The 72,089-nt window shown below is 45.3% G+C and overlaps 1 pseudogene; it reads right to left on the bottom strand.

Annotated features, from left to right (window-relative positions):
* Positions 1–46,237: 46,237 nt before the first annotated feature.
* Positions 46,238–46,900, bottom strand: LOC123129622 (putative protein phosphatase 2C 23; annotated as a pseudogene).
* Positions 46,901–72,089: the final 25,189 nt, after the last annotated feature.

Below are 72,089 nucleotides of genomic sequence, written 5' to 3'. Positions count from 1 at the left end.
ATGGATATAACACTATGGGTGGAATAGAATGATGGGGGTTATGTGGAGAAGACAAAAAGGAGAAAGTCTCACATCAACAAGGCTAATCAATGGGCTATGGAGATGCCCATCGATTGATGTTAATGCAAGGAGTAGGGATTGCCATGCAACGGATGCACTAGAGCTATAAATGTATGAAAGCTTAATAAAAGAAACTCAGTGGGTGTGCATCCAACTTGCTTGCACACGAAGACCTAGGGCACTTGAAGGGGCCCATTGTTGGAATATACAAGCCACGTTCTATAATGAAAAATTCCCACTAGTATATGAAAGTGATAACTCAAGAGACTCTCTATATGAAGAACATGGTGCTACTATGAAGCACAAGTGTGGAAAAAGGAATAGTAGCATTGCCCCTTTTTTTGGGACTTCTTTTTTTCTTTGGCCTTTCTCCTTTTTTGGGACAATGCTCTATTGAATGATGATCATCACACTTCTATTTATTTACAACTCAATGATTACAACTCGATACTAGAACAAAGTATGACTCTATATGGATGCCTCCAGCGGTGTACCGGGATATGCAATGAATCAAGAGTGAAAAGTATGAAAAATTATGAACGGTGGCTTTACCACAAATACTATGTCAACTACATGATCATGCTAAGCAATATGACAATGATGAATGTGTCATGATAAACTGGATGGTGGAAAGTTGCATGGCAATATATCTCGGAATGGCTATGGAAATGCCATAATAGGTAGGTATGGTGGCTGTTTTGAGGAAGATATAAGGAGGTTTATGTGTGAAAGAGCATATCATATCACGAGGTTTGGATGCACCGGCGAAGTTTGCACCAACTCTCGATGTGAGAAAGGGCAATGCACGGTACCGAAGAGGCTAGCAATGATGGAAGGGTGAGAGTGCGTATAATCCATGGACTCAACATTAGTCATAAAGAACTCATATACTTATTGCAAAAATCCACAAGTCATCAAAAACCAAAGTATTACGCGCATGCTCCTAGGGGGATAGATTGGTAGGAAAAGACCATCGCTCGTCCCCGACCGCCACTCATAAGGAGGACAATCAAATAACACCTCATGTTTCAAATTTGTTGCATAACGTTTACCATACGTGCATGCTACGGGACTTGCAAACTTTAACTCAAGGACTTCTCAAATTCACAACTACTCAACTAGCATGACTTTGATATTATTACCTCCATATCTCAAACAATTATCAAGCATCCAACTTTTCTTAGTATTCAACACACTCAAAAGAAAGTTTCACAAATCTTGAATACCAAGCATGTTATTATTAAGCAAATTACCATGCTATTAAGACTCCCAAAATAATTTAAGTGAAGCATGAGAGATCAATAGTTTCTTTAAAACAAATCCACCACCGTGCTCTAAAATATCTAAGTGAAGCACATAGAGCAAAATTATAACGCTCAAAAGATATAAGTGAAGCACATAGAGCAAAACTACTTAGCTCAAAAAGATATAAGTGAAGCACATAGAGTATTCTATCAAATTCTAATTCATGTATGGCTCTCTCAAAAGGTGTGTACAGCAAGGATGATTGTGGCACACTAACAACCAAAGACACAAATAATACAAGACGCTCCAAGCAAAACACATATCATGTTGGTGAATAAAAATATACCTCCAAGTAAATTACCGATGGAAGTGGACGAAAGAGGGGATGCCTTCTGGGGGCATCCCCAAGCTTTGACTTTTTGGTGTCCTTGGATTATATTGGGGGTTCCATGGGAATCCCCAAGCTTAGGCTCTTGCCACTCCTTGTTCCATGATCCATCAAAATAATTCACCCAAAACTTGAAAACTTCACAACACAAAACTCAAAATAGAAAACTCGTGAGCTCCGTGAGCAAAAGAAAACAAAAGACCACTTCAAGGTACTGTATTGAACTCATTCTTTATTTATATTGGTGTTAAACCTACTGTATTCGAACTTCTCTATGGATTATAAAGTATTTTACTAGCCATAGATTCATCAAAATAAGCAAATAACACACACAAAAAAATAGAATCTGTCAAAAACAGAACAGTCTATAGTAATCTGTAGCTAGCGCAAGATCTGGAACCCCAAAAATTCTAAAATAAATTGCTGTACGTGCGGAATTTATCTATTAATTATCTGCAAAAATAATTAACTAAATAGCACTCTTCGAATAAAAATGACAGCAGTTCTCGTGAGCGCTAAAGTTTCTGTTTTTTACAGCAAGTTCAACAAGACTTTCCCCAAGTCTTCCCAATGGTTCTACTTGGCACAAACACTAATTAAACACAAAAAACACGACCAAAACAGAGGCTAAATAATTTATTTATTAAATAACAGCAAGGATAAATATTGGGTTGACTCCCAACAAGCGCTTTTGTTTAAAGCCTTATAGCTAGGCATAATATTACAATGATGCTCACATGAAAGACAAGAATTGAAGCACAAAGAGAGCATCATAAAACACGTGAAAACCACATTTAAGTCTAACATACTTCCTATGCATAGGCATCTTATAGGCAAACATATTATCAAGGCAAGCAAAAACTAGCATATGCAAGGAAGCGGAAAGAAACAATAGCAATGTCAACATAACGAGAGGTAATTTAGTAACATGAAAATTTCTACCACCATATTTTCCTCTCTCATAATAATTATATGTAGGATCATAAGAAAATTCAACAAAATAGCTATCACATAAAATATTTTCAACACTATCCGCATGTATGCAAAGTTGACACTCTTCCAAAATAGTGGGATTAACATTAACTAAAGTCATGACCTTTCCAAACCCACTTTTATCAAAAACTTCATAAGATTGAACATGCTCCAAATATGTGGGATCTGAAGTTGACACTCTTCCAAACCCACTTTCAATATTATTCCAAACACTATTATCAATCTCATATACATCATGGGGCTTAAATAAATTTTCAAGATCATAAGAAGAATCACCCCAATCATGATCATTGCAACAAGCAGTAGACATAGCAAAACTAGCATCCCCAAGCTTAGGGTTTTGCATATTATTAGCACAATTTACATCAATAGAATTTATAATAAAATCATTGCAATCATGCTTTTTATTCAAAGATCGATCGTGAATCGTTTCATAAAATACTTTATCACAATTTTTAGATTCACGAATTTCAGGCAAAACCTCATAAAGATAATCTAGTGCAATAAACTCACTAGCAATAGGTTCATCATAATTGGATCTCTTAAATAGATTAGCAAGTTGATGAGGATCCATAAAATCTTAGCAAGCGAAGATGCAAGCAAAAATGAAGCACATGGTAACACAAGATTGAACGGAGGAAGGGCGAATAAAACGGCAAGGGTGAAGTGGGGGAGAGGAAAACAAGAGGCAAATGGCAAATAATGTAATGCGAGAGATAGGGATTGTGATGGGTACTTGGTATGTTGACTTTTTGCGTAGACTCCCCGACAATGGCGCCAGAAATCCTTCTTGCTACTTCTTGAGCTTGTGTTGGATTTCCCCGAAGAGGAAGGGATGATGCAGCAGAGTAGCGTAAGTATTTCCCTCAGTTTTTGAGAACCAAGGTATCAATCGAGTAGGAGGCCACGCTCGAGTCCCTCGTACCTGCACAAAACGATAGCTACTCGCAACCAACGCGATTAGGGGTTGTCAATCCCTTCACGGTCACTTACGAGAGTGAGATCTGATAGATATAATATTTTTTCTATTTTTGGTATAAATATGCAAAGTGAAAAGTAAAAGGTAAAGTAAAAAGCAAAACAAGATTAAAGTGATGGAGACTGATATGATGAGAATAGACCCGAGGGCCATAGGTTTCACTAGTGGCTTCTCTCAAGAGCATAAGTATTCTACGGTGGGTGAACAAATTACTGTTGAGCAATTGACAGAATTGAGCATAGTTATGAGAATATTTAGGCATGATCATGTATATAGGCATCACGTCCGTGACAAGTAGACCGAAACGATTCTCCATCTACTACTATTACTCCACTCATCGACCGCTATCCAGCATGCATCTAGAGTATTAAGTTAAAAACAGAGTAACGCCTTAAGCAAGATGACATGATGTAGAGAGATAAATTCATGCAATATGAAATAAACCCCATCTTGTTATCCTCGATGGCAACGATGCAATACGTGCCTTGCTGCCCCTTCTGTCACTGGGAAAGGACACTGCAAGATCAAACCAAAAGCTAAGCACTTCTCCCATGGCAAGAACTACCAATCTAGTTGGCCAAACCAAACGGATAATTCGAAGAGACATACAAAGATAACCAATCATACATAAAACAATTCGGAGAAGATTCAAATATTATTCATAGATAGACTTGATCATAAACCCACAATTCATCGGTCTCAACAAACACGCCGCAAAAAGAAGATTACATCGAATAGATCTCCACAAGAGAGGGGGAGAACTTTGTATTGAGATCCAAAAAGAGAGAAGAAGCCATCTAGCTACTAACTATGGACCCGAAGGTCTGAGGTAAACTACTCACACTTCATCGGAGAGGCTATGATGATGTAGAAGCCCTCCGTGATGACGGCCCTCTCCGGCGGAGCTCCAGAACAGGCCCCAAGATGGGATCTCGTGGATACAGAAAGTTGCGGCGGTGGAATTAGGTTTTTGGCTCCTCCTCTGATCCGTTGGGGGTATGTAGGTATATATAGGAGGAAGGAGTACGTCGGTGGAGCTCCGAGGGGCCCACAAGGCAGGGGGCGCGCCCTAGGGGGGGCGCCCCCACCCTCGTGACCACCTCTCCGATGCCTTGGCGTAGGGTCCAAGTCTCCTGGATCACGTTCGGTGAGAAAATCACGTTCCCGAAGGTTTCATTCCGTTTGGACTCCGTTTGATATTCCGTTTCTTCGAAACACTGAAATAGGCAAAAAAACAACAATTCTGGGCTGGGCCACCGGTTAATAGGTTAGTCCCAAAAATAATATAAAAGTGGAAAATAAAGCCCAATATAGTCCAAAACAGTAGATAATATAGCATGGAGCAATCAAAAATTATAGATACGTTAGAGACGTATCACGGCGCCCCCCTTTCCTTCCTCTCTCCCTCCTCCTTGCCCCTTCTCTACTCCAACTAGGAAAGGAGGGCGGGGGGGGGGGGCACCTCTAGACACAACAATTGATTTCCTCCTCCCTGGCGCGCCTCCTCCTGGCCGGCTGCCTCTCCCCGCTTGCTCCTTTATATACGGGGGCAGGGGGGCACCTCTAGACACAACAATCGATCTCTTGGATCTCTTAGCCGTGTGCGGTGCCCCCCTCCACCATAGTCCACCTTGATAATATTGTAGTGGTGCTTAGGCGAAGCCCTGCATCGGTAGAACATCATCATCGTCACCACGTCGTTGTGCTGACGGAACTCTCCCTCAAAGCTTGACTGGATCGGAGTTCGAGGGACGTCATCGAGCTGAACTTGTGCTGAACTCGGAGGTGCCATATGTTCGGTACTTGATCGGTCAGATTGTGAAGATGTAAGACTACATCAACCGCATTGTGCAAACACTTCCACTTTCGGTCTATGAGGGTACGTGGACAACACTCTTCCCTCCCGTTGCTATGCATCACCATGATCTTGTGTGTGCGTAGGAATTTTTTTGAAATTACTACGTTCCCCTACAATTTGGACATCGGAATGGTTCCGGGTGAAAACGGGAGTATACCGGAGCACCGGGAGGTTACCGGAACCCCTCGGGAGGTATATGGGCCTTATTGGGCCTTTGTGGGAGAGAGGGGAAAGGAGAAAAGGAGGGGGCGCCCCCCAAGCCCAATCCAAATTGGTAAGGGGGTCGGCCCCCTTTCCTTCCTCCTCCCTCCTCCTTCCTTCTCTCCTAAATCCAACAAGGCAAGGGGGGAATCCTACTCCCGGTGGGAGTAGGACTCCCCTTGGGGCGCGCCTAGGAGGCCGGCCCCTCCCCCTCCTACACTCCTTTATATACGGGCGAAGGGGGCACCCCATAGACACACAAGTTGATCATTGATCTTTTAGTCGTGTGCGGTGCCCCCCTCCACCATAATCCACCTCGGTTATATCCTAGCGGTGCTTAGGAGAAACCCTGTTCCAATAGCAACATCATCACCGTCATCACGCCCTCGTGCTTAAGAAGCTCTCCCTCGAAGCTCTACTGGATCATGAGTTCGCGAGACGTCACCGAGCCGAACGTGTGCAGATCGCGGAGGTGCCGTACCTTCGGTGCTAGATCGGTCGATCTTGAAGACGTACGACTACATCAACCATGTTGTCAGAACGCTTCCGCTTACGGTCTACGAGGGTACGTAGACGATACTCTCCCCGTTCGTTGCTATGCCTCACCATGATCTTGCGTGTGCGTAGGATTTTTTTTTTGAAATTACTGCATTACCCAACATAAGGTGGTGGAGTCGGACTTCTAGGTTAACTTTCGGGGGTTTTGGTATTTATAGGAATTTTCAGAGTTAATCACACGAGGAGGTGCCACAGGAGGCCCACGAGGTAGTTGGGCGCGGCCACCCCCTGGGTGCGCCCAGGTGCCTCGTGGGGCGCATGTGGGTCTTCTGGTTCTCCCCCAAAAGTTCCTGATTCCCTTTTCTTTCAGAAAAAATCGTCAAAAAATTTGACTGCATTTGGACTTCATTTGATATGGATTTTCTGGTTCAGGTTCCTTCTAGTCTAGAAAAAAATCACCGTAAAGTTTCATCATATTTGGACTTCATTTAGTATTGATTCCTGAAAAGCCAAAAACAAGCAAAAAATAGGAAATGGCACTGGGTTAATATGTTAGTCCTAAAGATGATATAAAATAGCATTGATATGCATATAAAGCATCCAAAATTGGTAATATAATAACATGAAACAATAAGAAATTATATATATGTTGGAGATGTATCAAGCAACGAATCAACAGGGGCGCGGTCATCGGCTCTAAACCTCTCCCGCAATAGAACAATATCATCTCATCAATTCTTCATTTTTGCCACCAGGGATGGCTCCCCGGAACACCACGGCATTCTGCCGCTTCAAGATGTGCCGAGATTCTTGTGACAACGTGCGCGATCTCGAGTGCAAGGAGGATGCCTATTTATGAAGATATTTTTCAGAGTCCCCTTGCTACTCATAATTTCATCGAGCGATTTACTTCTGACTTGGGATTGTCGTAAGAAAAGAAAGAACTATCTGCCAAGTGTACTTTTGTTTCATGACCGCACTGGATTTCTCCTCGTGGAGTTTGTAAAAATCAATGTCGACGTGGGCATCAATAATAACTCAAAGTGACGCCCGGTCGCGGCTATAACCCAATACGACATGGGATGTTACTTGAAATCTTCATGGGTCTCGAAGCAGAGATTTGATGTGGAATCTATCGAATTTGTGGCTTATCGAAAAGGCTTGATGTTCTTCTCAGACCCAGGGATCTGCAAGATACTCATGGTGAGTGATTGCTTGAGAGTGGTAAAACTCTTGATGAAATCTGCGGCCATCCTATGAGGAAGATCAAGTTGTGGGCTAGTGAGCTCGATAAGGTAATATTCAAACATGAAAAATAGAAACTCAAACATGGTGGCTCGTGTTATAGCTAGAAGTTCCTTAACCCTCTCCGTTGGGCGCTACACTTGACATGTAAATCCACCTAATGGCATTGGAATTCCTTCCCAAAGTAGCCTATGAATAAAGGGCAACAAGTATACATTAGAAACAAGGAACAAAGGTTAACAAAAAAATACTTTAGCCTCGCTTTACAGATAAAATACAAGATGGCACAAGCACCAATCCGATACGGCATGCTTAAAGTCTAGCCAAACATAAAATAAACAAAGGTACATCTTGGAAGCAGGAGCTAAAAAATGCCCCCAAAAATACAAGCAAGTCAGGTTCTGAAAGGGGTGGAGGAGACGGCCGGTGCGCCAAGATACGAAGCCGAGAAACCAACTCCTTCATGCCGACGCACTTTTGCAATCTGCTAAGCACTTTCCACAACTACAAAAAAACACATAATTTGTAAATGGCATCCGACTGTCGCAACAAGATGGCATGCTCAATAACTAGCTTATTCCTAATAGTCCAAAGTGTCCAGAATAACACACTAATATATCCATTTTGCATAACCATTTATTATGATAATTTACTCTTTACCAATCATATTTGGCACTCCCTCTGTCCCATAATATAAGAGCGTTTTCATAATATAAGAGCGTTCTGGTGTAAAAACGCTCTTATATTATGGGACGGAGGGAGTAGATTGTTGCTCATTTCTAATGTATTTTCCCTTTAATTTGCCTTAAATACATGGCAAGGGAATTTCTCAGAAAAATACCCGACGGCTGAAAAATAGGAGCAAAACTGCGATAGAAGACAAAAGTATTTTCCCGAAGAAAAGGAGGCAGGAGCCAGAAGATGGGCCAGAGGGGAGCCATAGAGATTCTTGTTCTCCTCGTACAACTCCTCGTACTCCTCCTCCACACCCTGGATGAAGTCATCAACATCATCATCCGTCACATCTTTCTCCTCCGGCACAAGCTCATCGCAACCCCATTATAGGATCCAGTTATGGAGAATGCAACATGCAAGAACAAACCTAACTTTGGTGGGGAAAGGGCGGAATACCTTCTGATCCAGGATCTTCAATCTAATCGTCAGACCTCCAAATTCTCACAAAAAACCCCGTAACTCTAAGGTTAGAGTGTCAGAGATTGAACAATTCTGCAGCAGTCCTAGGATGATTCCTAAAAGAGAACTCATTCGGATGATACCTTGTTTTCTTAAAGGGTGGAGGAATACCAAGTTAGACATGCATATCAAGCATCTCCTAGGTAGAACTTACCATCGGAGATATTGATCCCATCAGGTCTAGATATGTTGTCAGCAAGAATGTTAACATCATGGGATAAGTCTTCCTCGCCAGCTAAAACATATGTGAACTTTAGATTGAAGTCAACAATAGTAAGCACATTCTAATTTGTGTAGTGCTTTCTACCCCTGTATGATGCAACCTATATCCTCGACACTCTAGCAGTCACATGAGTACCATCTATTGCACGAATACTATCGTGTGATGTCATGAAAACATATTGTTATGCCTCTATAACACAAAAATACAAACATGTCAAACTATGAGTAGCGCTCACCTTGAAATATGTGTACCATCTAGGGCTCGTGTGAATCTTGGTTGGAGTGTGATCGGTTGATGCTTTGAGCATCTCTGCTCCCCAATCTTATAGAGGACTTGCTTTGAATACCTAGAAATTGTCTCACTAGATCTACTGAATGTGTTGTGAATAACCCTCAACCTTTTATTGTGACCTACATGAAGGGACATAACAACTTGCTCTTCCATAGAGGTGTGGACGCTATATTCTAGCATACCCCTAGCATTGAACGTCTCCACAAACTTTGCAAAAGATGCTCTTCACATTCGAAGGATGTTCCAGACTCTACGTCGTTCCTCTTGTAGATGTAGTTTAGATTCGGCGTCCTCTGTCTATCTAGGGTTAACAATGGACCACACCGGATCATGGACTTATCATTCTAATGAATGTCTCTAATAGGCCAACATTACCCAAGCCCGAAGCACAACTATGAGGGTTGCTGCCTGAACAACCAACTTCATATGTTAATTTATAACGACCTAATGTCACGAGGAGCGGAGATATCAAGGCGAGGCGAACCTCACGAGGCTCTCGTGACGTGAGCCATGACGATCGACACCAGGCGGGCGCCAGGCGGGTGCCAGCATGCACAGCGTCCTTGTTTCCTCTTTGGTGCTAAGGAAACCAGCGCAGGCGAGGAGTACCAAGGCATCAGGCAAATGTTGCCATTTTGGTGCAACAATACCGAGACCAGAAGGACGGCAAGACGGAGGTCATCGTGGAGCCCAAGACGGCGTTACCACCAGAGCCTTTGGCAGGCGAATACCACTTTTGTCAGGATAGCTTGTATTAGCTGTCCCCCTTCAAATTTGCCCGCCATTGTTGGCTCCCTTCCCGCTCAAGATTTGGGAAGAGGACCTGGGCCTCTATAAGTAGAACTAGCCACCACCATAGGCAGGGGACGAGGAGATCTTGGATCACTCTCAACCACACAAGTTAGCCAAGCACAAGAACACATCAACCTCAGGAGGCCGTTCTTCCCATTGTACTGTTGATCATCAGCCCAAGAGGCAATCCATCACCTCCACACTGGAGTAGGGTATTACACCACAACGGTGGCCCGAACCAGTATAAATCTCATGTCTTTCCATGTTGCGAGTTCGTCGAGTTCGTCCGCGAGATCTTAGCGAGCTAGGGCGTATATCGGTGGAAGGAAAAGACTTCGCGTGCACTCCAGTGTTCGAACCTTAAGGGTTTACCGGAACCCCACATCCGACATTTGGCGCGCTAGGTACGGGTGCGCCGGAGCTTCTTCTCCGACAACTGACTTGCAGACGCTCTGCGGCCGCTATGTCCGACGACCCAAGAGCTGACTCCGACCACTGGGCGGCCTGGCCAGCCCGATCGGTGCCGCCCACCTATGAAGACCTCAACCCCACGCTCCAGGCGGCACAAGCGCCATCCAATCTGGTGGGGCGCGGGCGACGTGACAGGGTGTCACCTACCCCCACTCTATGGCAAGTGCGGGCCACAGCCAGAGCAGCAAGCCACGCCGCAGCGACGGCACCACTCTCACAGCGGGAACAAGAAAATGCGCGGGCAACACTCACCGTGGCAAGGGAGCTGATGGAAGGCGGCCGGGACACACTGCTGGAACGTCGAACGCATCACCGAGCTGCTGGACGCGGCGGCCTCGGGAGCCCCGCCCTTCTGCCATCAACTTTCTCCTCAGGCTGCTACGGGGATTCTCGGCGGGCTTCGCCGCCACCACGCACCGTCAGGCGCGCCAGGGGGCTTCGTCAACACCGGCATGGCCGGCGGCACAGGGGGCTCTACCACCCCCGTACTGCCTGCAACAAGCATGGGCACAAGCGTCGCCTTCCATGGCCCAAGTGGGATGCCGCGCTATCACCCCCAGGACGTCACGCTGGGCCGGGCGACATGGAGTGTGGGGCACCACGACGAGGTGTTCGGGGTAACAGCCCCAGAAGCCTACGTACCCCGCATGAAGGACCAGGAGTACACGCCGGAGGACGACCCCGACTCGTTCGTTGGAGAAGATTGGGAAGAAGGGACGCTAGGAGTCGAGGCCTTCCAGGAGCTGTCGGGGAACCACCATGACCGTGCGTGCGACGACCACTACAGGGTACCCCTAATCCCTCAGGAGCAAGCTTACGCTAACCATGAGTCGCAGGAGGAGCAGGTCAACGCAGCGGCAGGTGGCCCCAGCTTGACAGCCCCCCTGGCAGCGGGAGGATCGCGTTGGGGGCTGCAGGAGAGCGTCCGGGAGCCAGGCTCCTCCCCAAAGCGTACAAGGCCAGGGGATACCCGGAGGTAGGCCCTCTGCCGGGGAGGCTTCAACGACCCTTCCCCCGGTAGAGGACCTGTGGTCGCCGAGGGAACCGCTGGCGTCCCCTTCCCCTCCTTTGTGTCGTCCTGATGACCGGTCGGCGCAGAGGAGGACGAGGGCGGCGCAAGGCGGTGCCCTCGTCTAGCGATATGAAGCAAGGACGGTTCCTGTGAAGAAGGCCCGGTGCCTGTGAAGCTCACCGCCCGTGACACTCTCACGTAATAATGAGTTGGGGTTGTACACGCCCCGGAGTCTCAGGAGCGCCGACCTCAGGCCCTAGGGCTCCCTCCCATGCCTAGTGGCAGCACTTAGCTCCGCGCTGGTGAGAAGACTTGAAGACCTGAAGACTAGACTAGGTGCCGGACGCGGCCTTTTGCTTTGGATATCTCTTTCTGTGGCTTTGCTTTCTGGATCTGGATTTAAGTTGAAGCTGAATTTTTATCGATGCGCGTGGGGGGTGCCTTTTCTTGTTCGAGCCATTTCTCGCCTTTTGGATCTCGTTTGGTTTGGGACTCATGTCCATCGCCTTTCCCTCACAAGCTCCTCGCGAGCCGGACTACGCAAAGTGCACGCTCGTCAAGCACGCGCCAGCGCTACGGCTGGCGCTCACCTCTTGAGGGGCCCCCCTCAGACGGAACGATAGGCTCCACAGGATTCTCAGGAGCTCGTTGCTTCACGACCCAGCCCGGAGCCGGTGCTGACTAAGGTAAACAATGACGGGAAGCTCGCCCCCGGCCTCACAAGTTCACGAGGACACATACCCACATCGCATAGGAAAGTAAAAACTGCAATTTGCTTACATGAGGGGCTCCCCCTCTCAAAATGCTCTTACAAGTCTTCCATGGCCACGCCCGATTTCTGCGTGCAGGATGAAACAATAGGAGAACATGGGATCAGCCAGAAATATCACTCGCTACATCACCCGCGGACGCGTCACTTTCGTCGTCGTCATCTTTGTCGGTGTCGTCGCCATCGTCAGCGACGCCCCCATCGCCATCATCAACCACATCGCCTTCGTCTGCGACGACCACCATCGCGTCATCCTCCGAGGTGAAGGCCCTGACCAACACGTCCACATGGTCCTCTACCCAACGCGCCAGGTCGCCGTGGACGGCCGTGGGTATGGGGGCAATGGCGGCGTCGAAGTCAAAGTTGGGGCCGGCTCAGAAGGTGGCTGAAGACACAGGAGAAGGCGCGTTGAAGCAGGCCATGACCCCTTTCCTCCACAAGCTGGTGAGCTCTGGCAGATCGAGCCTCCAGGCGCGTCACCATCTCGGTAAAGAAGGTTAGGTGGCTGGCATAGTCGTTCGAATGGGGGGCCGGAGCATTCTCGTCGCAGATATAACCCAAGGCAGTATTGACCCTGTTCCGGAGGCCTTGAAGCATAGGAGCATGCTCGCGCTCCAGCGTCCAGTGCTGGAGCACCTCCTCCCTGTTTTGCCATGCGACGGCCTCGGCACCTTCAACCCGGTTCCATAGAGAAAACAGCTCGGCACGGGCGGATGCCAAGTCCGCTCACGCCGTAACTAGGGCAGCGGCTGTGGCCTCCGCACGACTCTCGGCCTCATCCAGCCTAGGCCTGAGGGCGGCGGCTCTCCCCGCATCCTCCAGACCCGCGAGCTTCAGCTTCGAGTCATACATGCCCTCCAGATCTGCGCGAACCTCGGCCACCCGGCAATTGATCTCCTCCTTGACTCCAGCCTCATGGGCCCCGACGGCGTCTTCTGCCTGAGCAACTTGACGCTCCCTCGTCTCTAGTTGCTCGAGCTCAAGGCTGCGCTCCATGGCTTCCAGGGCCAGCGTCTCCTCGCGCTTCCGGACCTCCTCTTCCTCCGCGGGCGTCCCCCTCAGTGATGCAAGAGCGTCCCCGCGCGCCTCCACCTGCTGCTTGAGGGACGCGCTCCAGGCCTGGAGCCCCCACGCGCGCTCTTCCGCTGCCTCACGACGGAGATCGGCCTTGCGAGCCTCTTCCAGGCTCGGGAGCGGTCTTCATGGGCGATCTTGTGGTACGCCTCGGCCTTCGCATTCTCGAGGTCGCGCTGGTAGCGACCGAGGTTGATGGCCACCTTCAGCTTGCGCCGCTCCTCCACCAGCTGGAGACCTTCAGCCTCAAGACGCGAATCGACACCGGCAAGCTCTTCACCAAGGCGGCTCATCGCGCCCATCTGTTGGAAATATGCCCTAGAGGCAATAATAAAAGTATTATTATATTTCTTTGTTCATGATAATTGTGTTTATTCATGCTATAATTGTATTATCCGGAAATCGTAATACATGTGTGAATAATAGACACCAACATGTCCCTAGTAAGCCTCTAGTTGACTAGCTCGTTGATCAACAGATAGTCATGGTTTCCTGACTATGGACATTGGATGTCATTGATAACGGGATCACATCATTAGGAGAATGATGTGATGGACAAGACCCAATCCTAAGCATAGCACAAGATCGTGTAGTTCGTTTGCTAGAGTTTTTCCAATGTCAAGTATCTTTTCCTTTGACCATGAGATCGTGTAACTCCCGGATACCGTAGGAGTGCTTTGGGTGTACCAAACGTCACAACGTAACTGGGTGACTATAAAGGTGCACTACAGGTATCTCCGAAAGTGTATGTTGGGTTGACACGGATCGAGACTGGGATTTGTCACTCCGTATGACGGAGAGGTATCACCGGGCCCACTCGGTAATGCATCATCATAATGAGCTCAGAGTGACCAAGTGTCTGGTCATGGGATCATGCATTACGGTACGAGTAAAGTGACTTTCCGGTAACGAGATTGAACGAGGTGTTGGGATACCGACGATCGAATCTCGGGCAAGTAACATACCGATTGACAAAGGGAATTGCATACGGGGTTAATTGAATCCTCGACATCGTGGTTCATCCGATGAGATCATCGAGGAGCATGTGGGAGCCAACATGGGTATCCAGATCCCGCTGTTGGTTATTGATCGGAGAGCGATCTCGGTCATGTCTACATGTCTCCCGAACCCGTAGGGTCTACACACTTAAGGTTCGGTGACGCTAGGGTTGTAGGGATATGTATATGCAGTAACCCAAATGTTGTTCGGAGTCCCGGATGAGATCCCGGACGTCATGAGTAGTTCCAGAATGGTCCGGAGGTAAAGATTTATATACGGGAAGTCCTGTTTCGGGCATCGGGACAAGTTTCGGGGTCATCGGTATTGTACCGGGACCACCGGAAGGGTCCCGGGGGTCCACCGGGTGGGGCCACATGGGCTGTAGGGGGTGCGCCTTGGCCTACATGGGCTAAGGGCACCAGCCCCAAGAGGCCCATGCGCCTAGGGTTACAAGGGGAAAGAGTCCTAGGAGGGGAAGGCACCTCCTAGGTGCCTTGGGGGGGGGGGGGAGGGAAACCCCCCTTGGCCGCTGCCCCACCCTAGGAGATTGGATCTCCTAGGGCCGGCGCCCCCTGGCCCTCCTATATATAGTGAGGGAAGGAGGGCTTTTCTCCCAGGCCTTTGGTTGCTTCCTTCTCCCTCTCCAACACCTCCTCCTCCTCCATAGCGCTTGGCGAAGCCCTGCCGGAGTACTGCAGCTCCATCAACACCACGCCGTCGTGCTGCTGCTGGTGCCATCTCCCTCAACCTCTCCTCTTCCCTTGCTGGATCAAGAAGGAGGAGACGTTGCTGTTCCGTACGTGTGTTGAACGCGGAGGTGCCGTCCGTTCGGTGCTAGGATCTCCGGTGATTTGGATCACGTCGTATACGACTACCTCATCCCCGTTCTTTGAACGCTTCCACTCACGATCTACAAAGGTATGTAGATGCATCCGATTACTCGTTGCTAGATGAACTCATAGATGGATCTTGGTGAAACCGTAGGAAAATTTTTGTTTTCTGCAACGTTCCCCAACAGTGGCATCATGAGCTAGGTCTATGCGTAGTTCTTCTTGCGCGAGTAGAACACAATTTGTTGTGTGCGTAGATGTTGTCAATTTTCTTGCCGTTACTGGTCTTATCTTGCTTCAGTGGTATTGTGGGATGAAGTGGCCCGGACCAACTTTACACGTACGCTTACGTGAGACCGGTTCCACCGACTAACATGCACTAGTTGCATAAGGTGGCTGGCGGGTGTCTGTCTGTCCTACTTTAGTTGGAGCGGATTCGATGAAAAGGGTCCTTATGAAGGGTAAATAGAAGTTGACAAATCACGTTGTGGCTTTCACGTAGGTAAGAAAACGTTCTTGCTAGAACCCTACTTCAGCCACGTAAAACATGCAACAACAATTAGAGGACGTCTAACTTGTTTTTGCAGCAAGTGCTTTGTGATATGATATGGCCAAAGTTGTGATGAATGATGAATGATCTATATGTGATGTATGAGATGTTCATGCTATTGTAATAGGAATCACGACTTGCATGTCGATGAGTATGACAACCGGAAGGAGCCATAGGAGTTGTCTTTATTTTTGTATGACCTGCGTGTCATTGAGAAACGCCATGTAAATTACTTTACTTTATTGCTAAACGCGTTAGCCATAGTAGTAGAAGTAATAGTTGGCGAGCAACTTCATGGAGATACAATGATGGAGATCATGATGATGGAGATCATGGTGTAAGACAGTTTTACACATGCAAAACACTTAGGGTTAACTTGACGAGCCTAGCATGTGTATAGACATGGCCTCGGAACACAGAAGACCGAAAGGTCGAGCATGAGTCGTATAGAAGATACGATCAACATGAAGATGTTCACCGACGTTGACTAGTTCGTCTCACGTGATGATCGGACACGGCCTAGTTGACTCGGATCATGTTATACTTAGATGACTAGAAGAGGGATGTCTATCTAAGTGGGAGTTCATTATAATTTGATTAGATGAACTTAATTATCATGAACTTAGTCTAAAATCTTTACAATATGTCTTGTAGATGAAATGGCCAACGTAGTCCTCAACTTCAACGCGTTCCTAGAGAAAACCAAGCTGAAAGACGATGGCAGCAACTATACGGACTGGGTCCGAAACCTGAGGATCATCCTCATAGCTGCCAAGAAAGATTATGTCCTACAAGCACCGCTGGGTGACGCACCTGTTCTCCCTGCAGAACAAGACGTTATGAACGCTTGGTAGGCACGTACCGATGACTACTCCCTCGTTCAGTGCGGCATGCTTTACAGCCTAGAGCCGGGGCTCCAAAAGCATTTTGAGAGACATGGAGCATATGAGATGTTCGAAGAGCTGAAAATGGTTTTCCAAGCTCATGCCCGGGTCGAGAGATATGAAGTCTCCAACAAATTCTTCAGCTGTAAGATGGAGGAAAATAGTTCTGTCAGTGAGCACATACTCACTATGTCTGGGTTACATAACCGCTTGACTCAGCTGGGAGTTAATCTCCCGGATGATGCGGTCATTGACAGAATCCTCTAGTCGCTTCCATCGAGCTACAAGAGCTTTGTGATGAACTTCAATATGCAGGGGATGGAGAAGACCATTCCTGAAGTATTTGCTATGCTGAAATCAGCAGAGGTAGAAGTCAAGAAGGAACATCAAGTGTTGATGGTCAATAAAACCACTAAGTTCAAGAAGGGCAAGGGTAAAAAGAACTCCAAGAAGGACGGCAAGGGAGTTGCCGCACCCAGCAAGCAAGCTGCCGGGAAGAAGCCAAAGAATGGACCCAAGCCCGAGACCGAGTGCTTTTATTGCAAGGAAAGTGGTCACTGGAAGCGGAACTGCCCCAAATACTTAGCAGACAAGAAGGCCGGCAAAACAAAAGGTATATGTGATATACATGTAATTGATGTGTACCTTACCAGCACTCGTAGTAGCTCCTGGGTATTTGATACCGGTGCAGTTGCTCACATTTGTAACTCAAAGCAGGAGCTGCGGAATAAGCGGAGACTGGCGAAGGACGAGGTGACAATGCGCGTCGGGAATGGTTCCAAGGTCGATGTGATCACCGTAGGCACGCTGCCTCTACATTTACCTACGGGATTAGTTTTAAACCTCAATAATTGTTATTTAGTGCCAGCTTTGAGCATGAACATTGTATCGGGATCTCGTTTAATTCGAGATGGCTACTCATTTAAATCTGAGAATAATGGTTGTTCCATTTATATGAGAGATATGTTTTATGGTCATGCTCCTATGGTAAATGGTTTATTCTTAATGAATCTCGAGCGTATTGCTACACATATTCATAGTGTGAGTACCAAAAGATGTAAGGTTGATAATGATAGTCCCACATACTTGTGGCACTGCCGCCTTGGTCACATAGGTGTCAAACGCATGAAGAAGCTCCATGCAGATGGACTTTTAGAGTCTCTTGATTATGAATCATTTGACACGTGCGAACCATGCCTCATGGGTAAAATGACCAAGACTCCGTTCTCAGGAACAATGGGGCGAGCAACCAACTTATTGGAAATCATACATACTGATGTGTGCGGTCCAATGAGTGTTGAGGCTCGCGGTGGCTATCGTTATGTTCTCACCCTCACTGATGACTTGAGTAGATATGGGTATGCCTACTTAATGAAACACAAGTCTGAAACCTTTGAAAAGTTCAAGGAATTTCATAGTGAGGTTGAGAATCAACGTGACAGGAAAATCAAGTTCCTACGATCAGATCGAGGAGGAGAATACTTGAGTCACGAGTTTGGCACACACTTAAGAAAATGTGGAATAGTTTCACAACTCACGCCGCCTGGAACACCTCAGCATAATGGTGTGTCCGAACGTCGTAATCGCACTCTATTAGATATGGTGCGATCTATGATGTCTCTTGCCGACTTACCGCTATCCTTTTGGGGGTATGCTTTAGAGACTGCCACATTCACTTTAAATAGGGCTCCGTCGAAATCCGTTGAGACGACACCGTTTGAATTATGGTTTGGCAAGAAACCTAAGTTGTCGTTTCTGAAAGTTTGGGGATGCGATGCTTATGTCAGGAAACTTCAACCTGAAAAGCTCGAACCCAAGTCGGAAAAATGCGTCTTCATAGGATACCCTAAAGAAACTACTGGGTATACCTTCTACCTCAGATCCGAAGGCAAGATCTTTGTTGCCAAGAATGGGTTCTTTCTAGAGAAAGAGTTTCTCTCGAAAGAAGTAAGTGGAAGGAAAGTAGAACTTGATGAAGTATTACCTCTTGAACCGGAAAATGGCGCAACTCAAGAAAATGTTCCTGAGGTGCCTGCACCGACTAGAGAGGAGGTTAATGATGATGATCAAGATACTTCTGATCAAGCTCCTACTGAAATTCGAAGGTCCACAAGGACACGTTCCGCACCAGAGTGCTACGGCAACCCTGTCTTGGAAATCATATTGTTAGACAACGGTGAACCTTCGAACTATGAAGAAGCGATGGCGGGCCCGGATTCCGAAAAATGGCTAGAAGCCATGAAATCTGAGATAGGATCCATGTATGAAAACGAAGTATGGACATTGACTGACTTGCCCGTTGAGCGGCGAGCCATAGAAAATAAATGGATCTTTAAGAAGAAGACAGACGCGGATGGTAATGTGACCATCTATAAAGCTTGGCTTGTCGCTAAGGGTTATCGACAAGTTCAAGGGGTTGACTACGATGAGACTTTCTCACCGGTAGCGAAGCTGAAGTCCGTCCGAATCATGTTAGCGATTGCCGCATTCTATGATTATGAAATATGGCAAATGGACGTCAAAACGACATTCCTTAATGGTTTCCTTAAGGAAGAATTGTATATGATGCAACCGGAAGGTTTTGTCGATCCTAAGAGTGCTAACAAGGTGTGCAAGCTCCAACGCTCGATTTATGGGCTGGTGCAAGCATCTCGGAGTTGGAACATTCGCTTTGATGAGATGATCAAAGCGTTTGGGTTTATGCAGACTTATGGAGGAGCCTGCGTTTACAAGAAAGTGAGTGGGAGCTCTGTAGCATTTCTCATACTATATGTAGATGACATACTTTTGATGGGAAATGATATAGAACTCTTGGACAACATAAAGGCCTACTTGAATAAGAGTTTTTCAATGAAGGACCTTGGAGAAGCTGCTTATATATTAGGCATCAAGATCTATAGGGATAGATCGAGACGCCTCATAGGTCTTTCACAAAGCACATACCTTGATAAGATTTTGAAGAAGTTCAAAATGGATCAGTCCAAGAAAGGGTTCTTGCCTGTTTTGCAAGGTGTGAGATTGAGCTCGGCTCAATGCCCGACCACTGCAAAAGATAAAGAAGAGATGAGTGTCATCCCCTATGCTTCAGCCATAGGATCTATTATGTATGCCATGCTGTGTACCAGACCTGATGTTAACCTTGCCGTAAGTTTGGTAGGAAGGTACCAAAGTAATCCCGGCAAGGAACACTGGACAACGGTCAAGAATATCCTGAAGTACCTGAAAAGGACAAAGGACATGTTTCTCATTTATGGAGGTGACGAAGAGCTCGTCGTAAAGGGTTACATCGACGCTAGCTTCGACACAGATCTGGATGACTCTAAGTCACAAACCGGATACGTGTATATGTTGAATGGTGGAGCAGTGAGCTGGTGCAGCTGCAAGCAGAGCATCATGGCGGGATACACATGTGAAGCGGAGTACATGGCAGCCTCGGAGGCAGCACATGAAGCAATATGGGTGAAGGAGTTCATCACCGACCTAGGAGTCATACCCAATGCGTCGGGGCCTATCAAACTCTTCTGTGACAACACTGGAGCTATTGCACTTGCCAAGGAGCCCAGGTTTCACAAGAAGACAAGGCACATCAAGCATCGCTTCAATTCCATTCGTGAAAATGTTCAAGATGGAGACATAGATATTTGTAAAGTGCATACGGACCTGAATGTAGCAGATCCGTTGACTAAACCTCTCCCTAGGGCAAAACATGATCAACACCAGAATTCTATGGGTGTTCGATTCATCACAATGTAACTAGATTATTGACTCTAGTGCAAGTGGGAGACTGTTGGAAATATGCCCTAGAGGCAATAATAAAAGTATTATTATATTTCTTTGTTCATGATAATTGTGTTTATTCATGCTATAATTGTATTATCCGGAAATCGTAATACATGTGTGAATAATAGACACCAACATGTCCCTAGTAAGCCTCTAGTTGACTAGCTCGTTGATCAACAGATAGTCATGGTTTCCTGACTATGGACATTGGATGTCATTGATAATGGGATCACATCATTAGGAGAATGATGTGATGGACAAGACCCAATCCTAAGCATAGCACAAGATCGTGTAGTTCGTTTGCTAGAGTTTTTCCAATGTCAAGTATCTTTTCCTTTGACCATGAGATCGTGTAACTCCCGGATACCGTAGGAGTGCTTTGGGTGTACCAAACGTCACAACGTAACTGGGTGACTATAAAGGTGCACTACAGGTATCTCCGAAAGTGTATGTTGGGTTGACACGGATCGAGACTGGGATTTATCACTCCGTATGATGGAGAGGTATCACCGGGCCCACTCGGTAATGCATCATCATAATGAGCTCAGAGTGACCAAGTGTCTGGTCACGGGATCATGCATTACGGTACGACTAAAGTGACTTGCCGGTAACGAGATTGAACGAGGTGTTGGGATACCGACGATCGAATCTCGGGCAAGTAACATACCGATTGACAAAGGGAATTGTATACGGGGTTGCTTGAATCCTCGACATCGTGGTTCATCCGATGAGATCATCGAGGAGCATGTGGGAGCCAACATGGGTATCCAGATCCCGCTGTTGGTTATTGACCGGAGAGCGATCTCGGTCATGTCTACATGTGTCCTGAACCCGTAGGGTCTACACACTTAAGGTTCGGTGACGCTAGGGTTGTAGGGATATGTATATGCAGTAACCCGAATGTTGTTCAGAGTCCCGGATGAGATCCCGGACGTCACGAGTAGTTCCGGAATGGTCCGGAGGTAAAGATTTATATATGGGAAGTCCTGTTTCGGGCATCGGGACAAGTTTCAGGGTCATCGGTATTGTACCGGGACCACCGGAAGGGTCTCGGGGGTCCACCGGGTGGGGCCACCTGTCCCGGGGGGCCACATGGGCTGTAGGGGGTGCGCCTTGGCCTACATGGGCCAAGGGCACCCGCCCCAAGAGGCCCATGCGCCTAGGGTTACAAGGGGAAAGAGTCCTAGGAGGGGAAGGCACCTCCTAGGTGCCTTGGGGGGGGGGAGGGAAACCCCCCTTGGCCGCCGCCCCACCCTAGGAGATTGGATCTCCTAGGGCCGGCGCCCCCCTTGGCCCTCCTATATATAGTGAGGGAAGGAAGGGCTTTTCTCCCACGCCTTTGGTTGCCTCCTTCTCCCTCTCCAACACCTCCTCCTCCTCCATAGCGCTTGGCGAAGCCCTGCCGGAGTACTGCAGCTCCATCAACACCACGCCATCGTGCTGCTGCTGGTGCCATCTCCCTCAACCTCTCCTCTCCCCTTGCTGGATCAAGAAGGAGGAGACGTGGCTGTTCCGTACGTTAGTTGAACGCGGAGGTGCCGTCCGTTCGGTGCTAGGATCTCCGGTGATTTGGATCACGTCGTGTACGACTACCTCATCCCCGTTCTTTGAACGCTTCCGCTCGCGATCTACAAAGGTATGTAGATGCATCCGATTACTTGTTGCTAGATGAACTCATAGATGGATCTTGGTGAAACCGTAGGAAAATTTTTGTTTTCTGCAACGTTGCCCAACACCATCACCTCCTGGAAGAGCTCATGACAAACCACGGTCCGCCCGCGCTCGAGCTCGAACGCTCAACCCGCATCGTCCTCCACCTAGGGGGCAGCGGGCGGGGCATCAAGTGGCGCGCCACCTCCCGGCGTGGGGCTGGGGGCTGGCGCCACGCCTAACGTCAGCCCGTCCTCGCGAGGAGCCCAAGCTACTCGAGGCTTGCCGCTTGAAGAGGAACCAAAGATCAAGGTCAACCAGCGGCTGTTCATGATCAAGGGAGGAGTCTTGGGCACTCCCGCCGAGCTCCACACCAGGCCATGGAGGAGGGGCGGCCGAACCACGGACTCAGCGCACCACGAAGGTGAGGACGCTCCCCTGACCGACCCTGCTCCAAGGGCGGCAGGCCGGCCAGGAATGCTCAAGGTTGATGGGGGAGTTGATGAAGGAGGAGGCAACCTCTCAGAAGATGCAACAAATTCAATGGAAGGAGCCTTTAAAGACAGACGCCAGAATAAGACGACCACACGCAGGGAGCCACGGCAATAAGATACTCACGCGTCAATGGCGATCTACTTCCGTCGCTTCAACGGCCCAAAGATATTGCTACCACTGGGGGATCCCTTCCTCTTGCGGAGCTCCTCGAAGTCCACACAAAGATGACCAAAGCGCTGGATGTGACGGCCGGTGCGTGGCGGAGCCGAAGAAGAACCAAGAGGGATGGCTTCAGAGGAGTCCGACCGTGGCGAATGACCCTGGCCCTCTCACTTCAACCGCCCGAGGTTCCTGGAGCCTCAACCTCAGCCTCGGGAGCCGCATGTCGCGTCTCCTCAGCAACCAACGCCTCAGGAGGGGGGTCGCAGGCCCCCGAGGACAACGCCCCAGGATCACCGCTCGTCATGTGCTCCTCGGCACTTGAGCCGCCGGCCCCTGTTGGAGCTTGCCCCCCGCACCATCACCTGGGGCGAGCTTGGCACCGGCGGCAAGAAGGGGGACCACGATGAGGGGGTTCTCGTGGGGCCCCGTCAAGCCGACTAGGCGCAGCCCCCACTCATCAAAGGAAGGCGTGTTCACGGAAAATGTGACTTTGTTCTCGCAGCGGTACAATAGGCAGCTGTTCCTGGGCATCTCATCCGGCAGAGGGACACCTGATAGGGCCGTGAGCACTGTTTGCCGCGCTGCAAGAGGAGGCCCCTCCTCCTGAAACCTCATGTTGTCCTGGCTGCGGAGCAAGTCCCACATCGGGCAGGAGTGATGCTGAAGTGGAGCGACTCAACGCCTGACAAATTCCCTCACCACCATGGGCGCAGTCATGCTGAGGTCCTTCAACCACCTCAGCCTGGCCCAGACGGGGGCAAGGCAGGGGCTCGTGAGCTTCTGATGACCCAAGCTGGAGTTTGGAATAGCAGGCCCCACCGGAGCTTGGAGCAGAGGGTTGAGCACACCGGCGTCAACAAACACCCATCGAGTACGGAACTCGCTCATGGATGAAGGAAGCTCAAAGTCGATCCCTGCGCCTGCCGTCACAGCCACGGCCTGGAAGCCCATGCACCCCGAGCTCTGCCGGGGACCGATGAGATGCAGCGAGAAGAAGTGGCGGAAGAGTGCCATGGAAGGAGCGATGCCCACCATGGCCTTGCACAAGAAGGCAAAGACAGCAAGAAGGGTCACATATTGAGGGGCGAGATGGAGCATGTGGATCTGATAGTGCTCGAGCACCGCGTTGAAGAAAGCAGAGAAGGGAAGAATCAGGCCTGCCCAGATGGCCTCAATGAAGATCGGAACCTCGGTGACCGCCTGAGCCATGAGAGTGCGAGACACGGGACAATCTATCGTCGCTCCCCACTCGTTGAAACTGGAGGCAAGCATGGGGCGCACCTTGTCCATGGCCTCGTCGTTGAGCACCCGGGATCGGCCGAGCGCCGGCTCGAAGGATGGAGGCGCAATTGGCGATGACAGAGGTTTCTTCCCCTTCTCGGCTTGTTTCGGCGCCATGGCGGAGAAGCAGGCGGAACACAATCAGATTGGGAGGATGAAGCAAGGCCTCGAGGAAGAAGGGAGATTGGAAGAGCCAGGCGCGGCGAAGGAAGAATAACTAAGTAAGAAGCGGGGCCGCATAGCCAGGCGGATTCAAGGGCAGCGTGGGGAAGTGGAGACGCCCACGTCCAATCAGCCACCACGCGTCAACCGAGGCCGCAGGCTTTTGGGGCCCGCGGTGCTCCGTACTTGGCCCTTGGCTTCGCCGCAAAGCCAAGCCCGAGTGCACCTTGGGCCCGAGGGCTACTGTCAGTGTCCTGGGAACAGGGGTCCCTAGACTTGGCTGCCTGCGGCCCGCTGCGTGGCTAAGGCAGCAGGCTGTACGGCCCATCTTCATCAACAATGAAGGAAATATGCCCTAGAGGCAATAATAAAGTTATTATTTATTTCCTTATATCATGATCAATTTTTATTATTCATGCTAGAATTGTATTAACCGGAAACATAATACTTGTGTGAATACATAGACAAACAGAGTGTCACTAGTATGCCTCTACTTGACTAGCTCGTTGATCAAAGATGGTTATGTTTCCAAAGCATAGACATGAGTTGTCATTTGATTAACGGGATCACATCATTAGGAGAATGATGTGATTGACTTGACCCATTCCGTTAGCTTAGCACTTGATCGTTTAATTTGTTGCTATTGCTTTCTTCATGACTTATACATGTTCCTATGACTATGAGATTATGCAACTCCTGTTTACCGGAGGAACACTTTATGTGCCACCAAACATCACAACGTAACTGTGATTATAAAGGTGCTCTACAGGTGTCTCCGAAGGTACTTGTTGGGTTGGCGTATTTCGAGATTAGGATTTGTCACTCCGATTGTCAGAGAGGTATCTCTGGGCCCACTCGGTAATACACATCACTATAAGCCTTGCAAGCATTGCAACTAATGAGTTGGTTGCTGGATGATGTATTATGGAACGAGTAAAGAGACTTGCCGGTAACGAGATTGAACTAGGTATTGAGATACCGACGATCGAATCTCGGGCAAGTAACATACCGATGACAAAGGGAACAATGTATGTAGTTATGCCGTCTGACCGATAAAGATCTTCGTAGAATATGTGGGAGCAAATATGAGCATCCAGGTTCCGCTATTGGTTATTGACCGGAGACGTGTCTCGGTCATGTCTACATAGTTCTCGAACCCTTAGGGTCCACACGCTTAAAGTTCGATGGCGGTTATATTATGAGTTTATGTGTTCTGATGTACTGAAGGAGTTTGGAGTCCCGGATGATATCGGGGACATGACGAGGAGTCTCGAAATGGTCGAGACATAAAGATCGATATATTGGACAACTATATTCGGACATCGGAAAGGTTCCGAGTGATTCGGGTATTTTCGGGAGTACCGGGGAGTTACGGGAATTCATATTGGGCCTTAATGGGCCATACGGGAAAGGAGAGAAAGGCCTCAAATGGTGCCCGCACCCCTCCCCATGGGCTGGTCCAAATTGGACTAGGGAGGGGGGGCGCCCCCTTCGTTCCTTCTCCTTTTCCCTTCCCTTTCCTTCCCTCCTACTCCTACTACTTGGAAGGGCTCCTAGTTCTACTAGGAAAGGGGGAATCCTACTCCCGGTGGGAGTAGGACTCCCCTAGGGCGCACCATAGAGAGGGCCAGCCCTCCCCCTCCTCCTCTTCTTTATATACGCGGGCAGGGGGCACCCCAAAGACACAACAATTGATCTCTTCATCTCTTAGCCGTGTGCGGTGCCCCCATCCACCATAATCCATCTCGATCATATCGTAGCGGTGCTTAGGCGAAGCCCTGCGTCGGTAGAACATCATCATCGTCACCACACCGTCATGCTGACGAAACTCTCCCTCAACACTCGGCTGGATCGGAGTTCGAGGGACGTCATCGAGTTGAACGTGTGCAGAACTCGGAGGTGCCGTGCGTTTGGTACTTGATCGGTCGGATAGTGAAGACGTACGACTACATCAACCACGTTGTGCTAACGCTTCCGCTTTCGGTCTACGAGGGTACGTGGACACACTCTCCCCTCTCGTTGCTATGCATCACCATGATCTTGAGTGTGCGTAGGAATTTTTTTAAAAATTACTACGTTCCCCAAGAGTGGTATCAGAGCCAGGTTTTATGCGTTGATGTAATATGCACGACTAGAACACAAGTGAGTTGTGGGCGATATAAGTCATACTGCTTACCAGCATGTCACACTTTGGTTCGGCGGTATTGTTGGATGAAGCAGCCCGGACCGACATTACGCGTATGCTTACGCGAGACTGGTTCTACCGACGTGGTTTGCACACAGGTGGCTGGCGGGTGTCAATTTCTCCAACTTTAGTTGAACCGAGTGTGGCTACGCCCAGTCCTTGCGAAGGTTAAAACAACACAAAATTGACAAACTATCATTGTGGTTTTGATGCGTAGGTAAGAACGGTTCTTGCTAAGCCCGTAGCAGCCACGTAGAACTTGCAACAACAAAGTAGAGGGCATCTAAATTGTTTTTGCAGGGCATGTTGTGATGTGTTATTGTCAAGACATGATGCTAAATTTTATTGTATGAGATGATCATGGTTTATAACCTAGTCATCGGCAACTGGCAGGAGCCATATGGTTGTCACTTTATTGTATGCAATGCAATCGCCCTGTAATGCTTTACTTTATCACTAAGAGGTAGCGATAGTCGTGGAAGCATAAGATTGGTGAGACGACAACAATGCTACGATGGAAATCGAGGTGTCACACAGGTGACGATGGTGATCATGACGGTGCTTCGGAGATGGAGATCACAAGCACAAGATAATGATGGCCATATCATATCACTTATATTGGATTGCATGTGATGTTTATCTTTTATGCATCTTATCTTGCTTTTATTGACGGTAGCATTATAAGATGATCTCTCACTAAATTTCAAGATAAAAAGTGTTCTCCCTGAGTATGCACTGTTGCCAAAGTTCGTCGTGCCCAGACACCACGTGATGATCGGGTGTGATAAGCTCTACATCCATCTACAACGGGTGCAAGCCAATTTTGCACACGCAGAATACTCAGGTTAAACTTGACGAGCCTAGCATATGCAAATATGGCCTGGGAACACTAAGACCGAAAGGTCGAGCGTGAATCATATAGTAGATATGATCAACATAGTGATGTTCACCATTGAAAACTACTCCATTTCACGTGATGATCGGTTATGGTTTAGTTGATTTGGATCACGTGATCACTTAGATGATTAGAGGGATATCTATCTAAGTGGGAGTTCTTAACTAATATGATTAATTGAACTTCAATTTATCATGAGCTTAGTCCTGGTAGTATTAGCATATCTATGTTGTATATCAATAGCTCGCGATGTTGCTCCCCGTTTGTTTTTTTATATATGTTCCTAGAGAAAACTAAGTTGAAAAATGTTAGTAGCAATGATGCGGATTGGATCTGTGATCTGAGAATTATCCTCATTGCTCCACAGAAGAATTATGTCCTTGATGCACCGCTAGGTGACAGACCTATTGCACGAGCAGATGCAGACGTTTTGAACGTCTGGCTAGCTCAATATGATGACTACTTGATAGTTTAGTGCACCATGCACCATATGACATGTTCCAGGAGTTGAAGTTAATATTTCAAGCAAATACTCGAGTTGAGAGATATGAAGTCTCCAACAAGTTCTATAGCTAAAAGATGGAGGAGAATAGCTCAAGCAGTGAGCATGTGCTCAGATTGTCTGGGTACTACAATTGCTTGAATCAAGTGGGAGTTAATCTTCTAGATAAAATAGTGATTGACAGAATTCTCTAGTCACCATCACCAAGTTAGTAGAACTTCATGATGAACTATAATATGCAAGGGATAACGGAAATGATTCCTAAGCTCTTTGTGATGCTGAAATCGACGAAGGTAGAAATCAAGAAAAGCATCAAGCGTTGATGGTAAACAAAACCACTAGTTTCAAGTAAAGGGACAAAGGGAATAAAGGGGAACTTCAAGAAGAATGGCAAGCAAGTTGCTGCTCAAGTGAAAAAACCCAAGTATGGACCTAAGCCTGAAACTGAGTGCTTCTACTGCAAAGGGACTGGTCACTGGAAGCGGAACTACCCCAAGTAATTGGCGGATAAGAAGGATGGCAAAGTGAACATATGTATATTTGATATACATGTTATTGATGTGTACTTTACTAGTGTTTATAGCAACCCCTCAGTATTTGATACTAGTTCAGTTGCTAAGAATAGTAACTCGAAACGGGAGTTGCAGAATGAACAGAGACTAGTTAAGGGTGAAGTGACGATGTGTATTGGAAATGGTTCCAAGATTGATATGATCATCATCGCACACTCCCTATACTTTCGGGATTAGTGTTAAACCTAAAATAAATGTTATTTAGTGTTTGCGTTGAGCATGAATATGATTGCATCATGTTTATTGCAATACGGTTATTCATGTAAGTTAGAGAATAATTGTTGTTCTATTTACATGAATAAAACCTTCTATGGTCATACACCCAATGAAAATGGTTTATTGGATCTCGATCGTGGTGATACACATTTTCATAATATTGAAGCCAAAAGATACAAAGTTAATAATGACAGTGCAACTTATTTGTGGCACTGTCGTTTAGGTTATATTGGTGTAAAGCGCATGAAGAAAATCCATGCCGATTGGCTTTTGGAATCACATGATTATGAATCAGTTGATGCTTGCGAACCATGCCTCATGGACAAGATGACTAAGACTCCGTTCTCCAGAACAATGGAACGAGCAATAGAATTGTTGGAAATCATACATATTGATGTATGTGGTCCGATGAATATTGAGGCTCGCGGCAGGTATCCTTATTTTCTGATCTTCACAGATGATTTGAGCAGATATGAGTATATCTACTTGATGAAACACAAGTCTGAAACATTTGAAAAGTTCAAAGAATTTCAGAGTGAAGTGGAGAATCATCGTAACAAAAATAAAAGTTTCTATGATATAATCGCAGAAGTAAAATATTTGAGTTACGAGTTTGGCCTTCATTTAAAACAATGTGAAATAGTTTCACTACTCACGCCACCTGGAACACCACGGTGTAATGGTGTGTGCGAACGTCGTAATCGTGCTTTATTAGATATGGTGCGATCTATGATGTCTCTTACCAATTTACCACTATCGTTTTGGGGTTACGCATTAGAGACAGCTACATTCAAATTAAATAGGGCACCATCTAAATACGTTGAGACGACACCGTATGAACTATGGTTTGGCAATAAACCTAAGCTGTCGTTTCTTAAATTTTGAGGTCGCAATGCTTATGTGAAAAAGTTTCAACCTGATAAGCTCAAACCCAAATCGGAGAAGTGCGTCTTCATAGGATACCCAAAAGAAAATGTTGAGTACACCTTCTATCATAGATCCGAAGGCAAGATATTCGTTGCTGAGAATGGATCCTTTCTAGAGAAGGAGTTTATCTCGAAAGAAGTGAGTGGGAGGAAAGTAGAACTTGATGAGGTAACTGTACCTGCTCCCTTATTGGAAAGTAGTTCATCACAGAAATCTGTTCCTGTGACTACTACACAAATTAGTGAGGAAGCTAATGATGATGATCATGTAACTTCAGATCAAGTTACCACCGAACCTCATAAGTAAACCAGAGTGAGATCCGCACCAGAGTGGTACGGTAATCCTATTATGGAGGTCATGTTACTTGACCATGACGAACCTACGAACTATGAGGAAGCGATGATGAGCCCAGATTCCGTGAAATGGCTTGAGGCCATGAAATCTGAGATGAGATCCATATATGAGAACAAAGTGTGGACTTTGATTGACTTGCCCGATGATCGGCAAGACATAAAAAAATGGATCATTAAGAGGAAGACAGACGCTGATAGTAGTGTTACTATATACAAAGCTAGACTTGTTGAAAAAGGTTTTTGACAAAGTTCAAGGTGTTGACTACGATGAGATTTTCTCACTCGTATCTATGCTTAAGTCTGTCCGAATCATGTTAGCAATTGCCACATTTTATGAAATCTGGCAAATGGATAAACAAAACGGGATTCCTTAATGGATTTATTAAAGAAGAGTTGTATATGATGCAACCAGAAGGTTTTGTCAATCCTAAAGGTGCTAACAAAATATGCAAGCTCTAGCGATCCATCTATGGATTGGTGCAAGCATCTCGGAGTTGGAATATACGCTTTGATAAGTTGATCAAAGCATATAGTTTGATACAGACTTGCGGTGAAGCCTGTATTTACAAGAAAGTGAGTGGGAGCACTACCACATTTCTGATAAGTATATGTGAATGACATATTGTTGATCTAAAATGATGTAGAATTTTCTGGAAAGCATAAAGGAGTGTTTGAAAGAAGTTTTCTTTTTCAAAGAAAGACCTCGGTGAAGCTGCTTACATATTGAGCATCAAGATCTATAGAGATAGATCAAGACGCTTGATAAGTTTTTTTCAATGAGTACATACCTTGACAAGATTTTGAAGTAGTTCAAAATGGAACAGTCAAATAAAGAGTACTTGCCTGTGTTACAAGGTGTGAAACTGAGTAAGACTCAAAGCCCGACCACGGCAGAAGATAGAAAGAGAATGGAAGTCATTCCCTATGCCTTGGCCATAGGTTCTATAAAATATGCCATGCTGTGTACCAGATCTATTGTATACCCTACACTGATTTTGGCAAGGGAGTACAATAGTGATCTAGGAGTAGATCACTAGACAGCGGTCAAAATTATCCTTAGTGGAATAAGGATATGTTTCTTGATTATGGAGGTGACAAAAAGGATCGTCCTAAAGGGTTACGTCGATGCGAATTTTGACACTGATCCAGATGACTCTAAATCTCAATCTGGATACATATTGAAAGTGGGAGCAATTAGCTAGAGTATCTCCATGCAGAGCATTGTTGACATAGAAATTTGCAAAATACTTACAGATATGAATGTGGCAGACCCGTTGACTAAAATTCTCTCACAAGCAAAGCATGATCACACCTTAGTACTCTTTGGGTGTTAATCACATAGCGATGTGAACTAGATTATTGACTATAGTAAACCCTTTGGGTGTTGGTCACATGTCTATGTGAACTATGGGTGTTCACATGGTGGTGCGAACTATTGGTATTAAATCACATGGCGATGTGAACTAGATTATTGACTCTAGTGCAAGTGGGAGACTGAAGGAAATATGCCCTAGAGGCAATAACAAAGTTATTATTTATTTCCTTATATCATGATAAATGTTTATTATTCATGCTAGAATTGTATTAACCGGAAACATAATACATGACAAACAGAGTGTCACTAGTATGCCTCTACTTGACTAGCTCGTTAATCAAAGATGGTTATGTTTCCTAACCATAGACATGAGTTGTCATTTGATTAACGGGATCACATCATTAGGAGAATGATGTGATTGACTTGACCCATTCCGTTAGCTTAGCACTTGATCGTTTAGTTTGTTGCTATTGCTTTCTTCATGACTTATACATGTTCCTATGACTATGAGATTATGCAACTCCCGTTTACCGGAGGAACACTTTGTGTGCCACCAAACGTCACAACGTAACTGGGTGATTATAAAGGTGCTCTACAGGTGTCTCCGAAGGTACTTGTTGGGTTGGCGTATTTCGAGATTAGGATTTGTCACTCCGATTGTCGGAGAGGTATCTCTGGGACCACTCGGTAATGCACATCACTATAAGCCTTGCAAGCATTGTAACTAATGAGTTGGTTGTGGGATGATGTATTACGGAACGAGTAAAGAGACTTGCCGGTAACGAGATTGAACTAGGTATTGAGATACCGACGATCGAATCTCGGGCAAGTAACATACCGATGACAAAGGGAACAACGTATGTAGTTATGTGGTCTAACGGATAAAGATCTTCGTAGAATATGTGGGAGCCAATATGAGCATCTAGGTTCCGCTATTGGTTATTGACCGGAGACGTGTCTCGGTCATGTCTACATAGTTCTCGAACCCGTAGGGTCCGCACGCTTAAAGTTCGATGACGGTTATATTATGAGTTTATGTGTTTTGATGTACCGAAGGAGTTCGGAGTCCCGGATGAGATCGGGGACATGACGAGGAGTCTCGAAATGGTTGAGACGTAAAGATCGATATATTGGACGACTATATTCAAACATCAGAAAGGTTCCGAGTGATTCGGGTATTTTCGGGAGTACCGGGGAGTTACGGGAATTCGTATTGGGCCTTAATGGGCCATACGGGAAAGGAGAGAAAGGCCTCAAAGGGTGGCCACACCCCTCCCCATGGGCTGGTCCGAATTGGACTAGGGAGGGGGGCGCCCCCTTCCTTCCTTCTCCTTTTCCCTTGCCTTTCCTTCCCTCCTACTCCTACTACTTGGAAGGGCTCCTAGTTCTACTAGGAAAGGGGGAATCCTACTCCCGGTGGGAGTAGGACTCCCCTAGGGCGCGCCATAGAGAGGGCAGGCCCCCCCTCCTCCACTCCTTTATATACGGGGGCAGGGGGCACCCCAAAGACACAACAATTGATCTCTTGATCTCTTAGCCGTGTGCGGTGCTCCCCTTCACCATAATCCACCTCGATCATATTGTAGCGGTGCTTAGGTGAAGCCCTGCGTCGGTAGAACATCATCATCATCACCACGCCGTCGTGCTAACGAAACTCTCCCTCAACACTCGGCTGGATCGGAGTTCGAGGACGTCATCGAGTTGAATGTGTGCAGAACTCGGAGGTGCCGTGCGTTCAGTACTTGATCGGTCGGATAGTGAAGACGTACGACTACATCAACCGCGTTGTGCTAACGCTTCCGTTTTCGGTCTACGAGGGTATGTGGACATACTCTCCCCTCTCGTTGCTATGCATCACCATGATCTTGAGTGTGCGTAGGATTTTTTTTGAAATTACTACGTTCCCCAACAAACAATGCATTCAAGACCCTCGCGAGGGGCCAAGCCTTGCGAGGCGGACGACACAAGACCTCCTCTGAAGTGGCCTAGTCAGGCAGGCTCACGAGGAGCGAAGATATCAAGGCGAGGCGAACCTCAAGAGGCTCTCGTGACGTGAGCCATGACAATCGACACCAGGCGGGCGTTAGCGCGCACAACGTCCTTATTTCTTCTTTGGTGCTAAGGAAACCAGCACAGGCGAGGAGTATCGAGGCATCAAGCAAAGGTTGCCATTTTGGTGCAACAAGACCGAGACCAGAAGGACGGTAAGACGGAGGTCATCATGGAGCCCAAGACGGCGTCACCACCAGAGCCTTTGGCAGGCGAAGACCACTTTTGTCAGGATAGCTTGTACTAGCTGTCCCCCTTCAAATTGGCCCGCCATTGTTGGCTCCCTTCCCGCTCAAGATTTAGGAAGAGGATCAGGGCCTCTATAAGTATAACTAGCCACCACCATAGGCAGGGGACGAGGAGATCTTGGATCACTCTCAACCACACAAGTTAGCCAAGAACAAGAACACCTCAACCCCAGGATGCTGTTCTTCCCATTGTACTGTTCATCATCAGCCCAAGAGGCAATCCACCACCACACTGGAGTAGGGTATTACACCACAACGGTGGCCCTAACCAGTATAAATCTTGTGTCTTTCCGCGTTGCGAGTTCGTCGAGTTCGTCCACGAGATTTTAGCGAGTTAGGGCGTAGATCGGTGGAAGGAAAAGACTTCGCGCGCACCACAGTGTTCGAATTTTAAGGGTTTGCCGGAACCCCATATCCAAAATATGTGAGACCGATTTCTTACAAAATATGCAAACAAGATTTGTAAAAAAGTGATTTCACTAATTACAGTAAACCCGGTTTCACTCAATTCGGAAAATCCGATTTCACTCAGTTCAAAAAACTGTTTTCATTCATTTTGGGTGAAATTAGTTTTTTGAGATTAGTGAAGTAATATATCAATTTCGAATATAAGATTTCATAATTTCATATTCTGCACCGGCCGCCAGATTCTCAGGTAGGCTTGTTGGGGGATGGAGCCTATCAAACGCATCCATGGCGTTTCAGTCCAAATCCATGGCCATGGATGATAGTTCCAAAGAAGGCAATAGCCACCTGACTCGAGGAGCTCTACTGAATCGCTACAGGTCATAGATTCCAAGCCCTCTATGATCGATTGAGGAGGAACGTACACACATGTTTCGTTTTCCCAAAGACCTGATTTCTAGTTGGAAACTCCTTTACATGTCCATGGATGACAGTTCTTGTCCCCAAGACTCACAACGCATGGAAGAAGTAGAAAAAAATGTGGATCAAGAGTACAGAGAGACAATGAACGCGACGACGACAGTGATATCGTATGGCTTCCCACCACGGCGGTGGTCTCTTTTCAGCTGTAACGCCCCGAGACCGATGTGCCAGGTGTCGTGCAGTTATTCGCTGTTGTTGCCTTGTCATTTCTTGCGTGTCATGCATTTGCATATCATGTCATCATGTGCATTTCATTTGCATACATGTTCGTCTCATGCATCCAAGCATTTTCCCCATTGTCCGTTTTGCATTCTAGCGCTTCGTTCTCCTCCAGTGGTCATTTCTACCTTTCTTTCGTGTGTGGTGATTAAACATTTCCGGATTGGACCGAGACTTGCCAAGCGGCCTTGGTTTACTACCGGTAGACTGCCTGTCAAGTTTCGTACCATTTGGACTTCGTTTGATACTCCAATGGTTAACCGAGGGACCGAAAAGGCCGCGTGTGTGTTGCAGCCCAACACCTTTCCAATTTGGCCCAAAACCCACCTAAACCTCCTCCATCATCTCGGTCATTCGATCACTATCGCGTGGCCAAAAACCGCGCCTCATTTGGACTCTCCTAGCTCCCTCTACCTATAAATATGTGCCCCTCCCCGAAATTTCGGATCATTTCACGGATGAACCCTAGCCATCTCCCTCCTCGCGCCACCGGACACGTCCATTCCGCGTCGGACATGTCCGCCGGACGTGTCACCCCGGCGAATCAGAGCGCGCCACGTCGCCGCGCCGCCCCTCTCCTCCAACCAGGCCATGCCACTTGGCACCGCCCTGGCCTCCCCGCGCCTCCCAGCCGCGCGGCCCGCCCAGGCCCGGGGCGAGCCCGCGGGGCCCAACCGCCGCCGCCGCCCACGGAGAGCCGCGCCCGCTCCCGTGTCTCCCTCGCCGGCCGAGCTCCGCCGCCTCGGCCAAGCGCACCGGCCACTGCGCCGCCCGCGCCGGCCTCCTGCGCCGCCGCCTCGCACCTCGCCGCCCGCCGCCGCCATCCGCTTCCGGCGCCGCCACCGACCACCGCGCCCGATGCTGCCGTCCTCCTCTCCGTCGCCGGTGCACCCCAGCGAGCCCCTCCACTCCGGTCGCCGCGTTCTTCGTCCCCAGCGAACCTCGTTTTCCACGCAGCCCGGATCTGGATCTAGATCCAAAAACGCGGTTAACTTTTGCCTCCCTAACCCTATTTTTTTGCAATATTTATCATGTCGTATCTCTACATCCGCAGCTCCGATTCATGCATATAGCATATCAAAATGTTCGACTCAGAGAGCACATCATTTCATCTCACTGCATCATTTTCATTTGAGTTCATCTTGATGCCCGAAATGCTGTTAGAAGAGTGCTAGTTGAGTTAATTGCCAGATCTGCTGCTCCATTTAGATATTTGTCATTTTGCCATGATTATTGTGTGCATGATATGCCCATGAGCTCTACATATGTTTTGTTATAGGTTTTTCCATCTTTCCAGTGGTGCCATCCATGTATTTTTGTGATGTGTGTGGTGACTAGCACAAGCTTGCGAAGTGGTGCACTTGGTAATGCTGATTTCAGGGACTTAGAATTTCCACTAAGTCCTTGATCTGTTTATCTCATGATGCCACATGTTCATGTTGTTTCTTAGGTGATCCGTGCCTCTTTTGAGGATGATCAGTAAGGATGATTTGTTAATCTTGTACTGCTCTATCCATCCATGTCTTTGTTTGCAATTATGGAGCACCCTAGCTTGAGTCAATCGAGCTCTACTTTTGCTATTTCGTGAATCTGGGCAGATTGTCTACTTGTTAGCGATTTTGCCGATGATGTTGTAGTTGATCCATGCATGCCATGTTGTTGTTCTTGCCATGTCTAACTTGTATAATGTGTATTCTTGATGGGTGTATGCTTAGATTGTCATGACATGCTCTGTAGTGAGTGCGTCGAGCTCGTAAACATGGCTACTTGATATCTGTTTTGCATGTCCCAGTTTTCACTAAGTCTGAGAACTGATTATGTTTTTGCCATGTTCACATGCTTGCAAATGTATTTTCTGATCCCTTTTGGCTCAAGGTCACTAAGGGACTTTTGTTAAGCTCTTTGAGTAGCTCCATGACATGCTTTACTTTGACATGTTCAAGCCCTGTAGCATATAGTTTTCATGCTCCGAAGAGTGCTATCTGATCTGATATTCCAGGGTTGTGTTAATTTCACTAAGTCTGAAATCTGTTTACCAAATGCATTTTTGACATGCTTGTTTGAACCTGTTAGTGGATGAATTGGCCGTAGCTCAGTGCTAGTCTTTTGTTAAGCATCATGAATGGATTCTTGCCATGTATTTTGTTGCCATGTTTGGATGCTGTAGCATGTTCATCTCATTGCATTTAGTTGGCTACTTGTTGTAAATCGCAGACCGGTGCCATATTTGAATTGCTTGCCATTCCCAAACCGTAACTCCGATTCCGGCATTCTTTATATCGTTTCCAAGCGATTTCATCTCATCTTTCCAGTGGCACACTTGGATTTCCAAGTTGAGGCCAGTTCATTCATCTCTTGTCAAATCATGCATATGCATCGCATACCGCATCCCGTATGTCATACCATGTTCTTGTGTTGGTTGTTTACTATGTTGTGTGCTTCTTTCCGGTGTTTGCTTCCTCGGGTTGGTTACGGTAAAGTCGCGTTTGAGAGGACCCATTCGTCTATGTCCGTTTATCTTCTTCATGGACTCGTTCTTCTTCCTTGCGGGATTTCAGGCAAGATGACCATACCCTCGATATCACTTCTATCTTTGCTTGCTAGTTGCTTGCTCTTTTGCTATGCCTATGCTGCGATACCTACCACTTGCTTATCATGCCACCCATATTGTTGAACCAAGCCTCTAACCCACCTTGTCCTAGCAAACCGTTGTTTGGCTATGTTATCGCTTTGCTCAGCCCCTCTTATAGCGTTGTTAGTTGCAGGTGAAGATTGAAGTTTGTTCCTTGTTGGAACATGGAGATGTTGTTCCTTGTTAGAATATGTTTACTTGTTGGGATATCACAATATCTCTTATTTAATTTAATGCATCTATATACTTGGTAAAGGGTGGAAGGCTCGGCCTTATGCCTGGTGTTTTGTTCCACTCTTGACGCCCTAGTTTCCGTCGTATCGGTGTTATGTTCCCGAATTTTGCGTTCCTTACACAGTTGGGTGATAATGGGATCCCCTTGACAGTTCGCCTTGAATAAAACTTCTCCAGAAATGCCCAACATTGGTTTTACCATTCGCCACCTAGCCTTTTCTTTCCCTTGGGTCAGCCAGCCCAAGGGTCATCTTTATTTTAACCCCCCCCCCCGGGCCAATGCTCCTCTAAGTGTTGGTCCGAACTCAGCTGCCTGCGAGGCCACCTCGGGGCAACTTGAGGTTTGGTTTTACTCGTAGCTAGTCTCATCTGAGTGTGCCCTGAGAACGAGATATGTGCGGCTCATATCGGGATTTGTCGGCACATTCGGGCGGTGTTGCTGGAATTGTTTTAACCTGTCGAAGTGTCTTGAAGAACCGAGATACCGAGCCTGATCGGAACGTCTCGGGAGAAGGTCTATTCCTTCGTTGACCGTGAGAGCTTGTCAAGGGCTAAGTTGGGACCCCCTGCAGGGATTTGAACTTTCAAAAGCCGTGCCCGTGGTTATGGGCAGATGGGAATTTGTTAATGTCCGGTTGTAGAAAACCTGAAGTTGACCTTAATTAAAATACATCAACCGCGTGTGTAACCATGATGGTCTCTTCCCGGCGGAGTCCGGGAAGTGAACACGGTGTTGGATTAATGCTTGACGTAGGTTGTTATAGGATCACTTCTTGATCATAGTTTTTCGCTGTGCCTTGCCTTCTCTTCTCGCTCTCATTTGCGTATGTTAGCCACCATATATGCTAGTCGCTTGCTGCAGCTCCACCTCATATCTTTACCTTACCCATAAGCTTAAATAGTCTTGATCACGAGGGTGCGAGATTGCTGAGTCCCCGTGGCTCACAGATACTTCCAAAACCAGTTTGCAGGTGCCGTTGGACCATGCAGATGACGCAACCAAGATCACAGAGGAGCTCGATGAAGATCTCGTTCTTTGTGTTGTTCCGTTTCCAGTTGATCAGTAGTGGAGCCCAGTCGGGACGATCAGGGATCTGTGTAGCATTTGGGGTAGTCTTCTTTTATTTTGGTTCCGTAGTAGAACCTTGATTGTATCTGGATGATGTAATGTTTTATTCTTGTATTGTGTGAAGTGGCGATTGTAAGCCAACTATGTATCTCTTTCCCTTATGTATTACATGGGTTGTGTGAAGATTACCTCACTTGTGACATTGCTTTCAATGCGGTTATGCCTCTAAGTCGTGCTTCGACACGTAGGAGATATAGCCGCATCGAGGGCGTTACAAGTTAGTAATCAGAGCCATCCCGACCTTAGGAGCCCCATTGCTTGATCGTTATTAGCGGACGAGTTGAGCCTAGAAAAATGTTTTGAGTCATTTAGGAATTATATATCGAAGAGTTTAGGAATTCTTTTTACTTCCCAGTCTCCTCATTGCTCATGTAAGGCTTCCTGACGTAGAGTTTTGACTCTTCTCTTCTCAAATTTCACTAATTTTTTTTAGGATCACGCGGGTATCTTGGAATCGTTCCGATGGTTTTATGATGAGAACATTGTCTTGGTACCTCCTGTCAGGGGTTTTGTGGTAGTGTCCCAGGGAGTTGAGCTCCAAGGTGTTGTCGTCATAATTTTATCGTTGCAGTTCTGGAATACCTGAGTTTAGTACGCCGACATCGAAAATCTCTTTTATGCAGTTCGTTGGTGAGATAACCTTGACGCCACCCAGTACTGGGGCGGGAGTTCGGGAGTATTGCCATAACTTGTATAACGGATGCTTTTCGAAGGTTGAGGTAGATGGTTTCTGATGTTTTTCTCGGTTATGTGTTGAAGGATGGATACAGCTGGATGTAGGATTTGCTAGATTTGGGTGAGATATTATGCTTCCCCTGTATCCCCAACACCTGATTGCATAACCGGAAAGGTTCGGGAGTTTATAAGTGGGAATTCAAGTAGCTCTTAGGATATTTTTCCGACAGATGTATGATATGAAATTGGGGTTCGACGTCTAGTGGTCCGCCTATTCACGGTCGGTTTTACAGTGGTCTCGTAGTGTCTTAAAGAATCCTTGGCTATGTCGACTTGGGGACGCTACGTATGTCATGTGCACTGCCTTGTACATGATGGTGCTGTACGATCGAGCCCGTGTAGGCCCCACCACGAAAACTTCGGACGAAATCTCTATCATATATTTGTTCCGGCTTATTCTGCAAGCCAATCCTTGTTTTGTTTTGACTTGTGGTATTTGAGTTGCTTCAATGTCAAGTGTTGATTCCATACCTTCTCCTAAGCGGTGTTTCCCATATTTCTATGTGAATACCAATCCTTCATGATAATTGAGATTGTCATGTCAATTCTTTCCAACCGGTGTGTCTCCCTTCAAGTGGATCCGATCATTTTAACATTCGCAAGATCAATTATCACTTCTTCTCAACGGTGTTTGTTTCATCCGTCTCCAAGTTGCCTTTGTTTTTCCCACCCACCCACCCTTTTTCTTCAAGGACTCAGATTTCTTAATCGAGTATCCATATAATTGATGTGAAGCCTCTCCATTCTTTTCCTTCAATGTTCTTATCCGGTGTTTCTCATGAAGATTATAATGGAGCTTCAAGCTCATCATTCTTCGTTCTTTTCCTTCTCCGGTGGTTTCAAGTCAAGCTTTGTTGATCTGACATCCCTTTTTCCTCATTTCAAATACCTTCCCATACCGGTGCACCTCATAATAATTCACTTCTCGCTATTCATTTGTTCGGGAGTGCTGAAGATATCTCAGAAGGCTCGTCTTGTCATTCAAGATCTGTTCAACCTATCTCGAGGTTGTTATCTCATTCAAGCCTTTTAATTCAACCGATGCAATCTCTCTTTTCAAGTAATCATTTCAACGGTGTTTCTTTTGAGTGGGCCCTAACCCACAGGTCTTTTGCCAGGATCTTACCTGACTCTTCTATTTTCCCGGCGTTACTCTCAAATTCTTGTGAAAGTTTGACGTAACAATGAGTTATCATCAGTCAAATGCATTTCTCCAAGATCTTATAATTCTTTTCATTGTTGGATCAACCTTCCATTTTTCATCCCGGAGTATCTCAACAATTTGGTGGTGTTTCTCATCGTCATTCTTAGATTTTGAAGTCCGAAGAAGAGTTTCTTTTAAATCTTGCCCCATTCTCTGCCATCCTCTCATAATTGTTTTCGATTGTGAGAATTTCTTTTCACCCATCCGGAGTAATTCAGAGTATTTTCAGTTTGATTCTCCGAAGGCCATCATTTCAGGTTTATTCATTCTAGCTTTCAGCTCGCGTTCTTCAATCTTACCAAGTTTTCTCTTCCTTCTTTATCATATAAATTTATTCGTTGTTTCAACCCTTTCGGTGGTTCATTCAATACCTTCCCAAGTTGGCGCGACATCTATCTTAATCTTTTCTTCGATAATAAGTAGTATGCCAAATCCGTTGATTGTCATCAATTTAATTGGTGGAGGCTACGCATAACGTAATTCTTATTTTTGTTCATCCAAGTGATTAATTCCTTATTTCGGAGGTTCATCAAATTCTCGATTCAAGTTGTCCATTTTTCTTTTTCGGAGTTCAAAGTTATTTCAATTATACCATTCCAAAGCTTCATCTAAGCATTACAAGGTTTCACCTCGTGTTTTCAACTTCCTTTTTCTTCTTGTTGTCCTTTTGTTACCGGAGTTTCTTCACGGAGGTTCTACATGATGGTTCATCTATGATTTAATTTATTCTAAGAAGCTCAAGTTTTCTTCATCTTGCAATTCGGAGTACAATTCTTTCTTCCGTATCATTGGAGGTGGTATTATGTCATTCTTGATAATTTGAGTTCATGTTTTCATGATTCACAAGTTATCAAGTATGAGATATTTTAAATCCATCAACCTCTTCGTTGGATTTATCTTGGGTTATATTTCACCAAAAGCCCTCCTTGAGGATTGTTGCTATCCATGGTGCTTATAAAGGACCCAAGTTCTTCTTTATCCTCCCGGTGAAATACTTTCTCGTCTCCTTGTTCATTCCAATCCAATTCTTTTTCCGTGAGTGGCAGGCTGTCACCTCATAATTTGAGATGTATTCCATAAGACCGTATCAAGATTATTCTTTTCATTGTTGGTTTTCCAACAACTCCGTTATAGCATTTGTCGTAAGTGTGCTCCCTCAAGATCTTGTTTCCCTTCGTTCATTCCATTCCATTCTTAATTTTGTTCCAGAGGCATTGTGTTGCTACTCTCTTCAAACCTTCTTCTTGTCCTTATCATGCTTATCCTTTTAACCAGAGTGTTCTCTCCTTTTTGCTCAAGTTCTTTTTGCCTTATCAAGCCTTGCATCCTTTCTCTACCGGAGTGCTGCCCAAAGTTGTTCTTCCTTGTTCCTCTTTGCTAACGGAGTGCTTTCAACTTTATTTATCTCCGTTGTATTCTTTTCTCGAAATGGTTTACTCTTTTCAAGGTTCTTTGGTTTCACTCATTTGTCAAAGAAGCAACTTAGTTTTACTGTTTCTCTTCCTTTTCTGTTTTCCCTCCGGTGCCATTCTAGATCTCGGGACGAGATCCTCTCGTAGTGGTGGAGTGTTATAACGCCCCGAGACCGATGTGCCAGGTGTCGTGCAGTTATTCACTGTTGTTGCCTTGTCATTGCTTGCATGTCATGCATTTTCATATCATGTCATCATGTGCATTTCACTTGCATACATGTTCGTCTCATGCATCCGAGCATTTTCCCCGTTGTCCGTTTTGCATTTCGGCGCTTCGTTCTCCTCCGGTGGTCATTTCTACCTTTCTTTCGTGTGTGGTGATTAAACATTTCTGGATTGGACCGAGACTTGCCAAACGGCCTTGGTTTACTACCGGTAGACCGCCTATCAAGTTTCGTACCATTTGGACTTCGTTTGATACTCCAACGGTTAACCGAGGGACCGAAAAGGCCTCGTGTGTTTTGCAGCCCAACACCCTTCCAATTTGGCCCAAAACCCACCTAAACCTCCTCCACCATCTCGGTCGTTCGATCACGATCGCGTGACCGAAAAGCGCACCTCATTTGGACTCTCCTAGCTCCCTCTACCTATAAATATGTGCCCCTCCCCGAAATTTCGGATCATTTCGCGGATGAACCCTAGCCATCTCCCTCCTCGCGCTGCCGGACACGTCCATTCCGCGCCGGACATGTCCGCCGGACGGGCCACCCCGGCGAATCAGAGAACGCCACGTCACCGTGCCGCCCCTCTGCTCCAACCAGGCCACGCCACTTGGCACCGCCCTGGCCTCCCCGCGCCTCCCAGCCGCGCGGCCCGCCCAGGCCCGGGGCGAGCCCGCGGGGCCCAACCGCCGCCGCCGCCCGCGGAGAGCCGCACCCGCTCCCGCATCTCCCTCGCCAGCCGAGCTCCGCCGCCTTGGCCGCCCGCGCCGGCCACCGCGCCGCCCGCGCCGGCCGCCTGCGCCACCGCCTCGCACCTCGCCGCCCGCCGCCGCCATCCGCTTCCGGCGCCGCCACCGACCACCGCGCCCGACGTCGCCGTCCTCCTCTCCGTCGCCGGCGCACCCCGGCGAGCCCCTCCACTCCGGCCGCCACGTTCTTTGTCCCCGGCGAACCTCGTTTTCCGCGCAGCCCGGATCTGGATCTAGATCCAAAAAACGCGGTTGACTTTTGCCTCCCTAACCCTATTTTTTTGCAATATTCATCATGTCGTATCTCTGCATCCGTAGCTCCGATTCATGCATATAGCATATCAAAATGTTCGCCTCAGAGAGCACATCATTTCATCTCATTGCATCATTTTCATTTGAGTTCATCTTGATGCCCGAAATGCTGTTAGAAGAGTGCTAGTTGAGTTAATTGTCAGATCTGCTGCTCCATTTAGATATTTGTCATTTTGCCATGATTATTGTGTGCATGATATGGCCATGAGCTCTACATATGTTTTGTTATAGGTTTTGCCATCTTTCCAGTGGTGCAATCCATGTATTTTTGTGATGTGTGTGGTGACTAGCACAAGCTTGCGAAGTGGTGCACTTGGTAATGCTGATTTCAGGGACTTAGCATTTCCACTAAGTCCTTGTTCTGTTTATCTCATGATGCCATATGTTCATGTTGTTTCTTAGGTGATCCGTGCCTCTTTTGAGGATGATCAGTAAGGATGATTTGTTAATCTTGTAGTGCTCTATCCATCCATGTCTTTGTTTGCAATTATGGGCACCCTAGCTTGAGTCAATCGAGCTCTACTTTTGCTATTTCGCGAATCTGGGCAGATTGTCTACTTGTTAGCGATTTTGCCGATGATGTTGTAGTTGATCCGTGCATGCCATGTTGTTGTTCTTGCCATGTGTAGCTTGTATAATGTGTATTCTTGATGGGTGTATGCTTAGATTATCATGACATGCTCTGTAGTGAGTGCATCGAGCTCGTAAACATGCCTACTTGATATCTGTTTTGCATGTCCCAGTTTTCACAAAGTCTGAGAACTGATTATGTTTTTGCCATGTTCACATGCTTGCAAATGTATTTTCTGATCCCTTTTGGCTCAAGGTCACTAAGGGACTTTTGTTAAGCTCTTTGAGTAGCTCCATGCCATGCTTTACTTTGACATGTTCAGGCCATGTAGCATATAGTTTTCATGCTCCGAAGAGTGCTATATGATCTGATATTCCAGGCTTGTGTTAATTTCACTAAGTCTGAAATCTGTTTACCAAATGCATTTTTGCCATGCTTGTTTGAACCTATTAGTGGATGAATTGGCCGTAACTCAGTGCTAGTCTTTTGTTACGCATCATGAATGGATTCCTGCCATGTATTTTGTTGCCATGTTTGGATGCTGTAGCATGTTCATCTCGTTACATTTAGTTGGCTACTTGTTGTAAATCGCAGACCGGTGCCATATTTGAATTGCTTGCCATTCCCAAACCGTAACTCCGATTCCGGCGTTCTTTATATCGTTTTCAAGCGATTTCATCTCATCTTTCCAGTGACACACTTGGATTTCCAAATTGAGGCCAGGTTCATTCATCTCTTGTCAAATCATGCATATGCATCGCATACCGCATCCCGCATGTCATACCATGTTCTTGTGTTGGTTGTTTACTATGTTGTGTGCTTCTTTCCGGTGTTTGCTTCCTCGGGTTGGTTCCGATAACGTCGCGTTTGTGAGGACCCGTTCGTCTACGTCCGTTTATCTTCTTCATGGACTCATTCTTCTTCCTTGCGGGATTTCAGGCAAGTTGACCATACCCTCGAAATCACTTCTATCTTTGCTTGCTAGTTGCTCGCTCTTTTGCTATGCCTATGCTGCGATACCTACCACTTGCTTATCATGCCACCCATATTGTTGAACCAAGCCTCTAACCCACCTTGTCCTAGCAAACCGTTGTTTGGCTATGTTATCGCTTTGCTCAGCCCCTCTTATAGCGTTGTTAGTTGCAGGTGAAGATTGAAGTTTGTTCCTTGTTGGAACATGGAGATGTTGTTCCTTGTTAGAACATGTTTACTTGTTGGATATCACAATATCTCTTATTTAATTTAATGCATCTATATACTTGGTAAAGGGTGGAAGGCTCGGCCTTATGCCTGGTGTTTTGTTCCACTCTTGCTGCCCTAGTTTCCGTCATATCGGTGTTATGTTCCCGGATTTTTCGTTCCTTACATGGTTGGGTGATAATGGGAACCCCTTGACAGTTCGCCTTGAATAAAACTTCTCCAGCAATGCCCAACATTGGATTTACCATTCGCCACCTAGCCTTTTCTTTCCCTTGTGTCGGCCAGCCCAAGGGTCATCTTTATTTTAACGCCCCCGGGCCAGTGCTCCTCTGAGTGTTGGTCCGAACTGAGCTGCCTGCGGGGCCACCTCGGGGCAACTTGAGGTTTGGTTTTACTCGTAGCTAGTCTCATCTGAGTGTGCCCTGAGAACGAGATATGTGCAGCTCCTATCGGGATTTGTCAGCACATTCGGGCGGTGTTGCTGGAATTGTTTTAACCTGTCGAAGTGTCTTGAAGAACCGAGATACCGAGCCTGATCGGAACGTCTCGGGAGAAGGTCTATTCCTTCGTTGACCGTGAGAGCTTGTCATGGGCTAAGTTGGGACCCCCTGTAGGGATTTGAACTTTCAAAAGTCGTGCCCGCGGTTATGGGTAGATGGGAATTTGTTAATGTCCGGTTGTAGAAAACCTGAAGTTGACCTTAATTAAAATACATCAACCGCGTGTGTAACCGTGATGGTCTCTTCTCAGCGGAGTCCAGGAAGTGAACATGGTGTTGGAGTAATGCTTGATGTAGGTTGTTATAGGATCACTTCTTGATCATAGTTTTTCGCTCGTGCCTTGCCTTCTCTTCTCGCTCTCATTTGCGTATGTTAGCCACCATATATGCTAGTCGCTTGCTGCAGCTCCACCTCATATCTTTACCTTACCCATAAGCTTAAATAGTCTTGACCGCGAGGGTGCGAGATTGCTAAGTCCCCGTGGCTCACAGATACTTCCAAAACCAGTTTGCAGGTGCCATTGGACCATGCAGATGACGCAACCAAGCTCACAGAGGAGCTCGATGAAGATCTCGTTCTTTGTGTTGTTCCGTTTCCAGTTGATCAGTAGTGGAGCCCAGTCGGGACGATCGGGGATCTGTGTAGCATTTGGGGTAGTCTTCTTTTATTTTGGTTCCGTAGTCGGACCTTGATTGTATCTGGATGATGTAATGTTTTATTCTTGTATTGTGTGAAGTGGAGATTGTAAGCCAACTATGTATCTCTTTCCCTTATGTATTACATGGGTTGTGTGAATATTACCTTACTTGCGATGTTGCTTTCAATGCGGTTATGCCTCTAAGTCGTGCTTCGACACGTGGGAGATATAGCCGCATCGAGGGCGTTACATTATCCTCCGGCTGTCGGCGTTGTACGGCGAGTCTTTGGTTTTGCTCGTCGACATCTCGTAAGCGATGCCCGCGACGACGTCTGCCATGTTCTTGGGTGACAAGCCCAGCGCCATGCCCATCCGGACGACCACCTCCAGCTCTGCGTCGAACATGTTGTCGAACAGCCCGTCTGTCCCGAGCACCACGACGTCCCCGTGTCTCACCGCCATTTTCCTGACGTCGGCTTTGTTCACGCGCTCCCCTTTGCCGGTCGCATTGAGCTGGAACGGGTAGTTGAAACGCCTCTGCTGCCGCTGCGAACGGTTCGAGCCTGCCGTCTCAGAACACGGAGAACGCGCTATCGCCGATGAACGCCCACTTGAGAGCCGTGCCGGCGAGCGAGAGGATGACCGCCGTCGACCCCCCGTCCGCGGCCGAGGCGACCGTTTCCTTGTACGCCTGCTCCAGCAGCGTGTACGGGCAGACGGGCGGGCCGGGCTCGGTCGCCAGCACCTGCAGGAAGGCGCTCTTCATGAGCCTGCGCGAGAACGCACCGGCGTCCACGCCTTTGTTGCGGTACCCGCCGCGCCGTCCGCCACGCCGACGATGCCGGCCTCGTTGTGCCCGAAGTGTGCGTCCTCGTTGTGGCGCGGCGCGTAGCATGAGGCCCAGATCATCCTCAGAGCCCGCGGCTCGTCGCCGTCGCGCTCGCGGCGCTCCCGAGGATGCGGCGGCTCTAGATATAGCGCGAAGAAGCTGGCGATGGCGTCCTCGGAGGAGCGCGAGGCTCACTTCTCGAGGCCAAACGCGGTGCGGAGGGCGCCGGGGATCTGTTTGTCGATCTCGCCCAGGGCGATCTCGCCCAGGGTTTGCTGGATCGGCTGCAGCGTCTCCATAGCCGCGTTCTTGGCTGAGGGTTTGATCTCTTGGGGATGATTTGTAGTGGTAGATCGAGGAGAGCGTCTCCCGTGTGCATTGCCCATTGCCCACCTAAGGTGATATCAACTCTGTATGCTCGCCTTATATTGCCTTGCGTTGGGTCGGACTCAAGTCTCGACTGCCCACAAGGTCCGTGTTTGTCACGAACCAGGATTCCCAGTATGACTTGGGGCCCCGACCGATTTCGTTCCGTTTTCTTGGTCATGTTCAGTCGATCCGCATTCTGCATCGCGCGGCCCATGGACTGCTCCAGTTCAGTTCACGTTCAAATGGACCAGTTCATTAACCACGCAGAGAAACAACCCTTCCCATCAGGGTTCAAATCCTGGTGCTCGCATTATTCCTGAATTTATTTTAGGCTTTTCGGCGATGCGCTTTCAGTGGGAGGAGACGTTCCCGTCGACGACGAGGCGCCTACGGTGACTTAGTAAATCTCAAGATGATATGCCGGCTCAGTTTATCGGAGGTGCTCATAGGGATAGGGTGTGCGTGTGTGCGTTCATAGGGGGTGAGTGTATGCGCATGTATATGAGCGCTTATGTCTGTACTAATACTTAAAAAAAAGAAACAGCCCTGCCCACGTAATGCACTGTCCAAAAAACGTAATCCACTATCGTTATCTAAATCTAGGAGACAAGCTAGTATCCCCCAATTGTGCATCCCCGTCATCTCAAAAACAACTCCTTTTCTTTTGCATCCCCGTTCCAAGTGGGAGCTGCTCCACCGTGCTAGCACTCGGGTATGAGCTTCTCCACCACGTCGTCCTCCACCGCCCATGCTGTGAAGAGAATTGAGAGAGATGAGCGAATGGAAACAGATATATGAATGAACCATTAGTCTTTATTGATGATAGAAGCGGGGTATTTATACCCGGGCGGAAGTACACATGTTACTTGGGAGTCAAGTAAACTCAAAGTTACTTGGGAGCCAAGGAATTACATAGTTGCCTTGAGAGCCAATTAAGTACATGGTTGCTTGAGAACCAAGCAACCTATCTAACAGTTAACTTAATCCTAATTAGCTTTATTAATAAGCAACTATTCTATTCTTAACACTCCCCCTTGTACAACGCCTCTTCTTTGGTATATCCATCATCTTGACAAATTCTTTGAATAATCTTGAATGTCTCCTCCAAAAACCCCGTGGGAAAAATATGAGGAGAATAGTGCAGATATGTTGCTAAAACTCCTTTAAACCCAGTGGGTAAAATAATAAGGAGAAAATGATGCAACATATAATGATTATTGTCTCTTGATAACTCATATGAGAAAAACCTGTGAAGAAAGGAGAAAATTCATCGATGAGTTTAGAGAACAATTAATATGTCTTGAGTACTTTCTTTAAAAAAACCCGATAGGGAAAATAGAAAGTATGCCATATGATGTTTGATAAGATATTGCCTCATTAAAAACCATTATGAGAAACTTTGATAGAAAACTCATAAGGGAAAAGAGTGCGATATGATATGCCATTGAAAACTCCTTTAAAACCAAGTGGGAAAAATATAAGGAGAAAATGTATGACATGTATGGGCACTTGTGTTTATATTGTCTCGTTAAAAACCTTTATAAGAAACCATTAGCGAAAACTCATGAAGGGAAAAAGAGTACAATATATGCAGTCTTAAGATTGTTAATAGGTTATAGATTTGGGAAATTACTCCCCTTGAACTCTGCAAACCTAGAGATGTGTAATACAAATTCCATTGATATGATCATGACGTTATGAATAATCTGTAGGATTTTCAAAGTATGTTGTTTGCATATTGTTTCCTCACTTTCTATAATTCATGAGGATAAGTAATTTTCGAGCAATGTACTTTATGATATTGCTTTTCATATAACCTATAGTTTTTGAGTAACACAAGTGGTAGAGTCTTGATAAATCAAGTTATGTGATTCTGATGAATCTTAACCACATGATTTTGAGTGTGGTTAATCATTCTGCTAAGCCATGCATATTTTGCACCGTTTTTTAGATAAAGCAATTATGTCAGAATGATAACTAGAAATAGCCATTAAAGCCCATTTAGATGACTTCCATATGAAGGCTATTCTAGCAAATTCAGTCATTGATATGGCATTGTTAGGATCAAAGAAAGAGCCAATATCATTATATCATATCATGGTCATATCTTGTATTTCCTGATGGAAATATCCAAGAATTATTGTGAGCTTGAGATATAAGCTAATATTTCTTATATCATCCATATATACCTTTGTTTGGGGGTTGCACTCTGAACAAAGATAGCAAATATAGTGTCAGGCCTGCCATAGTTTGGAATTATATGAGTGCTTTGACATTATTGAGATATAGAACTTCAGGTCTTGATATCACTTCATTATCACCCCTAGGTATGAATGGATTTGTACCTTATCAGGGGTAGTATGACCATATTACATGTCTTTTATTGGTATGATATATCCACATTGAACTTCTCGTATATGTATTGGATATATATGTAGACTGATATGTATTCTTGAGAGAATGCTCAAGTTGTAAGCTTAAGCTAAATTTGGTTGAATCCAAATTTTCCGTCTTGAGATGATTTTATGTATTTTTAGGTCCTTTAGAGACATTGATGATGAAATCATCGATATACACTAAGTGATATGAGGAAATCAAATTTGGGATTCCCTTATTAACACATAAGCAATCATCATTCTTTGAGTAATCCTTTTGAAGAAGGAACTCATTTAGTCGGTAGTACCATATGATTTCCGACAATTTCAAGTCATAGAGTGACTTATGAAGTTTTACACAAAACTTGTTGCGATTTTCTTTTGGATTCGGAAGTATAAGCCCTTCAGGGACTTGAATAGAGATTTCTGAAATGAGTGACTCATATGAGTATGTAGCCACTTCATCCATCAACACACGCAATAAACTATTCTATTCTATTCTATTCTTAACACACGCAAATACATTTCTGGCAATAGCGATACCTACCGGCAACCCATTAGCCAATAACATAACGCCACCGAGTAAAGTATCCCAGTCCCAGTACTACCTTTGTTTGCATTTGTTCCTTTCCCGAGTTTGTGTGTTGGTGTTTTTCTTCACTAGTTTCCCATCATGTGCAGAGATAAGATGCATGCATGGTTCCATCTATTTCTTTTTCTGACTCAAATACATGATATGCCATGTTCACCCTCTCCCCTCTCTCACGCAATAAATTCATCCTTTTATTTTCTCTTTGATCATTTCAATCATTCATATATTGGGAAATATATTTTTGTTTCTTAAACTTTTTATATATTTGAACTCCCGACGCCAGTATCAATAGAACAAGAACAATCATGGACACGTTTCAACATATTTAAATTGCAATGTTTCAATCCACTTACTTCACTCTGTTTGTGAAACTGTTGTGTGAATATGATATTTATGAAACAAAACAGAAACTAGAATATGTGAAATCAATCAAAATTATGAAATATACTTCACTAATTTCAAAAAAAACTAATTTCACTCAAAATGAATGAAATTATTTCTCTGAATTGAGCGAAACCGGGTTTACTGTAATTAGTAAAATCAATTTTTTTAAATGAGTGAAATCGCTTTCTTACAAATCTAGTTTGCATATTTTGTAAGAAATCGGTTTCACATATTTTGGAAGATATCGGTTTCACTTATTTTTTTAAGATGTCAGTTTCACTCATTCAGTCATTCTGAAGTGAAGCAATTCTTCCACATATTTGGTAAGATATTGGTGTCATATATTTTAATATAAAATGCCAGGGAATTACATATGAGGTAGGCCAACCGGTACGTATGGCCCAGCCAAAGGCTCATGCTCATAAAGATTACATCCCAAGAAGTAAGGGCATCGGTTTTTTCATAACCTAGTCGCCGCCACGGGCCGACTAGGAAGGCGATCTTCTTCCATCGATCTCAACCGGCCACAGCGCTGGCCTATCTCCCTCCGGCTGCTACTCCGGCGGCAGGAGGGAGGGGCCCGTTCCTCTGATATATAATTAGGGTTTGGATTTGTAGGTCCTAGTGTGCCGTTGGGGTGATGGGAGTGGCACCGGACGAATAAATATGCCTTAGCTCCACTCCCACACCGGCGGTGCCATTCATGGCAGCGTCTCGGAGTTGATGGTATTGTGTGTGTGCCGATCCTTCAGATCGACGACGTTAGGGTTCATGGATGGTGTCGGCGAGGCGGTCGCGACGGCTCCATCAGGTGTGTCTCTCCTTCTGCTCTGTCCCTGTTGCTGCGGCGTTCTCTCCGACGTCATGATGGAGCAGAGAGGTTTTGTCGTCCAGGAGTACAGGCGGATGGTTGTTTACGCATGTGACAGCTAAAAGATGGTGCATCTTGTGCTGGGTTTGTGGTTGGTGGCTAACGGTTCTGGTTTCCTCCTCCAACTCATCATCGTGCGGGGGGGGGGGGGGGGGTCAGATTTGGAGTTCGATGTCGTGTCCGAGGACATGTTGCCATGGTCTGATTCTTTCAACGACAATTGTTTTACTTCTGACAAACTAGTTTGGAGGTCTGTAAAGCTGCAGATCGGTGATGGAGCCGCGTCGAGCTCGGGTGAAGAGGTGATTTGTCCCCTTTCCCTTTGGTGGCCGCTTCGGTGGTGTCGAAGGAGAGGGATATGCGCTAGTATTTTGCGTAGTACTATCCTATCTTTTCAGTCATGTATGGTCGGTGTTTATGTGCCTTGTAACTTGATCTTTATTCCTTAAATGAGAAATATATTATCATGCAAAAAAGAAGTAAGGGCATCTCCAACACCAACCCTCAAACCGCTCGCATACGTCCGAACCATGCAAAAAAAGAAGGACACCTCAATGTGACGGTTGATGTGTTGGAAGTATGCCCTAGATGCAATAATATTGTATTATTATATTTCTATGTTCATAATTAAGAGTTTATATTCTATGCTGTAACTACTATGATCATGGAATATTTGATTCAGTGGAAAACTCATATGCACGTGTGATACCTCCATCTTGCATCATGTTTTCCTACTATTATTTACAATGTTTTTATGCATAATAATGCTTTATGGAGTAATCCTAATGTCTTTTCTCTCATAATATGCAAGATTTACACAAAGAGGGAGAATGCCGGTAGCTGGAATTCTGGACCTAAAAAGGCTACGTCAGAGTCACCTATTCTACACATCTCCAAATGAGTTGAAAATTTACGGAGAATTGTTTTGGAATATATGAAAAATAATGGAGCAAATAACTACCAGAGAGGGGCCACCAAGTGGGCACAACCCACCTGGGCGCGCCCTGGTGGGTTGTGCCCTTCTCGGCCCACCTCCGGTGCCCCTCTTATGGTATATAAGTCATTTTGATCTAGAAAAAAATAAAGAAATGTCTTTCGGGATGGAGCGCTGCCGTCTCGAGGCGGAACTTGGGCAGGAGGACTTTTGCCCTCTGCCAGAGCAATTCCGCCGGGGGAATTTCCCTCCCGGAGGGGGAAATCATCGTCATCATCACCAACAACTCTCTCATCTTGGGGAGAGCAATCTCCATCAACATTTTCAAGAACACCATTGATACATCTCTAACGTATCTATAATTTTTGATTGTTCCATGTTGTTAAATTATCATTCTTGGATGTTTTACAATCATTTTATAGCAACTTTATACTATTTTATGGGACTAACCTATTGACATAGTGCCCAGTGCAAGTTGCTATTTTTTGCTTGTTTTTTACTTTACAGAAAATCAATACCAAACGGAGTCCAAACGCAGCGAAACTTTTTGGAGATTTTTCTCGACCAGAAGACACATGTTGGGCCAAAGAAGTACCAGAGGGGGCTTCGAGGAGAGCACAGCCCACCTGGGCGCGCCTGGGGGCCCAGGCGCGTCTTGGTGGGTTTTGCCCACCTAGTCCGCCTCCCTCACCGCCTCTTTGCTCTATAAATACCCTGAAAATCCAGAAATCCTAGGGCAGTCGACGAAACACAATTCCAGCCGCCGCAAGTTTCAGAACCACCAGATCCAATCTAGACACCATCATGGAGGGGTTCATCATCGTCATTGGTGATGATGCCATTAACCTAGGGTAGGGTCATAGGACCGACATAGACATCCTACCCAAGGTCCCTACCCTAGAGTCAAGAACAATCAAAGTAAAACAAAGCATACCAACTGAAATCGCCTTGAAGTGCAATCGACTCGACCAATTATCTCACTCCGATACCCCAATTCCATTCAACCAAGAAGAAGTCACTTGACCATACAAGAAACCACTCAGAGTGCAGAAGACCTAAAGCCACTCAGGATGGCAACGGTCAGGCATTCACTCCGCAGTCTTTAAGATCATTTATACCTCTTTATAGCTGGCGTTATCAGTAAAGCCCTGTATTAATGTACATTGAACCGTGTGTAACGGGTGATGGTTGGGGTCTGATAACCCACAAGTATAGGGGATCGCAATAGTTTTCGAGGGTAGAGTATTCAACCCCAATTTATAGATTTGACACAAGGGGAGCCAAAGAATATTTGAAGGTATTAGCAGCTGAGTTGTCAATTCAACCACACCTGGAGATTAATTATCTGCAGCAATATGATCCGTAGCAAAGTAGTTTGATAGTTTTGATAGTAGTGACAATAGCAACGGTAACAATAACAGTGATAGAAGTAGTTTGTAGCAAGTGTAACAGTGATGATAGCAGTACTAGTAACTTAGCAGAAACAATAAGGATAAATTCATAGGCATTGGATCAGTGACTTGTTGGATGATATTCATCATGTGACAGTTATAAACTAGGGCGATACGGCACTAGCTCCAGCTCATCGATATAATGTAGGCATGTATTCCGTAAATAGTCATACGTGATTTTTTAAAAGAACTTGCATGGCATCTTTTGTCCTACCCTCCCGTGGCTACGGGGTCCATATTGGAAACTAAGGGATATTAAGCCCTCCTTTTAATAGAGAACCGGAACAAAGCATTAACACATAGTGAATACATGAACTCCTCAAACTACGGTCATCACCGAGAGTGGGCCCGATTGTTGTCACTCCGGGGTTGCCGGATCATAACCGTAGTAGGTGACTATAACTTGCAGGATCGGATCTAAAACATGGATATAATAACGAATTCATAAACAGTTCAGATCTGAAATCATGGCACCCGGGCCCAAAGTGACAGGCATTATGCATAGCAAAGTCATAGCAACATCAATCTAAGAACATAGTGGATACTAGGGATCATGCCCTAACAAAACTAACTCGATTACATGATGAATCTCATCCAAATCCTCACCGACCAGCGAGCCTACGAAGGAATTACTCACTCCTGGTGGGGAGCATCATGGAATTGGCGATGGAGAAGGGTTGGTGATGACGAAGAACGAAGATCCCCCTCTCCAAAGCCCCAAATGGACTCCAGATCTGCCCTCCCGAGGAAGAACAGGGCTTGGCGGTGGCTCCGTCTCCTGGATCACGATAATTATTTTTCCCTGATTTTTTCTGGAATAATATGATTTTGTAGTATCAGGGGGTCATCAGTGGGGCCACCAGGTGGGTACAACCCACCTGGGCGCTAGGAGAGGGGGGCGCGCCCTGGTGGGTTGTGCCCACCTAAGGCCCCTCTCCAGTGGGTCTTGGCTCCAGAAATTCTTATTATTGGTATAAAAAATCCTCAAAAATTTTCTTTCCATTCCGAGAACTTTTATTTTTACACAAAAACAACACCATGGTAGTTCTGCTAAAAACAGTGTCAGTCCGGCGTTATTTTTTCAAAACATTTGCTTGTCCTCAAGCAATTCAGTTGATAAACTGAAAGTGAGAAAGAAAAACTTTTACGAACTCTTTTGCTCTTCTTTGCATAAATAAGCTTAAACAACACCCAGGTTTTCAGCCAACATTATAACTAACCATATCAACAATAAATCTTCAAGATTATAATGATTCATATCAATGACATAATCAGCTAGCGAGCAATAATGAGATATCTCAAACAGCAACAGTTTGTCAAAACAACCATGATATAATATGACAATAATGGTATCTCGCTAGCCCTTTCTGAGACCGCAAAACATAAATGCAGAGCATATCCAAAGTTCAAGCAGTGACTAAACATTGTAATTCATGGTAGAAAAGATCCAGTCATGATGCACCCAACATTAGCTATACACAATGCATAAATCATGACCGCTGTACTCTACTTAGTTTTTGGCGCTTGTTTATAGAAGGTGATGACACAACATAAAAGTAAAAAGATAGTCCCTTCGCAGAGGGAAGCAGTGATTTGCAGAGGTGCTAGAGCTCAATTTTTAAAACAGAGATAAATGAAATTTTGAGACATGCACCCTTCTCATTCACTTCACGACCATGAGTTATCAACATCTGTAACATCCCAATTTTCAATTTGGATGTTATACATAGGTCATCATATGCATATCATATTTTTTATTTACTTTTGGTTGTGATCCTAGAAATCTTAAGCAACTCAAGGACCGAAGGAGAGAGTTGGAAGTTTCACAAATTTTTCTTATTTGAATTTATTTCAAATTTGAAGAAAGGATCAATTTAATTTTAATATTTTCCCTCCAATTATTTTCAATAACAAAAATAAATGAGAGAAGATAATATGACTTCTTCAACAAAAGAGAAAAATTGGAGAAGAAATTTAAAAATCAAATTACTATTTTATTTGTAGTTTATTTGCTATTTTATTTGAGTTAGAGAAAAACTTGCATTTTTGAAAACTTGCATTTTAGGCCAGAAAAATGTTCATCTTGTCCTAAATATTAGGTTTGGACGGTGAAAATTGTTTATGGGGTTTTAAGGATTTCTTATATTTTATTAGGATTTTTCTTGTGCGGCGGTTTTGTTTTTTTATAAAAAAATCCTTCCTGGGCCGGCCCAGCCGCCGCCACCGCCTCCCCGCGTGGAGTCCCGCCCGCCGCCGGCAAGAGTCCGAGCCTGACCCTGCCTCGCCGCCATGCCGCTTGCCCCTCCTCCAAGCCGGCCGCCGCCCCGCCCCCTCCTTTATAAGCCGCCCCCGACCCCTCTCTTCACCCCGCCACCCACCTCCGCCGTGCCACTGCTGCTGCCGCAGCCACCGGTTTTTCCCGACCGAACCGGTAAAAACCAGAGAAAACCCGCTCGGTTTATTTTTTTATAGATCGGTTTTATTTTTTTGTTTGGGTTCGCTAATTAGCGAACGTTCACCCGATCCTCTCTGTTAGCGAACATGTTCGTTCGTTAGCCTCTGTTTACGAACGTTTGTTCGTTAGGATTTTCTTTCTAGTTTAATTTTGGTCAGGGACCTATCCATGAATACTTTTATCACATATTAGTCCCTGAACTTCAAACCTTCGTTACTTTTTGCTCGTTTATCCAAATCCAGTGAAATCAACGCCATAATCTTCGTCTTGTTCCCCTCTATCCAGATAATCAAGTTGAACATGGTTTTGACAATGTAAAATTTGGTTTCAAGCAGATTTGAATTTGAACTTCTTTTGATCATAGTTTGAGTTTCATAGCTCTGATTCGATTGTTTCTTTTTGCAAATCGAAGCTCCTCATTTGAACTTCAGTTTGGATCTTTACATTTGAGTTTTACCCTTGCATCTTATGCTTGAGTGTTTATGTATGCTATTGTTTGTTCATGATAGAGTTTCCGGAGTGCGAGGCTTGCTACTACGAATCTCTAGGGTTTTCATATCGTCAGCAAGGCAAGTAACACTTTGATCATATCCCTTATGACCCAGTTTTTATGCATTAGTTTCAATCCTCAAACACTGCATGGTTAGGGCTTGATAACATGTGGGTACTGGGAAGTAGTTTATGAGGTTCTCTTTCTTTACCGTGCTTCCTAACAACGAAGTCTCTCTTATCATGACATTGATTCTATGATTGTGGGTAATTAAGATCAACATCAGGTTCAATCTCTACATCATTGTTATTACTAGGTCGAGCATCAACATGAATGATGACCCACAAGTATAAGGGATCTATTGTAGTCCTTTCGATAAGTAAGAGTGTCGAACCCAACGAGGAGCAGAAGGAAATGATAAGCGGTTTCCAGCAAGGTATTCTCTGCAAGTACTGAAATAAGTGGTAACAGATAGTTTTGTGATAGGATAATTTGTAACGAGCAACAAGTAACAAAAGTAAATAAAGTGCAGCAAGGTGGCCCAATCCTTTTGTAGCAAAGGACAAGCCTAGACAAACTCTTATATGATGTAAAGCGCTCCCGAGGACACATGGGAATATCGTCAAGCTAGTTTTCATCACGTTCATATGATTCACGTTTGGTACTTTGATAATTTGGTATGTGGGTGGACCGGTGCTTGGGTACTGCTACCTCTTGAGCACTGCGTTGGTTTCCCCAAAGAGGAAGGGATGATGCAGCAAAGTAGCGTAAGTATTTCCCTCAGTTTTTGAGAACCAAGGTATCAATCCAGTAGGAGGCTACGCGCGAGTCCCTCGCACCTGCACAAAACAAATAAATCCTCGCAACCAACGCAAATAGGTGTCAATCCCTATAGGGCCACTTACGAGAGTGAGATCTGATAGATATGATAAGATAATATTTTTGGTATTTTTATGATAAAAGATGCAAAGTAAAATAAAGGCAAAGTAAATAGCAAAGGAAATAACTAAGTAGTAGGAGATTAATATGATGAAGATAGACCTGGGGGCCATAGGTTTCACTAGTGGCTTCTCTCGAGAGCATAAGTATTCTACGGTGGGTGAACAAATTACTGTTGAGCAATTGACAGAATTGAGCATAGTTATGAGAATATCTAGGTATGATCATGTATATAGGCATCACGTCCGGGACAAGTAGACCGACTCCTGCCTGCATCTACTACTATTGCTCCACTCATCGACCGCTATCCAGCATGCATCTAGAGTATTAAGTTAAAAACAGAGTAACGCCTTAAGCAAGATGACATGATGTAGAGGGATAGACTCATGCAATATGAAGAAAACCCCATCTTGTTATCCTCGATGGCAACAATACAATACGTGCCTTGCTGCCCTTACTGTCACCGGGAAAGGACACCGCAAGATTGAACCCAAAGCTAAGCACGTCTCCCATTGCAAGAAAGATCAATCTAGTAGGCCAAACAAAACAGATAATTCGAAGAGACTTGCAAAGATAACCAATCATACATAAAAGAATTCAGAGAAGATTCAAATATTATTCATAGATAGACTTGATCATAAACCCACAAGTCATCGGTCTCAACAAACACACCACAAAAAGAAGATTACATCAAATAGATCTCCACAAGAGAGGGGGAGAACATTGTATTGAGATCCAAAAAGAGAGAAGAAGCCATCTAGCTACTAATTATGGACCCGTAGGTCTGAGGTAAACTACTCACACTTCATCGGAGAGGCTATGGTGTTGATGTAGAAGCCCTTCGTGATCGATGCCCCCTCCGGCGGAGCTTCAGAACAGGCCCCAAGATGGGATCTCGTGGATACAGAAAGTTACGGCGGTGGAATTAGGGTTTTGGCTCCGTATCTGATCGTTTGGGGGTACGTGGATATATATAGGAGGAAGGAGTACGTCGCTGGAGCAACAGGGGGCCCATGAGGGTGGAGGGCGCGCCTGGTGGGGGTGGGTGCGCCCCCCTACGTCGTGCCCTCCTGTTTCATTTCTTGACATAGGGTCCAAGTCTCCCTGGTCTTATTCGTTGAGAAAATCACGTTCCCGAAGGTTTCATTCCGTTTGGACTCTGTTTGATATTCCTTTTCTCCGAAACCCTAAAACAAGCAAAAAACAACAATTCTGGGTTGGGCCTCCGGTTAATAGGTTAGTCCCAAAAATAATATAGAAGTGGATAATAAAGCCCAATAATGTCCAAAACAGTAGATAATATAGCATGGAGCAATCAAAAATTATAGATACATTGGAGACGTATCAAGTATTGTCCTTACTTGGACAAGCATCCCACTTATGATTAACCTCTATTGCAAGCATCCGCAACTACAAAAAAAGTATTAAGGTAAACCTAACCATAGCATGAAACATATGGATCCAAATCAGCCCCTTACGAAGCAACACATAAACTAGGGTTTAAGCTTCTATCACTCTAGCAACCCATCATCTATTTATTACTTCCCAATGCCTTCCTCTAGGGCCAAATAATGGTGAAGTGTCATGTAGTCGACATTCACATAACACCACTAGAGGAGAGACAACATACATCTCATCAAAATATCGAACGAATACCAAATTCACATGACTACTAATAGCAAGACTTCTCCCATGTCCTCGGGAACAAACGTAACTACTCACAAAGCATAATCATGTTCATAATCAGAGGGGTATTAATATGCATATAGGATCTGAACATATAATCTTCCATCAAATAAACCAACTAGCATCAACTACAAGGAGTAATTAACACTACTAGCAACCTACTAGTACCAACCCCGGACTTGGAGACAAGAATTGGATACAAGAGATGAACTAGGGTTTTGAGAGGAGATGGTGCTGGTGAAGATGTTGATGGAGATTGCCCTCTCCCGATGAGAGGAGCGTTGGTGATGACGATGCCGATGATTTCCCCCTCCCGGAGGGAAGTTTCCCCGGCATAACAGCTCTGCCGGAGCCCTAGATTGGATCCGCCAAGGTTCCGCCTTGTGGCGGCGGAGTTTTGTCCGAGGAGATGGCTTATTATTTGAAAGACTTCATATAGCATAAGATGGACATCAGAGAGCCACCAGGGGGCCCATGAGGTAGGGGGGCGCGCCCAGGGGGGTAGGGCACGCCTCCCACCCTCGTGGGCAGGGTGTGCCCCCCTGGTGAACTTCTTGCGCTCAGTATTTTTATATATTCTGAAAACGTCTTTCATGAAGTTTCAGGACATTTGGAGCTGTGCAGAATAGGTCTCTAATATTTGCTCCTTTTCCAGCCCAGAATCCCAGCTGCCGGCATTCTCCCTCTTTATGCAAACCTTGTAAAATAAGATAGAATAGGCATAAGTATTGTGACATAATGTGTAATAACAGCCCATAATGCAATAAATATCGATATAAAAGCATGATGCAAAATGGACGTATCAACTCCCCCAAGCTTAGACCTCGCTTGTCCTCAAGAGAAAGCCAAAATCGAAAAATATGTCCACATGTTTGGAGATAGAGGTGTCGATAAAAGTAAAATACTGACATGAGGGCATCATGATCATTCTTAGAACAACAACTTACATAATTCTTGTCATATGATTTCTTATGCTAGAGTATTAATTCAATCACAATTTCAAGTATGAATCGTAAACTTCATTGAAAACTAACAAACTATAATCTCAGTCATTGGAGCAATTGCAATTTATCATAACATAGGAAAGAGTCAATATATAAGAGCTTTTCAACAAGTCCACATACTCAACTATCATATAGTCTTTCACAATTGCTGACACTCACGCAATACCTATGGGTATGGAGTTTTAGTCGGACACGGAGAAAGATAGGGGCTTATAGTTTTTCCTCCCAATGTTTTACCTCAAGGGTAATGTCAACAATAATAGTTCATGAAAACTCACATCGAATTAGCCATATATACTAGGATCTTTCCAACATACTGTGCTTGCCAAAGGATAAAATATAAAAAGGAAGGGTGAAGATCACCATGACTCCTATGCAAGGTAGGAGATAAAAGAAAAAGATAGGCCCTTCGCAGAGGGAAGCAGAGGTTGTCATGCGCTTTTATGGTTGGATGCACAAAATCTTAATGCGAAAGAACGTCACTTTATATTGCCACTTGTGATATGGACCTTTATTATGTAGTCTGTCACTTTTATTTCTTCCATATCACATGAGCGTATAAAGCTTATTTTCTCCCACACTAATAAGTCATACATATTTAGAGAGCAATTTTTATTGCTTGCACCGATGACAACTTACTTGCAGGATTTTACTCAATCCATAAGTAGGTATGGTGGACTCTCATGGCAAAACTGGTTTAAGGGTATGTAACATCCAAAATTTTCAATTTGGAATGTTATACATTAGGTCATCATGCATATCATATTTTATTGTGCTTTTGGTTTTGATCCTAGAAAATCCTAAGCAACTCAAGGACCCACGGAGAGAGTTGGGGATTTCGTTATTTACATATTTGAGTTTTCTCAAATTATGTAAATAGGATCATTTGATTTTATTTATTTTATCATCAGTTATTTCTATTGCAAAAATATGAGAGAGGGAATAAAATGACTTTCCCAAAATATAGAAATATTGAGGATTTAATAAAAAATCAAATAAGTTTTATTTCGGAGTTTTTTGGTATTTTTATTTGAATTTAGGAAAAAAATGCGTGTTTTTCAAAGTTGTAGTTTGGGCCCAGATAAATGTTCTCTTTATCGGGCTTGAATTTAGGAACCCGGTAAAATTTATTTCGTGATTTTCGGAGTCCGTTTAGTATTTCTTTTTATTTTTATTCCGAGCGAAATTATTTAAAAAAACGTGTAATCGTCTCCGGGCCGTACCCGGCCAGGAAACCTCCGCCTGGGGCGCCTTTAAATAGCGCCCGAGGCCCGAGCCGAGAGAGCCAGCCCACCCAGCCGCCCCTGCCCTAACCCTAGCCGCCGCTAGCCGCCGCCGCCGTCGCCGGAGCGCGCGCCTTTCGAGGTTCGCTGCCGCCTCGTTTTCCGTGCAGTTTTTTTTGTTTAAAAAAAATTTCTGTTCGTCGTTTTTTTTTGTCGGATTTTCCGCGGTTATTTTCTGATCGCGATTTCTGATCCGATTTTCGTTTTAGTATAACTTTTCGCTCGTTTATCGGAATCAGGCGATTCAAGCGCCTAGAGTTTCGTCTCGAAACCCTCTTTCCGAATAATCAACTTAAACAAGTTTTTGCTACTGTAAAATTTGCCCTAGATCCAGATTACTAGAACGAAGTTGTTTTCTTTCGCCGTTTGATTTCTTTTGCTTCGTTCGATTTGATTCTTTTTGCAAACCAGGGTTCTTAAGTTGAACTTTCTGGTTAGATCTTCTATTTGAGTTTTACCTGTGCATTAGATGAGTACTTATTGTATGCTTGTTGTTTGTCTGCGATAGAATACCCGGAGTGCCGCCTGTTACGTTGAGTCTCTAGGTTTCGCGAATCATCAGCAAGGCAAGTAACACTTTGATCATACTTTTTCTACTACCCAGTTTTATTGCATTAGATCAGTCCTCACACATTGCATGAATAGGATCTAATTAAACTGTGGGATGGGAAGTAGATGAGGTAGTACCTATTACCTGTTTATTATCAAACCTTTGGGAGTTACTTCTACGTTTGCTTATTATGCCATGCTATGCTAGTAGACGTGGATTGGGTGAGTGATATCCATGACAGATGTGAGATTGTTAATTAATGGTTTATCTAAGGTGGCAACCTAACACACATCTGGGTGGATTGAGGCACCTGGGGTTACCAGGACTTGCCTGTTTTCTTTTGGACCGCCACCCAGGCTCAAAGGGATCATGAGATTATTCATACTAGAAACTTCCGTGTGCAGCCACAAGCCATTATGGGCTCTGGCATAGTTGACTAAGTTGTGCGAACTCTTACAGTGGTAGACTAGCAGATGTAGGGGATGTAGGTGGTACGGTCTACCCGATCGTAAGGTGCTAGCGCTTCTGAAAGACTATGTCTCGGTCATCCGTTTCTCAAACACCATGTAGTGCGAGAAACCAAACGGAGGCGATCGAGTCTTGTGGGGAAAAGTGCGCAAACCTCTGCAGAGTGTATAAACTAATCATGGTTAGCCGTGTCCCCGGTTATGGACATCTTGAGTATCTAGTACCTGGATTATCATGTGAATCTCAACATGTTACTCTAAATTAATTTTGTTGGGTTTTAATGATGTTACTTAATTGGGATTGAGAATGCTGTCAACCATTCTCAATGTTTAACAACCACCATGATAGTAATTAATTTTATTCCTTTGAAGTAGGGAAAAATTGGCTTTACGCAAAAACTGTAACCATAGAGCTTTCCACCAGCCAAATATGCATATAGTATAGCTGTTGCATTCCATTACTCTCTATGTGTTACCTTGCCAGCATATTCCATGTGCTGACCCGTTTTCGGGCTGCAACGTTAATGTTGCAGACTTTTCAGACGACGATTAAGGAGTTTTAGGTCGTGGTTCTATACTCAGTGATGCCGTTGGAGTTGATGGACTCACTTATCTTCCAAGCCTTCCGCTGTTATCGTTATTAGATGGCCTTAAGCCATATTTATTGTAATAAGTTCTCTTTTGAGACACTCGATGTAATAAGTGTGTGATTGCTACTCTGCTATAAATCCTCCGAGTACTGTGTGGTGTCAGCATTACTGATCCAGGGATGACACCGGAGCACAGAGATCAGACTGTTTGAGGTCTGGTCGCTACAGAGATGGTATCAGAGCACACGCTGACTGTAGGACACGACCACTAAGCTAAAGACCTAGATCACTACTCACTCTCTTCTCTTCTGACTTCTCATCTTTTCTACTCTTTAGGATGGCGGATGCAAGGAACAAGTTCACACAACCAGATGAAGATACACCCTTTGGACGCCACTTGAAGGAAGTCACTAGATACCTGAACATAGGATACCAAGCTTCACGGGAACCTACAACGCCACTTTACCTGAAGAAGAGCGCTGGATGATTCAAGTTCAAGTTCCAGGAAGGACGTTCATGCCAGTCACTGAGCCCATAGAGTTTTCTTTTGATGCACCAACTTGGAGTCTAGGAAAGAGCATGGCAGCTCACATCGCCATGGGACGCATTGGAGAAGTCTACCGCAAGGATCTCAAGGATACTATCTACCAGATTTGTGGGCGCCGAGATGAACACTGGGAGATGATCAGCACCAGGAAAGATAGATCAATTGCAGCTTTTATTCAGGAGTTAAACCAGCACATTCGACGACAGGAGAATCAGATGTGCGCCGACATGATAGATCTGAAGAAGGCTAAGACTAGAATCAAGGAACTGGAGGAAGAACTCAAGGCTACACGTGAAGATTATGAAGAAGAAATTGAAGTATTGGTGGAGAAGAATGACGATCTGATCAAGAAGATTGGAATATTTATGGGAGGCCCGACACCAGTAGATGAAGACGAAGAACCCAAGGAGATTAGCCCGGAAGACTACATCATCATTGACGGCACCGACTCGGAACAAGATAGTAGCGATGATGACTATGTTGATGAAGCAGGAGCAGATATCATGGAGTCTACAACCGTAGAATATTTCTAGTAGACCACCTCATCAGTAGTAGTAGTCCACCATGTAAATATAGTAGTCCGAGCACTTTTGCGATAGTTAGATCGATTGTATGCCTTTGTTTGATTGATTGAAGTGAATTGTGTGCTTTTGCCTCATGTGCATATGGGTAGTGTTTTCCCTTTAGACCCCCTCTATTCTTATATCTCATCTTTTCTAAACCCTCAGATGCCTCCGAGACGTGACCCCGGATTTGCCTTTCCGCCGGAGCTCACCCAGTTGATCCAGCAGCAGAACACCTTGATGCAGTTGCTAGTTCAGAATCAGAATCAGGGGAACAACAACAACAACCCACCACCACCACCACCACCTGTTGACCACTTAGCCCGTTTTCTTAGGCTGAATCCGCCGGTGTTTTCCAGTAGCACCGAGCCGATAGTAGCAGATGATTGGCTCCGCAAGATAGCTAGGGAGTTGACCACAGCAGGATGCACAGATGTGGAGAAGGTTAAGTTTGCCGCACATCAGTTAGAAGGACCCGCAGCATCTTGGTGGGAGAATTTCACAGCCACCTTCCCAGTCGACACTGTCACATGGGACCAGTTTCAGCAGGCTTTTCGTACTGCCCATGTTTCAGCAGGAGCAATGGCCATGAAGAAGCGTGAGTTTCGTAACTTGCGCCAAGGAGGACGGACAGTTGGCCAGTATGTGGAGGAGTTTAGTAAGCTAGCACGTTATGCCCCAGATGACGTTGCTACGGATGCAGCTAAGCAGGAGAAATTCCTGGAAGGACTGAATGATGAGTTGAGTATGCAGTTCATGGTAGCCACCTTCAACAACTACCAGGAGTTGGTAGATCGTGCTCTTATGATTGAAGGGAAGCAGCAGCAAATTGAGAACCGCAAGAGGAAGTATGGACACGGAAAGTATAATTCAGGAGCTCAGCAGAAGCCATGTTTTACCCCTAGACCAGGAGGACATTTTCAGCATACCCATGGAGTAGGTAGCTCGCACAATCACAATGGCACCAAGAATGGTAATGGGAATGGAGGAAGCAATGGCCAGAACCGCAGCACCCCATCAACCCCAGCCAAGAAGGATTTGAGCCACGTCACTTGCTATAAATGTTCGAAGCCAGGACATTATGCAAATGACTGTCCTGAAGGACAAAATGGCAATGGAAGTTCTGGGAAGAAGCCAAACCCTTTCAACAGGGGACAGGTGAACCACGTTAGCGTGGAGGAGGTTGAAGCTCAGCCCGATGCAGTAATAGGTAAGTTTTGGTTAAGTCATTTACTGCACTCGTTCTTTTTGATACTGGTGCATTGCATTCAAACATCTCAAGGGGATTTGTGGATAAGTATAACCTACCAACCCAAGCCCTTCGGTCACCCATGTTAGTAACCTCGCCAGGAGCAGAGTATGTGGCAAGTCTATGGTGTGATCGGTTACCATTAAGGATTGGTAACTAGGTTTTTCCCTCAGACCTAATAGTATTGGAATCACAAGGATTGGATGTGATATTAGGCATGGATTGGTTATCAAAGTATGAAGGGAATATTGAGTGTGCTAGTAAGTCAATTTTGCTTACCACACCAGAAGGGAGAAGGATCAAGTATGTATCCCGGCATGTGCCAAAGAGGACCCAAGTAAATTGCCTAACAGGAGTTGTGCAGGAGGAAGTACCAGTGGTAAAGGATTTTCCTGATGTATTTCCCGAAGAGTTGCCAGGCATGCCACCGGATAGAGACATTGAGTTTTTGATTGAGCTATTGCCAGGCACTGGGCCAATATCAAAGAGTCCATATAGGATGCCAGAAAAAGATTTGGTGGAAATTAAGAAGCAGATTAAGGAGTTACTGGATAAGGGATATATTCGCCCAAGTTCTTCGCCTTGGGAATCACCAGTACTTTTAGTGGAGAAGAAGGATGGATCGTTAAGGATGGTTGTGGATTATCGAGGATTGAACGAAGTAACGATCAAGAACAAGTACCCACTACCAATGATCAACGATCTGTTTGATCGATTGCAAGGAGCTAAGGTATTTTCCAAGAACGATTTGCGATCAGGATACCACCAGTTGAAGATTCAAGAACATGATATTCCTAAGACAGCTTTTACCACCAGGTATGGGCTGCATGAGTATACCGTTATGTCATTTGGACTGACTAACGCACCTGCCTATTTTATGAACATGATGAACAAAGTGTTTATGGAGTTTTTGGATAAGTTCGTCGTAGTGTTCATTGATGATATCCTGGTATATTCAAAGAATGAAGAGGAACATAAGGAGCATTTGCGTTTGGTACTTGGAAAGCTCAGAGAACACCAATTATATGCCAAGTTCAGCAAATGTGAATTTTGGTTGAAGGAAGTAGGATTCCTCGGACATGTTATATCGGGAGAAGGTATAGCAGTAGATCCCGCTAAATTTGAAACCGTGACCAAGTGGGAAGCCCCAACTACCGTTGGAGAGATCCGGAGTTTTCTTGGACTCGCAGGATACTACCGGAGATTTATTGAGAACTTCTCAAAGATCCCGAAGCCTATGACGGAGTTGTTGAAGAAGGATACTAAGTTCAAATGGACCGAGGAGTGTGAGGCAAGTTTCCAGGAGTTGAAGAACCGTTTGGTTACCTCACCAGTGTTGATTTTGCCAGATCAGACCAAGGATTATGAGGTGTATTGCGACGCTTCACATCGAGGACTTGGAGCAGTGCTTATGCAGGAAGGAAGAGTTGTTTCGTATGCTTCACGACAACTGAAGCCCCACGAATTGAATTACGCCATGCATGATTTGGAGTTAGCAGCCGTAGTGCATGCGTTGAAGACATGGAGTACATTTTCACGGATCATAAGAGTTTGAAGTACATTTTCACGCAGAAGGAGTTGAATCTCAGACAAAGGAGATGGTTGGAGCTTATCAAGGATTATGATATGAAATTGTTATCATCCCGGGAAGGCTAATGTAGTAGCTGATGCATTAAGCCGCAAGAGCCATGTCAATATGTTAATGACAGGAGAAATACCCAAGGAGTTAGCAGAAAAATTTCGTGAACTATGTTTAGAAATAGTTCCGAGTGGCTATGTAGCAGCATTGGAAATTTAGTCAACTCTGATGGATAGAATCAGAGAAGCTCAAAAAACTGACAAAGAGATTGCCGCTATAAAGGAGAAACTGAGCAAAGGAAAAGCTAAAGGATTTCGTCAGGATGAGCACGACACCCTATGGTTTGAAGACCGCGTTTATGTACCCAATGACCCGGAGATCAGGAAGTTGATTTTGCAAGAGGTCCATGATTCACCGTATTCGATTCACCCAGGAAATACCAAGATGTATTTGGATTTGAAGGATATTTTCTGGTGGACCGGAATGAAGAAAGATATTGCGGAGTATGTAGCAGTTTGTGACGTATGTCAGAGAGTAAAGGCAGAGCATCAGAAGCCAGCAGGATTGTTGCAACCATTGCCGATACCCGAATGGAAGTGGGATAAGCTAGGCATGGATTTTATCACGGGATTACCCAGGACTCGTTCAGGCTATGACTCGATTTGGGTTGTAGTTGATCGATTGACGAAAGTAGCTCATTTCATCCCAGTAAAGACCACGTATACCAGTGCTAAGTTGGCAAAGATATACATGACCAAGATCGTATGTCTGCATGGAGTTCCAAGGAGTATCGTATCAGATAGAGGAACCCAGTTTACCTCAAAGTTTTGGAAGCAGTTGCACGAAACTTTGGGAACCAGGCTAGAATTCAGTACAACTTTTCATCCACAGACAGATGGACAGACCGAGAGAGTCAATCAGATTTTGGAGGATATGCTGAGAGCTTGTGCGCTAGATTATGGATCTAGTTGGGATGATAATTTGCCATATGCAGAGTTCTCTTACAACAACAGTTACCAAACCAGTTTAAAGATGGCCCCTTTTGAAGCCTTGTACGGAAGGAGGTGCAGGACACTGTTGTCATGGGACGAAGTTGGAGACCGCCAGTTGTTTGGTCCTGACTTGATTAAAGAGTCTGAACAGAAGGTGAAGCTGATTCGCGATAGGCTCAAGGTAGCCCAGTCCAGACAAAAAAGTTATACAGATTCTAAATGCAAGGAGACAGTTTACGAAGTCGGAGACAGAGCTTATCTTCGAGTATCTCCACTTCGGGGAACAAAGCGTTTTGGAGTTAAAGGGAAGCTAGCACCACGATTTGTAGGACCATATCGAGTTTTGGAGCGTATGGGAGAAGTGGCCTACAAGTTGGAATTGCCCGAAGGATTGTCAGGAGTACATGATGTGTTCCATGTTTCTCAGTTAAAGAAATGTCACGCGGAGATGGCCAATATACCGTTGAGAGACACAGTGCCTTTGGAAACTATTCAGTTGGATAATGATTTGACGTACGAGGAGAAACCAATTAAGATCCTCGAGTTTGCCAGTCGAGTCACTCGCAGAAAGGTTATCAAGTTTTGCAAAGTTCAGTGGAGCCACCACACGGAGGATGAAGCCACTTGGGAGCGAGAGGAAGATTTGCTCAAAGACCACCCTCACCTATTTTCTAGCCAACCCGAATCTCGAGGGCGAGATTCATCTTAAGGGGGGTAGGTTTGTAACATCCCAAATTTTCAATTTGGAACGTTATACATTAGGTCATCATGCATATCATATTTTATTGTGCTTTTGGTTTTGATCCTAGAAAATCCTAAGCAACTCAAGAACCCACGGAGAGAGTTGGGGATTTCGTTATTTACATATTTGAGTTTTCTCAAATTATGTAAACAGGATCATTTGATTTTATTTATTTTATCATCAATTATTTCTATTGCAAAAATATGAGAGAGGGAATAAAATGACTTTCCCAAAATATAGAAATATTGAGGATTTAATAAAAAAATCAAATAAGTTTTATTTCGGAGTTTTTCGGTATTTTTATTTGAATTTAGGAAAAAATGCGCGTTTTTCAAGGTTGTAGTTTGGGCCCAGATAAATGTTCACTTTATCGGGCTTGAATTTAGGAACCCGACAAAATTTATTTCGTGATTTTTGGAGGCCGTTTAGTATTTCTTTTTATTTTTCTTCCAAGCAGAATTATTTAAAAGAAACGCGTAACCGACTCCGGGCCGTACCCGGCCAGGAAACCTCCGCCCGGGGCGCCTTTAAATAGTGCCCGAGGCCTGAGCCGAGAGAGCCAGCCCACCCAGCCGCCCCTGCCCTAACCCTAGCCGCCGCCGCCGCCGCCGTCGCCGGAGCACGCGCCTTTCGAGGTTCGCCGCCGCCTCGTTTTCCGTGCAGTTTTTTTTGTTTAAAAAATAAATTCTGTTCGTCGTTTTTCTTTTTCGTCGGATTTTCCGCGGTTATTTTTTGATCGCGATTTCTGATCCGATTTCGTTTTAGTATAACTTTTTGCTCGTTTATCGGAATCAGGCGATTCAAGCGCCTGGAGTTTCGTCTCGAAGCCCTCTTTCCAAATAATCAACTTAAACAAGTTTTTGCTACTGTAAAATTTGCCCTAGATCCAGATTACTAGAACGAAGTTGTTTTCTTTCGCCATTTGATTTCTTTCGCTTCGTTCGATTTGAATTCTTTTTGCAAACCAGGGTTCTTAAGTTGAACTTTCTGGTTAGATCTTCTATTTGAGTTTTACCTGTGCATTAGATGAGTACTTATTGTATGCTTGTTGTTTGTCTGCGATAGAATACCTGGAGTGCGCCGCCTGTTACTACGAATCTCTAGGTTACGCGGATCATCAGCGAGGCAAGTAACACTTTGATCATACATTTTCTACAACCCTATTTTATTGCATTAGATCAATCCTCACACATTGCATGATTAGGATCTAATTAAATTGTGGGATGGGAAGTAGATGAGGTAGTACCTATTACTTGTTTATTACCAAACCTTTGGGAGTTACTTCTACGTTTGCTTATTATGCCATGCTATGCTAGTAGATGTGGATTGGGTGAGTGAAATCCATGACAGATGTGAGATTGTTAATTAAGGGTTTATCTAAGGTGGCAACCTAACACACATCTGGGTGGATTGAGGCACCTGGGGTTACCAGGACTTGCCTGTTTTTTTTGGACCGCCACCCAGGCCCAAAGGGATCATGAGATTTTTCATGCTAGAAACTTCCGTGTGCAGCCACAAGCCATTATGGGCTCTGGCATAGTTGACTGAGTTGTGCGAACTCTTACAGTGGTAGACTAGCAGATGTAGGGGATATAGGTGGTACGGTCTACCCGATCGTAAGGTGCTAGCGCTTCTGAAAGACTACGTCTCGGTCATCCATTTCTCAAACACCCTGTAGTGCGAGAAACCAAACGGAGGCGATCGAGTCTTGTGGGGGAAAGTGCGCAAACCTCTAAAAAGTGTATAAACTAATAATGATTAGCCATGTCCCCAGTTATGGACGTTTTGAGTATCTAGTACCTGGATTATCATGTGAATCTCAACATGTTACTCTAAATTAATATTGTTGGGTTTTAATGATGTTACTTAAATGGGATTGAGAATGTTGTCAACCATTCTCAATGTTTCACAACCACCATGATAGTAATTAATTTTATTCCTTTAAAGTAGGGAAAAATTGGCTTTACGCAAAAACTGTAACCATAGAGCTTTCCACCAGCCAAATATGCATATAGTATAGTTGTTGCATTCCATTACTCTCTATGTGTTACCTTGCCAGCATATTCCATGTGCTGACCCGTTTTCGGGCTGCAACGTTAATGTTGCAGACTTTTCAGACGACGATTGAGGAGTTTTAGGTCGTGGTTCTATACTCAGTGATGCCGTTGGAGTTGATGGACTCACTTATCTTCCAAGCCTTCCGCTGTTATCGTTATTAGATGGCCTTAAGCCATATTTATTGTAATAAGTTCTCTTTTGAGACACTCGATGTAATAAGTGTGTGATTGCTACTCTGCTATAAATCCTCCGAGTACTGTGTGGTGTCAGCATTACTGATCCAGGGATGACACCGAAGCACAGAGATCAGACTGTTTGAGGTCTGGTCGCTACAGGGTATTTGGAAGCACAAATAGTATCTCTACTTGGTGCGATGAATTTGGCTAGCATGAGGGGGAAAGGCAAGCTCAATCATGTTGGATGATCCATGACAATATACTTTATCTCAGATGTAAGAAAACATAACCCATTACGTTGTCTTCCTTGTCCAACGTCAACTCTTTAGCATGTCATATTTTAATGAGTGCTCACAATCATAAAAGATGTCCAAGATAGTATATTTATATGTGAAGACCTCTCTTTCTTTATTACTTCCTATTAATTGCAACGATGACCAAAACTATGTTTGTCAACTCTCAACAACTTTTATTCATCATACTTTTTCTATGTGAGTTCATTACTCTCCATAAGATCCATATGATCTCTTTGTTTCCTTTTTTATTGTTTCTCTTTTCTTTTATTCACTTAGGATCATGGCAAAATAATCAAGCCCTTGACTCAACACTAATCTTTATTATATATAGCTCATGGACTCGATTACATAAAAGGATCATAAAGTAGAACTCACAACTAGATCATACTAAAACTTTATTCTACTAGATCAAGATATTACCAAAAGGATCGAACTAAGAAAAAAAACGGTAAAGATAAAAGTGATGGTGATACGATACCGGGGCACTCCCCCAAGCTTGGCAGTTGCCAAGGGGAGTGCCCTTACCCATGTGATTATGTCTCTCTTTTCGGGGATGGTGATGTGATATTCTTGGCGATGATGCCCCTCGGGATACGATTCTCCTCCTCGAGCTTATTGACTTGCTGC

Source organism: Triticum aestivum, chromosome 6A (assembly GCF_018294505.1).
Source record: "Triticum aestivum cultivar Chinese Spring chromosome 6A, IWGSC CS RefSeq v2.1, whole genome shotgun sequence".
NCBI classification, from domain to species: domain Eukaryota; kingdom Viridiplantae; phylum Streptophyta; class Magnoliopsida; order Poales; family Poaceae; genus Triticum; species Triticum aestivum.
Note: the sequence above shows the minus strand (reverse complement) of the source record. Positions and strands in the feature narration are given on the sequence as shown.